General features: G+C 42.1%; 2 protein-coding genes across 5 annotated transcripts; one reads left to right on the plus strand and one right to left on the minus strand.

Moving 5' to 3' along the window:
• Positions 1 to 10,953: 10,953 nt before the first annotated feature.
• LOC118638407 (zinc finger protein 582) lies at positions 10,954 to 54,770 on the minus strand. 3 transcript variants are annotated; one of them, XM_036274211.1, is made up of 7 exons: positions 25,136 to 25,456; positions 21,731 to 21,857; positions 21,490 to 21,585; positions 19,167 to 19,327; positions 18,152 to 18,260; positions 17,503 to 17,598; positions 10,954 to 13,432 (listed from the first exon to the last, which is right to left on the minus strand). In XM_036274211.1, exons 2-7 carry the CDS (start codon positions 21,762 to 21,764, stop codon positions 11,727 to 11,729), a joined length of 2,202 nt encoding a protein of 733 aa, XP_036130104.1. In that variant the 5' UTR covers positions 21,765 to 21,857; positions 25,136 to 25,456; the 3' UTR covers positions 10,954 to 11,726. The 3 variants fall into 3 exon arrangements, with proteins under 3 accessions (XP_036130104.1, XP_036130106.1, XP_036130105.1); XM_036274212.1 differs by lacking the exons at positions 10,954 to 13,432; positions 17,503 to 17,598; positions 18,152 to 18,260; ... (2 more) ...; positions 21,731 to 21,857; positions 25,136 to 25,456 and adding exons at positions 48,050 to 49,518; positions 53,221 to 53,316; positions 54,038 to 54,164; positions 54,688 to 54,770; XM_036274213.1 differs by lacking the exons at positions 10,954 to 13,432; positions 17,503 to 17,598; positions 18,152 to 18,260; positions 19,167 to 19,327; positions 21,490 to 21,585 and adding an exon at positions 25,636 to 25,733 and having other exon boundaries at positions 21,616 to 21,857; positions 25,136 to 25,227.
• A 5,886-nt stretch (positions 54,771 to 60,656) lies between these two features.
• LOC118638413 (zinc finger protein 583) lies at positions 60,657 to 71,487 on the plus strand. 2 transcript variants are annotated; one of them, XM_036274221.1, is made up of 4 exons: positions 60,657 to 60,751; positions 65,380 to 65,506; positions 65,797 to 65,892; positions 69,350 to 71,487. In XM_036274221.1, the coding sequence occupies exons 1-4, from the start codon at positions 60,743 to 60,745 to the stop codon at positions 70,825 to 70,827; spliced, it is 1,710 nt and encodes a 569-aa protein (XP_036130114.1). In that variant the 5' UTR covers positions 60,657 to 60,742; the 3' UTR covers positions 70,828 to 71,487. The 2 variants fall into 2 exon arrangements, with proteins under 2 accessions (XP_036130114.1, XP_036130112.1); XM_036274219.1 differs by lacking the exon at positions 60,657 to 60,751 and having other exon boundaries at positions 65,368 to 65,506; positions 69,350 to 71,216.
• The last annotated feature ends 602 nt before the right edge of the window (positions 71,488 to 72,089 follow it).

Consider the following 72,089-nt stretch of genomic DNA (forward strand, 5'->3'; position numbering starts at 1 on the left):
TTGTCTAGCAATAAATTTGTGCTTCTTAATCCCTTCACCTTTTTCACCCATTCCCCCAAACCCCCTCCCAACTGGCAACCAACAAAATGTTCACTGTATCTATGAGAATGTTTCTGTTCTACCTGTTCATTTTGTTTGTAGATTCCATTGTTGATAGATATGTATTCATTGCCATTTTGTTTGTTCATACATTTTATCTTTTTCTTCAAAAAGACCCTTCATCATTTCATATAATAACGGTTTGGTAGTGATGAACTCCTTTAACTTTTTCTTGTCTGGGAAAGTTTTTATATGTCCACTGATTCTAAATGACAGCTTTGCAGGATAGAGTAATCTTGGTTGTAGGTTCTTGCCTTTCATCACTCTGAATATTTCTTGCCACTCCCTTCTGGCCTGCAAAGTTTCTTTTGAGAAATCAGCTGACAGCCTTATAGGAACCCCCTTGTAGGTAACTAACTGCTTTTCTCTTGCTGCTTTTAAGATTCTCTCTTTGTCTGGAACCTTTTGCATTTTGATGATGATATGTCTTGGTGTGGGCCTCTTGGGGTTCATCTTGTTTGGGACTCTCTGTGCTTCCTGGACTTGTATGTCTGTTTCCTTCACCAGGTTAGGGAAGTTTTCTGCCATTATTGTTTCAAACAGGCTTTCGATTTCTTGTTCTCGCTCTTCTCCTTCTGGCACCCCCAAGATGTGAATGTTGGCATGCTTGAAGTTGTCCCAGAGGCTCCTTACACTATCCTCATTGTTTTGGATTCTTTTTTCTTTTTGCTGTTCTGATTGGGCATTTTTTGCTTCCTTACATTCCAAATCGATGGTTTGCTCCTTGGATTTACGTACTCTATTATTGAAGCTGTGTAAATTATTCATTTCAGTTAATGCCTCCTTCAATTCTAACTGTGTATCCATGATTTCTAACTGGTCCTTTTTTATGCTCTTGAGGCCCTCACTAAGTTCACTGAAGTTCTCACTAAGTTCATTGAGCATCCTTACAAGCAGTATTTTGAACTCAGCATCTGTTGAGTTGCTTATCTCCATTTCGCTTAGTTCTTTTCTTGGGGTTTTGTTGTGTTCTTTCATCTGGGACCTGTTTCTTTGTCTCCTCATTTTGGCTGCCTCCCTGTGTTTGTTTCTGTGTATTACTTAATGAGAGGTATGGGGCTCACTGAGACCAGATGCTGCTCGTTTGAAAGAATTTAGGAAAAACCTGAAGCAGGATCCAAGACCGGCCAATCCTATGGTTAAGCAAGTGTCAACAGCTTGGGTGGGCCTGAAAGTTGGGTGGGGCAGGGCAGGGCCTCAAGGAGTCACCAGGGCGGGGCTACCAGTGTGAGCCAGGTTGCTGGAGTCCCAGATATGGCGACTGTCTGCCGCCCCTGGGAAGGGCTCACCAAAGGAACAAAGGCCTCTTACAGCACGTTTGTCCCCGAGAAAGCCCCCTCTCCAGCCCTCGCTCCAGTGCCAAACAGCTCAGTTCTTCCCTGGATGTGTCTGGCGCCCCTCGAGCTGCCTCTCCTCCAAGCTTAGAGGGAGAGAGTCCGATAAGTCCGTGCGCGGGACCTTTAGGGAGCTGCCTGGGGCTCCAGCCGCTTCAGCCTCCCTGAGCCTCAGTTCTCGCTGGTTTTTCCAGCCAGAAGTTATGGGGACTTCTCTTCCTGGCACTGGAACCCTGAGCGGGGCACCTGGTGTGGGACGGGGACCCCTCAGTCCTCAGGAAGGACCTTCCCAGCCGCAGGAGCCTCCTGATTTTTATCCGCCATACTTGGGTGTGGGACCAGCCCATCGCTGCCGCCGCCCCTCGTGCCTCCACCCCTCCTACCAGTCCGAATGTGGCTGCTGCTTCAATTCCGTAGTTGTAGGACTTCCATTCAGCTTGATTTCAGGCGGTTTTGAATGATGGTTGTTCTGTAGTTTAGTTGTAACTTCGATGTGGTTGTGGGAGGACATAATACTGCGTTTACCTACGCCGCCATCTTGACCGGAAGTCTCATATGTTAATTTTTAAGAAACTAGTGAATATAGTTAACTATTTATTTAAAATTGTAGCATCTATCTTCCTAAGTGAAATGGACCTTTTCACTATCTTAAATTGTTCTTGTCTTATTTTGATATCAATATTAAATGAATCTTATAAAATAATCTGGGCAAAATTTATTTTCCTATTTTTTTAAAATAACTTCAGTAAAACAGAAATGAAGTATTTATTCGCATTTTGGTAGAGCTTACTTTTAAAGCCAGCTATCTGAATAGTATTCTTCTATGACGAGTGATCTCTGACAACCTGTCTTGATTTATTCTCTATATTCCCTTGTGCAATTATATATTTTCAAATAACCTATCTCCTTCATTTAGATATATATTTGGTTGTTTAATTCTCTATTTTGTCTCAAGTTATTGTTTTCCTATTCTTTAATTTTATGTTTCTTACCTTTTGTTGTTCAGTTGGTTCAAATAAATCTCTGTTGCTCTCTCATCAAAGGCTTGGTATTTTATAAACCTTTTCAAAGATAGAGCTTCAGGTTCTGTTAATCATCTATCTTTTGCATGTCACTGATTTTCTCTCTTCTTGTCTATGCATGTCTAACTTCTCTTTAACACACTTCTTTGCTTGAATACATACTTTGTTACTGACCTAACTTCATGATAAATGAACTGAAAACTTCATTTTTGCATAATTTCAGCCATGTAGTTTCATCATAATTTTTAGTATTTCTTAAACATTTTTTTAATGTTTTGATTTTTAGAGAGAAAAGGGGATACAGGAGGAGGAAGGGAGGGAGGAATAAAGGGAGGGAGAGAGAAACATTTGTTGTTCCATTTATTTATTGGTTGATTCTTTTTAAAACTATTTTTATTGATTTAAAAAAAAATGAGATAGAAACATCAATGTGAAAGACATTGATCAGCTGTCTCCACACTCCGTACTGGGGATCGAGCCCACAACCGGGGCATGTGCCCTGATCGGAAATCAAACTGGGACCTCTTTGTCCATGGGATGACGCTCAATCCACTAAGCCACACTGGCTGGACTATTGATTGATTCTTATATGTGCCCTGACCAGGGATTGAACCCGCAACCTTGGAGTATCAGGACGATGCTCTAACCCATTGATCAACTTAGCCAGTGCAAATTTTTACTATTTCTTAACTCTGTTTTTTAAAAATCCATTGTAACATTCTCTAAATTAATTGGAGTATTTAGTCCATTTACATTTAATGTAATTATTGATAAGGTTGGATTTAGGTTGATAATTTTGCTATTTTCTTTTTAGCTGCCTTTGTCCTCTTTTCTTTACTTCTTTTGAACTGAATATGTTTTAGAACTTTATTTTAATTGATTTTTAGTTATAATCCTTTGCGTTTAGTATATTTTACATTTATGCTACCTTTGGCATAATTTAGTGGCTGTTCAAGGAATTATAATACACATCCTTAACTTTTCAATGTACTTGAAGTTAATACTGTGCCCTTTCCCATTAAATGGAAGGAATTTGCAAACATATACTTCTACTTATGTACCCATAACTTATGCTATATATACACAATTATGTTGACATGCACTATAAACTCCACTATACAGTGTCATAATTTTGACTATAACAATGTTTTATACAAAGTTTGTAAAAATTGAGAATGTTAGGTTTTACTATTTTTACCAACATATTTACCACTTCTGTGCCTCTTCATTTATTCCTGAAGATCCCAGTTATCATCAAGTCTTAACCTCAAGCCTGAGGAAAATCCCTTTAACATTTTTGTAAGGTAGATTTGTAGCAATAAATCTGTGATTTTTGTTTATATAAAGTCTATTTCACCTCAATTTTTGCAGGCCATTTCTCTGTCTATGGAATTCTAGGTTGAAACGTTTTTTCCCTCCCGGTACTTAAAAAAAGCATCATCCCATTGTCCTTTGGCATTTGTTTCTTATTTAGAAAAGTTAGTCATTATTCATACCACTGTTCCTGCCTGTAATATATCATTTTGTTTGGCTACTTTCCAGGTTTTGTTTTTATCTTTGGGTTTCAGAAAAGTCACAATGGCATGTCCAGGTGTGGTTTCCTTTGTATTTATCCTGTTTGGGGATTTTATGACATTCTTGAATGTGGAAATATGTATCTTTCATAAAACTCGGGAAATTGCTGAACATTATCCAAGCAGATTTCCTATATCATCCTTTTAATATTATATTTGTTATACCTTTTGATTTTATCACACAAGCTACTGAAGCACTTATTTGTTTTCTTTCAATCCTTTCTTCTCTGTATTTTACTCTATGTATATTCAACTTTGACTTTTCTGCTACCTCCAATTTGCTGTTCGACCTATCCAGTTAATTCTTACACCCAGAGATTGTATTTCTCATTTTTAGAAATCCCATTTCCAAAATGTCTTTATTCATTGGCTGAAATTCCAATCTGGTCATTCACCAATCCTACACTTTTCTTTATATCCTTTAGAATAATTATAATAGCAGATTTAACATTCTTGTTTGCTAACACCAATATCTGGCTTGTCTTCGGACTGGCCTCAGTTGCTTTTTCTCTTGAATGTGGCTGATGTGTTTCATATATATATATATATATATATATATATATATAATAATTTTTATTGCATAATAGATATTGTGGACAATTAATACATTGTAGAAAGGCTGTTACGTTTCTATGAGGAGTACTGACTTTTGTTTTAGTTGAACTTGTTTGAACTCACCCTCCAAACTCTGTCTCCCCTGAGGTAGGTGACAGCTGAGGCCATTACTTAGTCCTTTCAGAATTAGCTGGGATGCTTGAAGTTTGTCTAATACTTGCTTATATAAGGGATTAGTCAAAAATTTTGGACTTTTAAGTCCTGATTAAGGCTTACATTGAGAAAAACCTTATTAGAAATTAGAGAATAAGGTGTTCTTAATATGTAGTGGCATAAAGTTCAGCAACCCTATTACTAGCAGTTTATGCGGAAAACAGAACTGGGTGATCCAGGTAAAAAGACGTTCATCAGTGTGTTGAAGATTCTGTGTTTTTGTTGCTGCTTATAGAAACATGCAAAAGAAGAGATAAATTTTGAAGGAAAGACTGTTAACAAGAAGCCAGAATCTGATGGTTTGGAAAATCCATAGCCTCCATTGATGGCAGATGATGCTACAATCAATGAATGGCTTCTAGTCAAAGACAAAACCCAGGGTACTGCTAGAGAAAAAACTAATGATGTAACTATAAAATACTTTGTTAGAACCTCAGAAAGATCAAAGCTGGTATCCCAGAGTACTATTTAATCACGCAAAGGCTCTGGAAAGAGATTAAGGGTGACCCTCACTGATACTCTGATTTATATGAGCCTCCAGGAGGCTTATCTCAAAGAGATTAAGGGCTATGGCTTTTGTCCAACGAAGTGAATCTCCATGAGATTCACACCAAGTCCGTGAAATTTTCAAGAGAATTAGCTCAGTAGGTACACTGCCAACTTGGAGCAACAAGGACAGTGGCAGTACAAAATAAAGAGACCACTGGATTCCCAAAATTCAAATTCCAGTGAGCAAGATTAGAAAATGACTGAGTTGAACACAGGGCAGAACCAAGAGCTGAGAGGACAGAGAATTATTCCTAGGCTTTGAAACATAATCAAGAATTTTCAAAAACTTTTTGGGCCAGATTTCAGTATTGTTATGTGCCAGTGACCTCACTCTCTTGGCTGGGGGAGGGGGACAGCAGACAATATCTTCCTTATTTCCAAAGGTCTGAAGATCAAGAGGAGCTGTACTTAAGAAACTAAAGCTTATGAGCTTCACCTGGTCCTGACTTAATTGGCAAAGTAGTCGACTTTGAGCTGATACTGAGAGGAAACTTTGGGAAGGTCTTGGGAAGGGGTGAGTGTATACTGCATGGGGAAGGAACATAAATCACTAAGGGCCAGACTATGGTGGGTGCCATTAACATGGTTACCCCAATGATTTCCATCCTCTGTTCCTCATACCCTTTCACAATCCTCTCCCCCTGGAAGTGAGCTGGGCCTAGTGACCCATTAACCAAATACAAAGATCAGGAGACATCAGTTGTAATATTAGTTTACAAAACGACCCTGGCGTCCACCTTGGTACTTTCTCTTGCCTTTTACTTTCAAGAAAGCCAGCTGCTATGTTGTGAGCTGCCCATGTGGAAAGGAATTGATGTGGCCAGCCAAAGTCAGTGAGGACTTGAGGCCAGCCAACAGTTTAAATTAGTTTGGAAGATGATTCTCCTTCAATAAAGACTTCAGATAACTACAGCCTTGTAAGAGACCCTGGGAGCCAGAGGAACCCAGCTAAGCCATGTCTGGATTCCTTACCCAAAGAAATAGTAAGATAATAAATGTATGGTTTTTTTTTTCATCCTCACCCAAGGACATTTTTGCATTTATCTTCAGGTAGAGTAGGAGGGAAAGAGGAAGAGAGAGTGAAACATTGATGTGAGGGAGACACATCGAGTGGTCACCACCCGAACAACCCCAACCAGGGCTAGGGACAAACTGCAATTGAGGTACGTGCCCTTAGCAGGAACCGAACCCGGGACTCTCTGGTGTGCGGGCCGTCACTCTAACCACTAAGCCAAACCGGCCAGGGCTGTATGTTTGTTTTAAGCCACTAAGCTTGAGGGTAATTTGTTAGACAATAGCTAACATACTATCACAGCTCTTACTCTGATTCAGCAGTCAAAAATACCATGTTGATTAGACTCACACTAGCTGCTATTATGATTAAAACCCAAATGTCATTACCTTAGTATATATAAATTTATTTTTCAATCACATGATAATCCATTGTTGGTGTTCCTGAATGAGATCTTCCATCTTGCAGCTCTGCCATTCCATACAACTAAGAGTCTTCTTCCAGCTGGACAGTGCATCCTCTTCTTAATAACCATGCCCCAAGGGACATATATCACTCCCACTCAAACCACATTGAAGAAAATTAACCTAAAAGCCACAGCTAAAAGCAGTAGTGGCTGAGTACTATAGGATGTGCCTGGGAAGAATCAATTCCTGACAAGAAAAGCACCAACTTTTGGCGGTCATCCCAGTCATATCCTAGACATCATTAACCAATACATACTCAGGATCTTGGAAAATAACCACAGTATGGATTTCTGGTCATTGGACCTGCTATAAGCTACATTAGATAAGAATTCCCCCATAAGTCCTCACTCTGTATAAAATACACTCTTTTAGGAATTCTAGAGGAAATGGCCATAGTGATTTTAATTACAATCATTCAAGAGTACTCAGTCCCCTTTCGAAGGACTCAAGTGGACGTGGGACTTGAATACCTAATGTCATGGAGTGGTTTTAATTACAACAAAACCCTAGAGCAGTTTCAACCATGGAGATTAAATATTAAGTACAATGTAAGTATCAGATATCAGAACATTCTTGGAGTTCTGAGGTTTTTTATAACCATTTCACTTTGTTCTCATGGTTAACTCTTTCCCTGTAATTCAGCTACTACACACACCCTAGTTCATTACCATTTCCAAGTACAATCGCTCTCATGAGAAGTTCCAAGTACCAAGATGGCAAGACATAAGAAAAAACTTAAGATGTTAGTGCTTCTTTCAAGTCAAAAGACCATGGAAAGGCTACTGGGCCCAGACAGGGGTCCTTGCAAAAGATGAGTCAGGGGTATGAACATAAATGATCCAATCCAGCATTATAAACTCTTGTCCTTATATATTATGTTCCTAACCATCTAAATACATTTCCAAAAGTGTTTCCTAGATTTTTAGTGGTATAATTAGTAAAGGATAGTAAATATTTCTGGATGAGATTAATCTCCTCCCTATCTTTCTGTCTTTCAAACTATAAGTCACATTAAATTCAGATTCTGGTAACCAACCAAGCAATAATGGTAGGACTAGAAAGAAGAGTGGACTCAAAAATTAAGGGTTTTTGGTCACAAGGGAGGTATAGAAAAGAGAACTGGTAGGTTTCTTAAGGTTTGAGAGAATCGAATGTTTTCTAAGATGCATGAATCCTTTGTGACAGCCCCATTCCAATAACAAGACTCAAATCTTTCCCAAGACTTCAATAGCAAGTAAGAGAAGCAGCAAGCTGGGAATTCAGTAAAAGCATCATAGCTCCGCAATTAACTGGATCTACTGCTGCATCTGGCTTCCGTCTGTGACAGCCCCATGGTTAGCAGCACTAAGATGATTTCCAATGCACTAATAAAAAGGGCCCCGATTGCAATGTCTTGCTTGAAGACTGAATATCAAGAGTCCATTTACGTAATTATCTAATTTCATTATAAAGAAGCATCACAAATACTTTTGGAACTCGCATTCTTCACCTGTATTTTTTGGTAAGAGTTCTCCGGCCCCTGATGCAAAACGGGCTTATGACTCTGCTGTATCATGAACACACCTTCCTACTACAAAACAGGACTACAAGTTTGTCTTCCGATCTCAGTCAACAGTCAATCCTTAACACCCTGCTTCTCTGTAATCTAATAGTCATTCTGTAGTACTGATTCCTATAGAACCTAGCTTTCTTTGGTTGAAAGTTGATGACTGTCACTTAAAATTAGAAGTTAAATATTGGAAGAATGCCAGGTACCTTGCAGATTTAAAAAACAGAACAAAACTAGGATGTGAGAAAGCAGAAATCATTTTAATGGATCAGAGTGATAGGAAGGGAGGCAGAAATCTTTAGGGTGCTGCCAAAGAATGATTCAATTACAACTACTTCCAGTCCAGGAGTGTTATTCCATATAGTTAATAGCGGGGACAATAAGGACCCCAATCAAAATGACTACTGATGGAAAGAAAACATACATTCCGGCCATATCAAAAGCTGAATATTGACCCTGCTCCTGAGCCTGTGTCTCCAATCAAAACACAAATAATGAAAAATTTGATTAACTTATTTGAAGCCACTGTTCAACAGAACAATATAGAATGAAGAAAGTGAAAGTGCCCATTAAGAGCTAGGAAAAGTGTGTTTGTTAAAGACAAAAACAGATTTGAACATATATACTGAAAAATATATACACAAACATGCAGGTATATATACATGCAAAGATATATATATATATTCAATATTAATTTTGAGCCTATGATTACAAGACCATTTTATACATAAGGTTCTGCAAATCACATATTTCATTTAATATATTGTGGACAAAAAACTCTCCATAGAAGCACACACAGAGTTTAACCTCTTTCTACTGACTGGACAATACAGTATTGAATAATTACAACTTAACCTGCTTGGCACGACACTGCAATCCTATTAGTCATGATTAAAACAATGCTGCCATAAACATTATTTACATCTACCTATTTATTCCAATGGGATAAAATTCCTAGATCTAGAATTACTGTTTCAAGAGAAATGCATATTTATAATGTTGACAGGTTATAATGTATTGCATTCCAGAAATGCACGAGACACATTTACACAGCCAATATTCTCCCACACAGACATCACTATTGGATATTATCCAAATTTTAGATTTTGATCCATGTAAGAGGCAAGACAATTTGTTTTAATTTGTAATTTTCTGGTTAGTGAGGTTAAGAAATTCACACATTTTCTTTGTTCATTTGACTTCTTTAATTGTGATAAGCCTGTTGGTATACAATGTCAATTTTCCCCCATTGCTTTGTATAACAGCGATTTGTTCTTAAATGAGGTTTTTCACATAAGTTGTATATATTTTGTCAATTGTCTTTTACATCTTTTGGTGCCTTTCACCATGCCAAAGTTTTAAATCTTAATATTGGTCAACTTACACTTACTCTCTTCCTTATGTCTTCCAGGACTCCATGTTCTACTTAGTAAATCCAACTGTATTATATACAATTGTATATTTCCCTGGAAGGTGTAAATGTGTTTGTTTTTGAGTAGGTAACTGTCAAAACATTATTTCTCACAAAATAAAAAACCAATTGTTTTATATACCAAAATCTCAAATGCAAAGAAACTTATTTTTTAAAATGTCTAGCTGCCCTGGCTGGTGTGGCTCAGTTGGGTGAGAATCATACCATGCACCAAAAAGATTGCTGGCAATTCAAGGTCAGGGCACATACCCAGGCTTTGGCTTGATCTCTGTTCAGGGTGTGTATGTGTGGCAGCTGATCAATGTATCTCTCTTACATTGATGTTTCTCTCTTTCTCTCCCTTCCTCTCTCTCTAAAAAATTTAATAAAAACATTAAAAATAAATAAAATGTCTAGCTATGCTCTCCAACTGATCTTTCCTCATGTGGTTTAAAAATACCGTCAAAGTAAACATATACTACTGGGACTCTATTGTGAAAAACAATTTAAAAATATTTTAATAGTATTGAGTATTTCATCTAGAAATATGTATTTTTCTTTTTATCAACATATTTTCTATTGTTCAATGTGGTTTAATAGTTTCCTTTTACCTCTACTTATAAATCACTTGAGTTTTTCTTTTTAAAACATTTTTTTCCTTTACTGATTTTAGAGAGAAAGTGTGAGGGAGAGAAACATCGATGAGAGAGATCAATTAGCTGTCTCCTGCATGCCCCCCACCGGGGATCAGGCCCACAACCTGTCCGTATGTCCTGACCGGGAATCAAACTGGTGACCTCTTGGTGCATGGGTCGATGCTCAACTACTGAGCCACACCAGCTGGATGACAGTTTTTCTTGATGTGAGAGTTGTATTTTCCCCGAAGAGATAATTAGAACCCTTTTTATATTACTTCTCTGTGCTGGAGAAGGGGTGGACTTTTTCTATAAAAGGATAGTAAATATTTGAGGTTGTACAGGCCATGTTGTTTCTATTGCAGGTACTCAACTCTGACCGTGTAGAGTGAAAACAGCCATAGACAATATGTAAAAAATGAGTGTGGCTATGAGCCAATAAAACTTTATTTACAGACACTGAAATTTAAATTTCATATAATAGTCATGGTGTCATAAAATATTATTTTCTTCACTTGTTCAACCATTTAAATATCTTAAAAATTTAGATCATTGGGCCATACAAAAATAGTGAGAGTTTAGTCATGAGTCAGTTTGCTGACCTCTACTCTTGATGAGTGTACCTCAGGTTTATGGTGCCTTGAAAGTTTAATAGAATTCATTCATGAGTCCAGGTGACTTTAAATGGATCAAATCTTGCCAAATTTTCTAATTCTTAAGTAACATGTCTGTAGTTTTAACTTTATGCAGTTTGCATTTTTTTTTTTATTGTTCCAGGTAGCCTACTCATCCATATTCTCTACACACTTTCTAAGACTGTTGACAGATGTAAAGTTGAATTTTCTCATCAACAAGTACACCGTACACTTATGCAGATATTATGGAAAACCACAACACTAACTCAACATAATACAATCAAGTTTTAAACCAATATAGGCAAAGCTTCATTATCCAATCTGAAACTCCTGTTTCTGATCTAAAATCTCGTTTCTCCTGGTCTCATTTTATGCATCATTTTTATTGAGAGCTAACTATGGTAATACTTTAATGTCCCCAAAAAATGTTTTTAAAAGAGCTAAAATTACTCAACAACTTAGTGAGGCACTGTTTTAAGAGCATCTTGGGAATTGACCACTTTAAAGGATCTCAATGCAAGTTTTTACATGAAAAGTGAATGAATTACATTTATACCTAAATCAATCTGCCTGCTATATGAAAAACAAACTTGTAGAGGACAAAAAGAAAAGAGCAGAGAGACCAGTTTTTAAACTACTGGAGTAGTCTATCTAAAATAATGATACTGAGACTACGGTGATGGGAGTGACGATGGATTCCAGAGATATTTTGGAAACAGATCCACAGGGCCTGATGTGGAAGGTAAAGAGGGGCATGTTGATGACTCTCCAGTATGAATTCGCTGATGAACAAAGTGTGTACTCTGCCTGAAGACTTTCCTGCTTTTCTTATGGTTATAAGACCTCTCTCCAGTATGGACTCTTTTGTGTTGATTAAGGTGTCCAATTTGGATGAAGGTTTTCCTACATTCCTTGCATTCATATGGTTTCTTTCCAGAATGAATTCTCTGATGTACACTAAGTGACTGGCGATGGCTAAAGGCTTTGCCACATGCACTACACTCATAAGGTTTCTCTCCAGTGTGACTTCTGCGATGACAAATAAGGGATGACTTTGTCTTAAATGCCTTTCCACATTCAATACATTCATAAGGCCTTTGGCCCGTGTGAAGCCTCTGATGTTGAGTACAGGATGAGTTATCACCAAAGGCCTTCCCACACTCGATACATTTATAGGGTTTCTCTCCGGTATGAACTCTCTGATGTTGAATGAGGTGTGTGGTCTGGCTGAAGGCTTTCCCACATTCCTTACACTCATATGGTTTCTCTCCAGTATGAGTTTTCTGATGCTGTGCAAGGTGAGCCTTCTGGGTAAAGGCTTTACTACAAACCTTACATTCATAGGGCTTCTCTCCAGTATGAATTCTCTGATGAGTGGCCAACTGTGAACTGATGCTAAAAGATTTGCCACATTCCCCACATTCAAAGGGTTTCTCGCCGGTATGAATTCTCAAATGACTAGCAAGGTGTATATTTTGCCTAAAAGCTTTTCCACATTCTTTGCACTTAAAAGGTTTCTCTCCAGAATGCACTCTTTGATGTTGAGTGAGTGATGCATGATGGCTGAAGGCTTTTCTACAAACATCACATTCATATGGTTTCTCTCCAGTATGAATCCTTTGATGAACAGTAAGGGACGAGCCATATCTAAAAGATTTGTCACACACATCACATTTGTAGGGTTTCTCTCCAGTATGAATTCTCCTATGTTGATTAAGTCCTATGTGATCACTGAAGGCTTTCCCACAGTTGATGCATTCAAAGGGTTTCTCCCCTGTATGATAATATCTCCAGTGACGAATAAGGGATGTGTTCTGTATGAAGGCTTTCCCACATTCAACACATTCATAGGGCTTCTTGCCAGTGTGACATCTTTGATGTCGAGCAAAGGATGAACCATCGCTGAAGGCCTTTCCACATTCATTACATTTATAGGGTTTCTCTCCAGTATGAATTCTCTGATGAACGGTAAGAGATGAGCTCTGGGTAAAAGTTTTCTTACATTCATTACATTTGAAAAGTTTTTTTCCTGCATAGATTCCTGTATGTTTTATTACCACTGTATTTTTGGGAAAACTTTTCTTAATTGAATCATGATTATGAACTCTCTCTTCTGAAACATCCAAGGGGAACCATCTTCCAGATTTGTTATACATACACTCTCTTTCTTTAGAGAGGGTTTTGTTATTAGTGATTGTCTCTTGCCTGAATTGTGTCTCCTGACCTACCAGCTTCCTTTCAAACACACCCTCAGAATCCCAATTTTCTCTGAAAGTGGAATACTCCAGATTAGTGCTTAAAGTTCTGTCTGTTATCACTTCAGCAAATAAATCCTGCTTTGGAAATAATTCCTGGGTCTCATGTACAGATTGTTGGCCTGAAACATATCAAGAAAACAAATATTTCCTTTATCATATACTAGAAAAAAAAATATGCCAAAAGGAAAATTATAAATGGATTCACTAAATGGTGAATTAAAACACATAAATTATTCACTTCTAAAAGCTATGGCATTTAAACATGCAGCCTATGATACTGAATATGCAAAAGAGACTCCAGACTGAATTCATGTAAGACCCTTAGAAGATGTGAGTAGAAAAAATATGTATGTGGAATTGGTTACCTATCAGAAGAGTAGGAAGTTGAAACGATGTTCAGCAATCACACCACCTAAAAACACACTATGACATTCACTGACTAACTTCTCTCACTCTCTGTCCATCCTGTTTTGGATGCCATAGCAGTTATCACATCACAAACGTTGTTCAAGAAACATGCCAAAGCACAAAAAAGAGATTGTACTCCATAATATTAATAATATCTAAAAACCCGATTATTTCCCTATGACCATAAAATGATGCTTCTGTAAGCCATATTTTATTTGTACAATTTCAACAAGAGCTACATTACCAATTGATGGCTAAAGCTTGGAAGTCCCATTAAATTATTTTTAAGTTTACCTGCTTGCTTCCACAAGCCTGACAGAATCTTCACTTTTTCTTGGCCATTTCTTAAAAATAGGGCCTTGCAATTTAATATTTCATTTTGAGGAGATTATTTTTATAACAATGGTGAGTCTTAATATTAAATTATGTTCAGATACACTACTGAAAAGTATATACCTAATCTCAGACTTTAAGCTTATAGGAAGGAGTATATATGCCTGAAATCCTTTTGCTAAATCAGCATATACAAAAAATTGTGCATATATAGTTATATCTTAATAAATATATAGAAATGAAACTGGTATTGGGGAGATGATGCAGAAAGACTATAATGTCTGAAAAAAGAAAAATTCTTTTTTAAAAAATGTTTTCATTTGTTTATTTTTTTAGAGAGAGAGGAAGGGAAAGAGACAGAAACATCGATGTGAGAAATATCTATTTGATACCCTCTGCATGCCCCCTACTGGGGTTCAAGTCAGCAACCTGGACATGTGCCCTGACCAGAAACTGAACCAGGACCTGAGTCCATGGGATGGTGCTCAATCCACTGAGCCACACTGGCTGGGTGACAAATTCTTTTTTTTTTAAATGACAAACACTGAAAGCTTTCCTTCTTAGGTCACACCAAGACAAGGATGCCTCTTTTACAACTTCTATTCAACAACGGTCTGGAAGTTCTAGCCAGAACAATTAGAAATAGAAATAAAAGGCACCCAAGTTTCCAGATGACATGATCTCATATATAGAAAACCCTGAAGAATTTATGAGCAAAATATCAGAGTTAATAAGTTAATACATCAAAATTGCAAGATACAAGAGCAACACACAAAAATCACTGCTTTTGTATACACTCAGAATGAACAATTTGAAAAAAAAAAATGAAAACAATTCCATAAAAAATAGCATTAAAAGAAATTAGTTAGGAATAAATTTACCCAAGGAAGCAAGATTGATGGCTAAAATGACAAAACATTGCTGAATAAAATTAAGAAGACCTCACTGGCCTGTTTGGCTCAGTGGTTAGAATGTTAACCTGAGATCCGAAGGGTCTCAGGTTTGATTCCCAGTCAAGAGTACATGCCTGGGTTGCAGGTTTGATCCCCAGCCCTGGTCGAGGTCATGTGAGAGGCAGCCAATCAATGCATCTCTCTCACATCGATGTTCCTCTCTCTCTCTCCCTCTCCCTCCCTTCCACTCTGTCTAAAAATAAATGGAAAAATATCCTCAGGTGAGGATTAACAAAAAGAAAAACAAAACAAGACCTAAATAAATGGAAAGACATCCTGTGTTCATGGATAGGAAGACTTAACAATGTGTTCACAAATAGGAAGAGAGGAGCAGCAAAGAATTAATAAACAGAAATGAAAGCAAACATATTATTTGATACATCTATTAATAAAAAGAAAAACCATGAGTGAAAGAGGTCAACAAAGTAAATGCTTCTATTAATGAAGATAGCATCCAATTTAAATTACTGTACAGCAAGAAATATCACACAAACTTACAGACCACACAAAACTAAGAAAAAATGTATCACGTTCACAAAACAGGACTTATGTTCATACTATATAAAAAGACAAGGAATTGAAACCCAAAAGAAATGTGGGTGATGAGAATAAAGACACCATTAACAGAAATATGAACTCTAACTGGATTTAAATGCATAATTCTCAACATCACAATTTTCTGGGAAATAAATATTAAATAAAACTCAATTTTCACCCAACAGCTTGGCAAAAAATTAAAACACACACACACACACACACCCCAAAATACTATTGGTGAAGATGTCTAGAAATGGATTTCTCATATATTATTCACCAATAGTATAGGAGTACATCCATGAAACTTTAAAAATATACTCAGAATGAACACTCCGAAAAGAAAATTATGAAAACAATTCCATAAAAAAATAGCATTAAAAGAAATTAGTTAGAAATAAATTTACCTTCAATAAATTATTGAAAGTAAAAACTGGAAAAGACCTAAATGTTCAAATGTCCTCAATAGTAAGTCACTTAAGTGAATTATGGTACATCTATATTTTGTAATATTAGACAGCCATTAAAACAGTAAAGAACTATATGTATCAAGTTTCTAAAGACACAAACAGAAGGTGAAATCATAAAAGAATATATATGAGACTATATAGAATTTCCCAAAGTTTACCTATCACAATCTTAAAAGGTCTACTTAAAACTCTTATTACCATATGTGAAAAATAGTTTGAGATAATACATTAAAGAATTATGTTTATATAAAAAAGTCACAGAGACTGCTAAAACATTTAGCACATGAATAGAGAAATGAGTATAAATTATAAACATTTTATGAAAGGATCAAGAGAATAACCAACACAGGGAAAGTATTCAACCTCTTTCATAATGAAAAAATAACTTTAGGCTATAATCTTTCTCCAAATAATAAGCAAACATTTTCATCAAAATACCCAATGCTCTGAAGACACAATTAAACTCATACTTCTAGTCTTCACTAGAGGTGCTGAAAGCAAAGCAAACTTTCAGAGCCCAGATATTCAGATCCAGGGATACAGCAAACCCCAAAACATAGTTTTCATCTACATAAAGATACCAATTGTTCGTATGCTTTTCATATCAATAAATGTGAAGTAACTTAATTGAATATGCACAATATGGAAGGCACGTGAAAAACATCTGTATGCATAACTGAATATACACTATAATTCCCAGTATGTTAAAAATATGTATTTCTCATGACTTGAAAAGAATCAGAGTTGCCTTGTTAACATACTGTGTTTATGGGGTCATCCAGACAGGAGACAAGATTGCATTTTCTACAAACCATTATTTGTGAAAGAAATCCCTTTTCCTCCCTTTGTGTATCAAAAAAGGAAGAGACCCTCCACTGGAGCCTTCTTGCCAATCGACTTCCGCCCACCCTGTCTGACTACAACAACGATGCCCCTGGGATCTTCTTCTTTGCCTCTGCAATGCCTTACTGGAAATTCTGAAAATTCTACCTCATGCCAGTTACCCATGAATGTCTTACCCTCCCACTAGAGTAATGGTTTGAGTAACATAGGGACAGATTCTCTCCAACCACCTGCCAATGCCAAGCAGAGTGGCCCCCCCCCCCCCCCCAAATAACTGGGTTTGTGCTTTTTACAGGAATGGATGCACAATGAAGTGACGGATGCAAAATGAAGTGACTGGACCTTGGACCTTGGAGGAGTAAACCTTTGGCAGACAGCTCAAAAGCACATTGGGACAGGAAAAGTTCACTGAAGGAACAGTGGCTGATGCACGACTGAGGGGCCAGAAACAGAAAAAGCACTAACCAGCATGAGTTATGACCCAAGAGAAGGAAGAAAGAGAATAATTTTGAAAGGGCAGACCTCAATTTTCTCTCCAGCCCAGGAGGACTAGGGAAAATTTTCTCCTGCGTGTTAGCAAGGACTCGACCTCGAGGAAAACTATATCTACGCTGTGGTGGCATTTCCACGTCGGCCTCCTGCGCTCACCTGAGAAAAGGCCTCCTGCCAGCTCTCTCTTCACCAGCCAGGGCTCCTTCTCTTGATCCAGTAAAGAAAGCAAATCTGGCCTGGAATCACAGCGTCCTGCATACGGGAAAAGAGGGGGTCTGCTCAAGCTTGTGGCCTTCTTGAGAACCATTTCCTTGGCTTTGAGAGGAAAGTTATTTTAGGAAGAAGCAGAGAGGAGTACCTGACAGCAGAGATAGTCCTTCAAGCATAACAAAGACATCAACTTTCAACTCTACTAGCTGCAAACTCTTATCTTAGAAATTGAGAGCAAAGCCCTGGCTGGTTTGGCTCAGCAGTTGGAGCGTTGGCCCAAGGACCAGAGAGTCGCGGGTTTGATTCCGGTCAAGGGCACGTACCTTGGTTGCAGTTCATCCCTGGTCCTGGCTGGGGTTGTGCAGAAGGCAACAAGTTGATGTGTCTCTCTCCCATCAATGTTTCTCCCTCCTTCCCTCCCTCCCTCCCACTCTATCTAAAGATAACCAGAAAAATATCTTTGAGTGAGGATTAAAAAAATAATAATAAACTGAGAGCAAAAATGCAGCCCAACACTTCAGAAGACGCATCATACACCAACACAATTCGAAACCGAGGAAAGATAAATTCAGACATGGGAGAGGGACAGCCTCACCTACTGCCTCCATGCCGTGGTTCTCCCATGTCACATGCTTGCAGAAACTCTTCTGAGCTGCATCTAGTTGCTGGGAGAAGTCGACAGCCATGTTCGTGGCCACCAAGCCCTGAAATGGCACAAACACATGTCTTGACCAAACCATACTTGTGAACCAGAAATGGCTCTGGCGGGGTGGGCTGTGCCCACACACTGTGACAATTCTGTACCAAGAAGTCTCACTTTGGCTCCAACTGATCTAGGTCATAGATGCCTGGACCTAGTTATAGCACATACGTTTGCTTCCCCACATTCAATACACGTTATATAACAAGTCTACAGGGTTTGCCTTTCGTGTGAAATCTTAGATGAAAAGGAAGGTTTGAGAGCCTGCTTGAGGTTTCTTCATATCCATTACATGTCCAACGTTTCTGATTTAAGTAGACTTGTTTGTGACTCATTACAGCTGAATTTCCCTCACTCTTCTGTGCATTAGGCCTGCACACTCCTCCTTCCAGCACTAGCCTGTCTGCAGGAAGCAGTGCATGCAAAGGGGAGCTTCTCCCACACCCACTGTAGGCATGGTCTCCGCCTCATAATAAGTTTCTTTCTTTGTTTTGTTACTCTTTACCAGATAGATTTTTAGATAGATTGGAAGGGAAGGAGGGAGAGAGGTAGGAGTAGAGCAGTAGAGAGAAAAAGAGAAACATTTATACCAGAGAGAGACACATCAATTGGTTGCCTTCCGACTGTGCCCCAGCTGGGGATCAAACCTACAACCCTGGTACGTTCCCTTGACTGGAATTGAACGCTCGACCCTTCAATCTGAGGGCCAATGCTATAACTGCTGAATCAGCCAGGGCAAGACAAGCTTCTTATGCAGGACATGGTCTTCTTGCAGTCTGACTTCCACTCACCCTGTGCTACAGAACGGGGAAGCTATGCCTGGGAACCCTCTCCTCAGCCTCTGTAAACGCCACCCAATGCAAGTTACTCATGAACACGGCCTCTGCCCTCCACGTGTGGCCAGACTTACCGACTGCCTCTTGGGCAGAGACTCATAATCCCAGCGCTCCCCCAGCATGGAGCACTGCAGACGGTATCTGGCGAGTTTGTCTAGCAGCACTGCCTCGGACATTCCCTCACACACAGCTCCCTCTGCGGGGAACTCCTGGGTCTCCAGCACAGCCTTCCGGTCTGAAAGAAACCAAGACAGTAAGTGCCCCTTTCATTATGGGTCAGTATGAGGAAAACATCCACAATGTAACCAGATGAATTAAAATCCTCAGGAGAGTCTGGCTGGTGGGGCTCAGTGGTTGAGCATCGACCCATGCATCAAGAGGTCACTGGTTCAATTCCCAGTCAGGGCACATGCCCAGGTTGTGGGCCAAATCTCCAGTGAGGGACATGCAGGAGGAGGGCAATCGATGTTCTCTCTCATCAATGTTTCTATCTCTCTCTCCATCTCCCTTTCTCTCTCTAAAATCAATAAAGAGAAAAAAATTTTTTAATAGAAAAATAAAAATAAAATCCTCAGGAGAGCGTATCATTTTGAAAGCTTTTTCTGGACTAACCAACCTCACATTCCCCAATTTGGGTAGCTTTAACCCTACGTGGTATATAAGCCTTCTCACCTAAACGCTGACCAAGCAGGGCACATTGTGCTGTTAGCAGGACACTGAAGAAAGAAATAGACCAGATGAGAACACTCAGAGACTGACATCTAGGATCAAGTGTGGCGAATACAGACAAGCAGGAAGAGAGGCCACAGAAGAAAATGCTGTATAACCCTTATTTGAGCTGATTCAGTAAAACTGTTAGATTATTTCTCCATTTTATCCAGCAAAACTGTCTTCTCTAGTAAAAATGATTCAATGTGAATGTGAAATGGAAAACTTCCACGGAAACATCACTGTAGGCGTCCTGTGCCCCACGATGATGCACGTGAGCCACTGTAATTTACAAGTGTGTGCACCCCATCTTGTCAGGACCAAGTGTTCCTCTCAAGCACGGTTTGAACAGAGGTCTTACAAAGTGTTGGGAATTCTCGCCATCTCCTATTATAGTAACCTCCGACAATAATCTATAATTCTGATTCTTTGTCTTACTCGATAAACTTGTTCCAGAATGATGCTATGGTTGACATCTGTACTCACCATAGGTATGAACAGAATCGCAGTATCTGTAAGAATACTCCATCAGATCAGAATCAGCGTTAACGGAGAGCACCCACCCAGCTGCACACTGCCTGTCTGCACCAGGCAGTCTGTGTGAACCCTGAATCAATTATGGCTGAACCCAAACTCATGCCCTAACCGGTTCTAATGTGTTTGCTGCAGGCTCCAATCTCGGTTCCCTGGCATGAAACTGGGCATTAATTTCTTCTTCCTCTCAAGTCCCCATTTGCACTCATCAGACGGAGGACGGCAATTTCTACTTCATTTATGTACAGGACCGTGTGGTCTCTCCTGGGAGATGGCTAATTCTTTAATGGCACGCACCCAACATACCAACCAGTACCCAGTCAAAGCTGACACTCGGTAAAAATTGTTATAAAAAGGTCCATAAAGGAGTCATTTAATCAAAGAGAAATAAGGTAATAAAAATGACACCAGAGCCTGGCTGGTGTGGCTCAGTGGTTGAGCATCGACCTATGCACTAAGAGGTCGTGGGCCCGATCTCCAGAAGGGGGTGCAGGGGAGGCAGCTGATCGATGTTGATGCTTCTCTTTTTCATCAATGTTTCTATGTCTCTCTCCCTTGCCCTTCCTATATCTCTAAAAAAAAAAAAACCCAATAAAAAACATTAAAAGAAAAATGACACCTATGTCAGCCAAAAAAAATTAAAAAAAATTTTTTTTCCATTATTGATTTTAGAGCAAGAGGAAGGGAGAGGGAGAGAGATAGGAACATCGATAAGAGAGAACACTGACTGGTGGCCTCCTGCATGCCCCCCACTGGGGATCGGGCCTACAACCTGGGCATGTACCCTGACCGGGAATTGGACCAGCAACCTCTCGGCGCATGGGTTGATGATCAACCACTGAGCCACACCGGCCGGGCCAGCTAAAGATGTTTTGAAGAACAGAGATGACCATGGAAGTCTGGATGTCAAAGGGTCTGAGGGGAGCTGGGAACAAAAGGATCCAGAGTAGAGGAATGAAGTTATGTTTACAGGGAAGGGGACAAAGTTGGAGAGAAAACATAGGGACGATGAAAACTTGGGGAGTCCATTCTCAAGAGGACTTAATTGCCCTCCAGGCCCAGAGCTCAGGAAGAGCCTGCTGATGACCCCAAGTGTCTGAGGCTGCTAAAATGTGACCCACAGTGGCTCCCCCTTCCTGGGTCTCCCACACTCACCTGGGCACCAGTCTCTTGTCACCTTTCTCTTGGCCACCCAGGGCTCTTTCTCTTGTTCCAGTGAGGCAATCACATCGGGCTTAGAGAAGCAAAGTCCTAAATATATAAAAAAACTGGGAGGTGGTCATGCTGTGGATCTGCAATGGCAGAGGGCTGGTGAGGGCATGGTGCTAAAGGGTGACACCGCTGAGTCACGGCAGTGGACAGGGGAAGGCACGAGAGAGGGTGGGGACACCCTTACCCAGCGACACCAGGTTCCTGTAGTTCTCCAACATCACATCTCTGTACAGGTCTCTCTGAGCACAGGTCAGCCGTCGCCACTCCTCCTGGGAGAAATCTACGGCCACATCCCCAAATGTCACCAAGTTCTGAAAGGACAAAACCACGATCTTGCTCAACCAGTGCTCATGCCCCTCAGGACGGTGGGACTGCTGTGGGCTAAATGGTGTCTGCCCAACTTGTACGGTGAAGTGCTAAGCCCCAGTACTTCCGGATATGTCTGCGTTTGGAGATACAGCCTTAAAAGAGGTAATAAAAAGGTAAATGAAGTCATATGGTTGGGCCCTAACCAATCTGACAGGTGTCCTCGTAAGAGGAGGAATAAGGGAGCAGAAGGACAACTGTGTGAAGAGGCAGCAAGGAGGGAGCTGTCTGCTAGGTGAGTGAGGAGGCCTCAGGAGAAACTAACCCTGCCAACACCTTGATCTTGAACTTCTAGCCACCAGAACTGTGAGAAAAGAAATCTCTGTTGTTTAAGTGCCCCCAGTCTGAAAGCCCTCACAAACGAACACAGAGATTTAACGAACTAGAGAAGTATTACCTTCTCTTCATTTTGGGTTAGGGAATATACATGTAAGGAACACTATCTGGTGATCTGAAAATCTAGTGTAACATCGTAAACTCCAGAGGAAAAAAGAAAGATATGGAGACAGCCCCTGCCACTGGCAATCTGCATGGATAAAAGGAGGTACACGCAAGAAAAAACTCTGACGTCAATTCAAAACAATGCACAACCAAGGTCAACTGTTCTGTGCACAATGGGTTCCACAGCACTTTCAGCATGGGGACACTGGAGGGGCCTAGGTCGATCAGCACAGGCGTGGGAAATAAACACGGGCATGAACCCCAAACCGAACACGACTAATCCCTGAGCGGGAGTCTAAGGCATTCTATTTGACACCTTGTTCACTAGATGTTGAGTGTTCATTAAAACAAAACAAAACAAAACAGCCCTGGCTGGTTTTCTCAGTGGTTTGTGTCAGCCTGCGGAACAAAGGGTCATGGGTCTGATTCAAAGTCAAGGGCACATATTTGGGTTGCAGGTTCAATCCCCGGCCCTGGTTGCGATCGTGCAGGAGGCAATCAATCAATGTATCTCTCACATCAATGTCTCTCTTTCTCTCTCTCCCCCTCCCTCCAACTCTTTTTTTTTTTTTAATCCTCACCTGAGGACATTTTTTCTATTTTTTGTACAGATAGAGTGGGAGGGAGAGAGAGGAAGAGAGAGAGAGAGAGAAACATCGACGTGAAAGGGACACATTGAGTGGCTGCCACCCGCATGACCAACCAGGGCCGGGGACAAACTGCAACCGAGGTACATGCCCTTAGCGGGAACTGAACCTGGGTCTCTCCGGACCGCAGGCCGACGCTCTAACTGCTGAGCCAAACCGGCCAGGGCCCTCCAACTCTTTTAAAAATTAATGGAAAAATATCCTTGGGTGAGGATTAATCAAAAGAAATAAACAAAACAAAGCAACACTTGGTAATACTTGCAGGAAAAGAGCCAAGAATGGCGTAGTGAGCCTTAACAAAGATATACTCACGCATCTACCTGAGTGAGCAGGTCTAAAACAAACATAGGTGGGCTTGCGACAGTAACTTTGTGAGTGGGAGCACATGGCCACAAAGTAGAAAACCTGACCTGCTAGCTGCAAAACTGGCGGGAATGCTCATCTTGTAAGAAAGACTCAACTGCAGCTCCACAGGCTGTTCACGTTGACCTGTTACTGACCCACACGTCACACCAGCAATTTGCTAAATGCCTTCAACTCTGAAAACCATACAGGGTTCAGCAGTGGAAATCTTCACATATACTGGAACTCTAACATTTCAATGCAAGGCCTGGAGCTCGGAGGAAAGGTTTGGGCTGGAGAATTCAGAAGCCAGCACAAGGCTAGTTTTTAGGCAAGAGCAGGGAAAGTGTGCCGACAGACAAGAGAGAGAGCCAAGAACGGAGCCCTCGGGTGCACCCAGTTACAGCTCAGGGACAGGAGGAGAAAGCCAGGGGACTGTGGCCTCCTAGAAGCCAAGGAAAAAAGCGTCCCATTGCAGGCCCGGGGATGACTCAGTCAGGGGGTGGCAGCCACCTGTTTTTGTAAATAGTTTTACTGGAATACCCCACCATCCATTTTCCTATTGCCTGTGGCTGCTTTAGCTCCAGATGGCAGTACAGAATAGCCTACAAATCCTAGAATATTTACTACCATGCTCTATGCTGTGAAAGATTGCCTACCCTTAAGCTATTTCATGAACCAAAGAGAGTCAAAAAAGATTAAAAACTGAGAACTGCATTTGGTAACATGTATATCATAGGTAACCTCCTTAAAGCTGTTTGGGTGGGACAACTGGAACCTGGTTCATATATATATATTTATGAGACACAGCTAACAAATGACAAACAGAACTATTTGCGTTTTAAGAAGCCACACAATCAAATGGGGAAAAGATATCCTTTCAAACTGTGCCAAAAATGCTGCCCTTCCCCCTCCTGCCTGCCAAACATCACCTATCCCTTCAAAACATGGCTCAAAATCATCCCATAGTATACACTCCCTAACTTACTCCCACAGCACATATACACCAACAGCTCCTTCTAGCCCATCTCATAGGACCAGTCCAAGCACTTGCAGTCTAGAACCTTTCTGTTCCACATTTTCCACCACCATGCTGTGGGCTACTTGAGAGGAGCTAAAGCTCAGCCATCTGTTTCTCAGGGACTGGTAAGAAGTGGATGCCAAACAAACCAGGTACAGCACAAAGAGTGGTCATGTTTCCCCCAAGGAGTACCCTTTGGCTTCCTCAGAGTCCCTCAGAGAAAACTGGCACAGGGAGGGGCTGAATCACTTGCTCTATGAAGATGAAACACTGAATGGGTTGGAGAGGAAGTGGGGAGAAGGCTCTCGGCTATCCCCACAGCTCTTCATCACTCACCAGAACGTGAGAAAATGGGAACCAAATCCCAGAGCAGGTCTCTTAAACGGAAAACTTTTAGCGCCCCCATGTTCACTGCAGCATCATTTACAATAACCAAGATATGGAAGCAACCCAAATGCCCATCAACAGACAAATGGATGAACAAGCTATGTTACATTTACACAATGGAATATTACTCAACCATCAAAAGGAATGAAATCTTGCCATTTGGTTGCCATAAGGGTTGGGGTTTCGGTGGGGGGAGGCCAGCCTAAATTTAAAAAAACCATAAAAAAAGAAAAAGAAATCTTGCCATTTGTGACAACATGGGTGGCTAAGTGAAATAAGTCAGACAGGAAAAAACAAATACCATATAACTTCACTTATATGTAGAATCTAAAGAACTGAAAAGCAAGGCCGAATTTCAGGGAGGAGACAGGAAATGTTAACTCACCTGGGACGTGGCTTGGGGTTCATTTCCTGTGCCGACTGCCTCCTGTTTGGGCCTGCTCTGCTGTAGTCGGGCGGCGTCCCTGGAAGGCAGAGCTGGGGGACGGGGAGAGAAAGGAGCGATCAGGTCTACACCGCATCCTGAATCACCATCCTGGAAGCGCTGCGTCCCAGCTGAGTCTTCCTCCGGGCACGATTAGATGTGGCTTCCGCAGGTGGCGAACCCAACACTCCGGCACCGGCGGGATGAGGCCAGCGATGAAGGGGCAGCTGGGATGTGGCCATCACTCCACCTGGGGCGGCCACGAGAGGGGCGGGGTATCCGGTCGCCGCGAGCATGGAAATGGAAGTGTCTGGTGAGGTGACCCCAGGCCAGCCCAGGTCCCTCCCTGCACCGCTTCGTGAGGCTCCGACTCACGTTCAACGTCCGGACCTTTGAATACCCTCCCCCTTGAGGGGATGAAGTCGTCCCCGGCCACCCACAAGGCCACCTGTCACCCTCACCTCTGTTCACAAGCCCCATGGTCACGGCTCGTCGCTGGCCCTGGGATATGAGGCCATTCCTGGAGCGCGGCCTTCCCGGGCCCCGGCGGACCAGAGCGGCCGGGGTCGCCGCCGTCGGGCCTCGGCCCGGCCCGGGCTTTGTGCAGGGCACACCTCGCCGCACCGGGGACCCTCGCTCGCGGGCCCCCGCGCTTCCGGCCGCCCTCGCTGCCCTCCGCATGTCCCCGCGGACACAGCTACGCACCCCCGGCGCTCCCGACCCCCAGCAGCCTCGTTCCCGCCCTGCGCGGAGCCCGGCGGTGAACCCACGACCGCACAGGGTGCGCGCCAGCCGGTAGCGCGTACCCAACGGAAGTAGGCGTGTCCGCCACCGCCGCGCCCTCTGGGAAATGTAGTCCTACCGGGGTCGCGAAGGCGTCGGGCGGAGCACGGACTGCCAGAGAGGCAGGGCCACCCCCGGTCAGGGCCCGACCAGAAGTAGCTGCGGCCCATGGGCTTCTGGGAATTGGTGCCCAGGTTGGAGTGCAAACGCGCGGTTGCTAGATGGGGGCGGGGCTTGTGGCAAGGGGCGGAGTCGCGCGGGTGAACGGACACCCCGCTGGGCAAGGTAGGGAGGGCGGTCCCCAGATTGGCCTCTCTCGCAGGGTGTCACCGTGGACAGAATGGGGAACAACCCTGGGCCATGCCAGCGACCAGAGTGTGACTGCTGGGATGTGTGTATGTGTGTGTGTGTGTGTGTGTGTGTGTGTATGTATGTATGTGTGTGTGTAACTTCATGTGCTGAAGCGCATCCTTGACCCCAAGTGCATCCCTTCTCCCCAGACACTTGGGCCTCCCAACCTGCCATACCCATTCTCCAAAAGCAGCTTCCCATATACTTGCAGACTCTAGGTCTGAGCAATTTTTTTTATCCTTACCAGAGGACATTTTTCCATGTTTTGTTCAAACAGAGTGGGAGGGAGAGAGAGAAACATTCAGGTGAAAAGGACACATTGAGTGGCTGCCACCGCATGACCCAACCAGGGCCAGGGACAAACTGCAACCAAGGTACATGCCCTTGAATGGAATCAAACCCATGACTCTCTGGTCTGTGGGCCAATGGTCTAAGCACTGAGCCAAACTAGCCAGGGCTCTTGGGTTACATTTTTTTTATTTTAATCCTCACGCAAGGATATTTTTCCATTTTTGTTCAGATAGAGTGGGAGGGAGGGAGAGAAACATCAATGTGAGAGAGACACATCAACTGGTTGCCTCGCGCACAACCCCGACCAGGGCCGGGACGAACCGCAACCGAGGTATGTGCCCTTGAATGGAATTGAACCCTCGACTCATTGGTCTACCACTGAGCCAAACCGGCCAGGGCCAGAAATTATATTTTCAATTAATAAACTACAAACACTTTCTATGAGTCTAGAGCTCCATCTCCTTTTGCATAATAAGCTCCTGAAATGATTTTCCATAATTTAAGTAAACAATTTACTAGTGTTGGACATTATAGTTGTTCCAGATTTTTTTCAATTCTATAATAAATGTGCTATGTATGTATATTTCTGCACCTGTGCTTTTCAAGAAGATAAATATCTAGATGTAGAACTGTGGCAGAGTGATTAGTTACACTTGAAATCTTGACAGTTAACACCACATTGTCCTCTAAAGTGGCTTTCTACCAATTTACCCTCTCAATATATAAAAACATGGCTTCTCACATCTGCAACAGTACTGGATTATTAGGCACCCTTTACATTCACATGTGCTGGTTTGTATTGGTAGTAAGGACTTCCAGATTTTGCATTTATCTGATAATTAGTATGATAAAATACTCTATTTTGTTTGTTTTTAGCTCTTCATGGAAAAGTTGCCTCTCGGTATGCTTTGCCAGACTGAACATCTTATCTGATCCTTGCTGGTTTTCAACAGCACTTTTGATGAGGGCTACATCCTTCACAATATGTTTAAAATATCTCTCAGCCTGTCATGTGGCCGTTAACATTGCCTCCAGTGTCTTATACCATGGAAAAGGATTAAATCTTTTACATGGTCCCATGTGTCACTCTCTTCATAGCTCCTAACTCTGTATCCTGTTTAGCAAAGTCATCTTCAACACAAAAGGATAGAAATATTCTACATTCTGCTCTAGAATCTTCATATTATGTTTCCTATTACATCTTTACTCCATATTCAATGCAATTTTCTGTAAGGGATGAAATGCAGATCTGACTTTATTTCTAGTTGCAGAACTAATTGTCAAACACCATTTAAATAATCCATCCCTCATAGTGATACATCAAAAATACCACTTTTGCACCCTGGCTAGTTTGACTCGGTGGTTAGGTCATTGGCCCACGGACTAGAGTCACGAGTTTGATTCCAGACAAGGGCATGTACCTGGTTGGGGTTGTGCGGGAGGCAGCCAGTCAATATGTTTCTCTCACATCGATATTTCTCCCCCTCATACTTTATCTGAAGATAAATGTAAAAATATCCTCAGGTGAGGATAAAAAAAAAATTTTTTTTTAAATACCACTTTTGCAATATATTAAATTCATGGGTATGTGATCTTTAAAAATTTCCTTGAGATGCTTGCCTAGTTACCATTCTACATGAATTTCATAAGAAAACAGTCAATGTAAAAATATCCTACAAGGATTGTGACCGCAATTGAGTGAATGTACAGACATCTATACAATAATGAAACTGCCATGTAAAAACTAGTATATATCTCCATTTATTCAGATTCTGCTCTTCTTCAATAGAGGGTAGTAATTTCCTTTCTACATATAACCATGAGTAAATTCATCTATAATTTCATTTTTTCTAGGGTTGATATCACACTGGAATTAGCCTCATGGCAAAAGTGGAGTATTTCAAGTATTTTTTTCTATACTCTACAACAGCTTAATTACTAGTTCCTTGGAGGTTAAGAATTAATCTATGGCCCTGGCTGGTTTGGCTCAGCAGTTAGAGCACTGACCCACGGACCAGAGAGGCCCAAGTTCAGTTCCTGCTAAGGGCACATACCTCAGTTGCAGTTTGTCCCAGGCGCCGGTTAGGGTTGTGTGGGTGGCAACCACTCAATGTGTCTCTCCTGCATCGATGTTTCTCTCTCTCTCTCTCTCTCCCTCCTGCTCTATCTGAAGATAAATGCAAAAATGTCCTCAGGTGAGGAAAAAAAAATTAAAAAATTAATCTATGAACCCAGGTAACTTTAAACAGGGTGACTATTCAAGTTCTCTATTTCTTTACTTTTAAATATCAGCAATATTTATTTATTTTTGCCTGGACTAAACAGCATCTTTATTCTTCCCAGCAAAACCTTATTCAATGGTCCTAGTCTTATCCAGAGCTCCAGACAAGACCTGTCACATATTCTATGCATCAGGTCATAGAATTTCCTCATCAACCAAAGAACACAGCCTCAGATTCATGAGAAAGCCACTCTATTACTTTGTTAAAACACCAAGCTTTAAACATACTAATGCTAATCCTCATCATCCACCAAAAGGTAAGAGTTCTAGTTCCAAAGTTGCCATGCACCTTGGCTGGATGGCTAAGTTGGCTGGAACATCATCCTGTGCACCAAAAGGTTGTGGGTTCGATTCCTAGTCAGGGCACATATCTAGGTTGTGGGTTTAATCACCAGCCAGGGTGCGTATGGGAAGCAATCAATATTTCTCTCTCTCATCGATGTTTCTCTCTAAACATATCCTCAGGTGAAAAAATTTTTTTAAATGTTATGATAACGTGGCACTGATATACTGCTTTCCAGAGTTTGTTTACTGTTTCAAAAGATATTTAAAACAGACTCTGAAGAATACTGACCTAACATTAAACAAGCACTTGGAGTCAGGAACCATGCTAAGCACTTCATATACAATGACTAGTAAAATTTCATAAGGTTTTAAGAGGAAAGTAATATTTACATTTTTAAAAGAACACTGTTGTGTAGTGTGAAAAATGAACTTGAAGGGGACAAAAGAGTATTTGAGCAAACCAGATTTTACACAATAGGAATAGTCCAGGGGAAAGGACTGTGTTTTGGACTAGGGCAATGAGAACTGAAAGTAGCTGAATTCCAAAAATATTTAGCAGATATATCCACAGGCCTTGGTGCCTTGGAAGGTGAGGAAAAGCTGGCTGCCTGAGCTGACTCTGTAGCATGAATTTTCTGATGATGAACAAGGTGTACACTTTGTCTGAAGACATTTCCACATTCCTTACACTTATAAGATCTCTCTCCAGTATGAATTCTTCTAATGTGTAGATGTAGGTGTCCAACCCGGCTAAAGGTTTTTGTACATTCCTTACATTCATATGGTTTTTCTCCTGAATGAATTCTCTGATGAGCAGTAAGGGACTGACGATGGCTAAAGGCTTTGCCACATGCACTACACTCATAAGGTTTCTCACCAGTGTGACATCTTTGATGACAAATGAGGGATGACTTGGTCCTAAATGTCTTCTCACACTCAACACATTCATAAGGCCTTTGCCCAGTATGAAGTCTCCAATGCTGAGCACGGGATGAACTATCACTAAAAGCTTTTCCACATTCAGTACATTTATAGGGTTTCTCTCCAGTATGAACTCTCAGATGTCGAATGAGGTGGGTAGTCCGGCTGAAGGCCTTACCACATTCCTTACACTCATAGGGTTTCTCTTCAGTATGAATTTTATAATGTTGTGCAAGGTGTGCCCTCTGGTTGAAAGCTTTACCACATTTCTTGCATTCAAAGGGCTTCTCTCCAGTATGAATTCTCTGATGAGTGGCCAGCTGTGAACTGATGCTAAAAGCTTTCCCACATTCCTTACATTCAAAGGGTTTTTCACCAGTATGGATTCTCAAATGGCTAGCAAGGTGTATACTCTGCCTAAAGCCTTTCCCACACTCCTTACATTCATAAGGTTTCTCTCCAGAATGTACTCTTTGATGTTGAGTGAGGGATGCATGATGGCTAAAGGCTTTGCCACAGACATCACATTCATAGGGCTTCTCTCCTGTGTGAATTCTCTGATGTACAATAAGGGATGAGCCATAGCTGAAGGTTTTTCCACACACATTACATTTGTAGGGTTTCTCTCCAGTATGAATTCTCCTATGTTGAATAAGGCCTATGTGGTCACTGAAGGCTTTCCCACAGTCGACACAGTCAAAGGGTTTCTCACCAGTGTGATAATATCTCCAGTGACGAATAAGAGATGTGTTCTGCCTGAAGGCTTTCCCACATTCAATGCATTCGTAGGGTCTTGTGCCAGTGTGACATCTTTGATGTCGGGCAAAAGATGAGCCATCACTGAAGGCCTTTCCACATTCCTTACATTCGTAAGGCTTCTCCCCAGTATGAATTCTCTGATGCTGAGCAAGGTGTGCAGGCTGGCTGAAGGCTTTTCTACATTCCTTACATTTATACGGTTTTTCTCCAGTATGAATTCTTTGATGTTGAATGAGGTGTACGTTTTGGCTAAAAGCTTTCCTGCATTCTTTACATTCAAAAAGTTTCTCTCCGGTATGTGTTCGGTGATGTTGAGAAAGGTGTTGACTCTGGTTGAACGCTTTCCCACATTCCTTACATTCATAGGGCTTTTCACCAGTATGGATTCTCTGATGAACCGTAAGCGATGACCTTTGGGTGAAGGTTTTCTCGCATTCATTACATTTGAAAAGTTTATTTGCTCCATAGACTCTCTTGTGTTTTCTTACCATGGAATTTTTGGAAAAGCTTTTTTTATCAGACTTGTGATTATAAACATTCTCTCCTACATTGTGGACAAATTTCCCAGATTTGTTATATTTGTGGTCTATTTCATTAGTAAGGGTTTCTTTATAAATGAATGTTTCTTGCCTGGTAAATGACTCTTGACTTATCAGCTTCCTCTCAAAAAAATCTTCACCTTTCCAATTTTCTCCAAAAATGGAATGCTCAAGTCCATAGCTTGTAATGCTCTCCATTAACACATCATCATACATAAATGGCTTCAGAGATAATTCTTGTATCTCATACCTAGATTCCCAGTCTGAAAGATCAAAAAAGGAAAGTTTCCTTTCATGGACTATAACAAAGAAAATATTTAACATGGAAAAGGTGATTCAAAATTAATAAATTCCACAAATAACATTATTTACAGGCATACCAACTGAAAAATATGCAAAAAAGATCCCAGAGATTGAAAGATCATAGAAGAACATGAAATTGGTGATTAAGAAAACTAACGATAATGAGGTCCTGGAGACGTAGTATTCAAGGAAAATGATATGTTTTATCTTTGTTAACAACAGACTATAAATTAAGTTTCCTTCCTCTATTCTCTTCACTTCTAATTGATTTGCATAACAGCTTAAATAGTTTAAAATATGAGTATCATCACAGCAGTATTATCCCTACTGATGTTCAAAAATCTCTACAATTCTCAACCACAAATATCTTATGCTTTGTGACATCCCTTGGAGTTTAGGTGAAATCCTGGAGTTATCTTTTCATACTCAGAAAACAGTATCACTTGGCTCTGGCTGGGTAGCTCAGTTGGTTAAAGCATTGTCCTGATATGCCAAGGTTGTGGGTTCAATATCCAGTCAGATTCAACCAATGAATGTAAAGATTCAACCAATGAATGTAAAATAATTGGAACAAATGTTTCTCTCTCTCTCAAATCAATAAATTTAAAAAATTAAAAGAAAATAGTATCTCTATGAACTATCTCTATGTGCTTCCATACAGTGAACTCATTTCTCATACATCCTAAACTTCAGACTGCATATTAAGGAATGCTTTCATTCATCCCTTCACTTTCACTAGTCCTGGAAAAGGTGTCACTTCTCAGGCCACATCTCAATGGGATTTGGCTATGTGTGCTTTTGAAGAAAACTAGTTTCATAATATGTAGATTGGCATCATTATTATTGACCTTGTTTTTATTTACTGCCATATAAGTTTTTTTCTTGCCTTTTCATCTAGACAACAAGTCTTGAAGACAGAATAAATGTGCATAAACACTAGACTCACTTGGTCTCTAAGGCTGAGAGACTTCTGTCTTACCTCAACACACCTGTCACGTACTTGAAGCATACTGAGTGTGTTGCATAGTTTAGAAAACTCTGGACTAAACGTATAGTGGAAAAACAAAAAAGTGACAGAGGATATGGTTGGGGAAGTAGAAAATCGCTGATCACAAAGGGGCTGATAGAGTTTAGATTTTTCTTATTTGTAACAGGAAACCAAAGAAAGGTTTAAAGCAGCATATATAATTGTAAGCAGCACCTGTTTTGGATTAGGAAAGACTCAGGAAACCAGGAAGCTTATATATATGTCTGTATGGCAAAAGAAAAGGGGATAGAAATGAGCTGGATAAAGATTTTTTGAAAAATGAACTATTAGAGAGGAGAGTCAAATAGAAGAAAAGATATTTGGAAAGCCCATGCTAAGTGGTAACATTTCAGCCATCCCCCAGGGCCTGGAGGGCTTGAGAAGACTTCTAAGAGGTGTAAGTGAAGAGGTATTACCTTTGAAAATGGCTGAGCCTTTACCTAGAAAGGATTCCCCTATTTGGTTCTCTCCCATACTTACCTGGTAATGGGCTTCCTGTCATCTCATTCTTGATCTTCCAAGGCTCCTTCCCTTGCTCCAATAAAGAGATCACATATGGCTTAGAGATGCAAAGTCCTGCATGCAAAAAAAAAAGACATAAATATTGGCCATGTTTTGGGTATTTCATACTATAAGCCAGTTCTTTAATGCTGATGGCATACCATACTAGGAATGATTAGATCAAGAAGTACAGCACATTTTTAGGACATACTACATAAAATTTCTGCCATAGTCTAGTGAGACTGCCATCAGTCAACTCTATAAAAGTTAGACAATTTTCTAAGGGGTCTGGTGAAGAAATTTAGCCCAGCATTTTCTAAAGATCATCTGACAGTAGTTAAGTAAATATTGTAAAGAGCCACTAGAGATAGAGTTTGAAATTTCAGTCAAGTTAACTGACTGCTTTTTAAAAAGTCAACAGCCTAGCCCTGGCCGGTTTGGCTCAGCGGTTGGAGCATCGGCCTGTGGTCCAGAGAGTCCCAGGTTCAGTTCCCGCTAAGGGCACGTACCTCGGTTGCAGTTTGTCCCCGGCCCCAGTTGGGGTCATGTGGGTGGCAGCCAGTTGGTGTGTTTCTCTCTCTCTCTCTTCCTCCCTGTCTCCCTCCCTCTGTCTGAAGAGAAATGCAAAAATGTCCTCGGGTGAAGATTAAGAAAAAAAAAAAAAGTCAACAGCCTTGGCTGGTGAGGCTCAGTTGGGCATCATCCTGTGCACCAAAAGCTTGTCAGGGCACATGCCCAAGGTTGTGGGCTCAATCCCCAGTAGGGGACATGTAGGAGGCAGCCAATCAATGTTCAGCTCTCACATCAATGTTTCTCTTTATCTCTCCCTTCCTCTCTCTAAAAATAAATAAAAATATATATGTATGTATAAAAAAGTCAATACTCTTCTGAAGTATATAATAGAATCCAGAGTCTCTACAATATATTATTTATAGTGTGTAGGACAAAAATCCAAATTACTAGACATAAGAAGAAAGAGGAAAAAGTGAATTCTATTCAGAAGAAAAGGTAATCAATGGAGATCCCAACCTGCAATAATGCAAATGTTAGAATTAACAGATCAGGATTTTAAAACTGCTATTGTATCTATATTCAATAATACAAAAATATATATGTAATTTCTCAGCAGAGAAATAGAAATTATGAAAAAGAACCAAGTAGCCCTGGCTGGTTTGGCTCAGCGGTTGGACCATCGGCCTGCGGACCAGAGAGTCCCGGGTTCGGTTTCCGCTAGGGGTATGTACCAAAAAAAAAGAATCAATTGGAAAGTTTAGAATTGAAAAGTACAGTGTCTCCAGTTTTAAAATTTACCAGATGGGCTTAACAAGATATTAAAGAAGATAAGGAAATACAGTCAGTGAACCTGAAGATATATCAATAGAAATGATCTAATTTGAAAAATAGAGAAAAAGATTTTAAAAAGTAAACAGATTCTTAGTTCCTTGGGCACAATATCAATCATATTTGTAACTGAAATCCCAGAAGCAGAGAGCTGAAAAAAATACTTGAAAATATAATGGCCAAAAATGTCTCAATTTTAATGAAAGATATAAATTTAGTTTCAGAAGCTCAGTGAACCATAAGCAGGATAAAAGCACCCTCTAGAGAACAGACAGCTAGTCTACCCAATGAGATGGTCCCAGGGCTGAGAAGAGTCCATGTTCGTTTCCCTGATAACATCTGAAGCCATATTCATAGTTTGTGCTTAAATGGTTCACTTATTGCATGTTAATAAAAAAATACAAATTTTAAAATTGATATTCTGAATCTATAGAATTCCTGCTATAATCTTAGTGAACTTGTTACTGCCTGCTGGTGATAACAATACTATGAGGAACAAGAGAGCACAGGAGACTAGTAAGAGTCACATTGTGGCCTGTGCTTCCAACTGCTTAAAAAGCATACCCATAGCCTTGGCCAGTGGTTAGAACATCAGCCCGTGGACCAAAGAGTCTTGAGCTCAATTCTGGTCAAGGGCAAGTATGTTGGTTGAGGTTCGGTCCCCATCCCTGGTCCTGGTCATGAGGGAGGCAACCAATCAATGTGTCCCTCTCACATCGATGTTTCTCTCTCTCTTCCCCCCCTCACATTCTATCTGATGATAAATGGAAAAATATCCTTGAGTGAGGATTTAAAAAAAAAAGTGTACCCATAGACTATCTGATAGACATAAAATTTAATGACTAAATATGAAATTTCTGTTAATCTAAATGTCCTCATTGTTTCCCGATTCTATTCTGACCTATAATGAAAGAAGTTTCACCCTAGCCGGTTTGGCTCAGCGGTTAGAGCATCGGCCAGTGGACCAATGAGTTGTGGGTTCAATTCCGGTCCAGGGCACATACCTCGGTTGGGATTCATCCCCGGCTTTGGTTGGGGTCGTGCAGGGGGCAGCCACTCGATGTGTCCCTTTCACATTGATGTTTCTTGCTCTCTTTCCCTCCCATTCTATCTGAACAAAAATGGAAAAGTGTCCTCGGGTGAGGATAAAAAACAAAGCAAACAAACAAACAAAAAAGTTTCAATAATAAATAAAAATGTAAAGAGTCCTTAAGGGTAGATTCTGAATTATGCACAGGGGAAAAGGTCCTCACCTAGTGATACCAGGCTCTGATAGTTCTCCAACATCATACTCCTGTATAAACTCCTCTGAGCGGGATTCAGCCAGTCCCATTCCTCCTGGGAAAAGTCTATTGCCACATCCTTGAATGTCACCAAAGATGTATCCTGAAATGACACAAATACATTCTTGATTAACCAATGCGCATGTCCACACATGACTCCAAGAGCTTCAAGGCAGAACCTACACCTATGGTTGAACTTTCAAAAAACAAAAACAAAAAGAATATCTAAATTGATACTTTGCATATGGTACTTTGAGATACAGTGTTCTGGTGAGAAGAGCACTTTTTTTTTACACAACAAAACTAACAAATACATTTAGTATACAATTTCTTATGCTATCACATAACCTGAGTAAACTGGGAAGCAATATGAGGAATCTCCCAGCATCAGACAGACCACAGCGCATCCAACCCTTATATACTGCTGCTAAGAAGGTAAAATGGCACAGCCACTCTGAAAAACAGTTTGGCAGTTTCTTAAAAAGTTAAATATGAATTTACCATATTAGCCAGCAATTCTACTCCTAGGTTAATCTACCCAAGAGGAATGAAAACATGTCCATTAAATGTTGACAGGAGCATTATTCGCGACTGCCAAAAAGTGGAATCAACTGATGTCTATCAAATGATGAATGGATAAGATGTGACACATCTTTTAGTGAACTACTATTAGCAATAAAAGGAAAGGAAATGTTTATACATGTTGCAACATGGATGAAACTAAAAAATCTAAAACAGTGAAAAAAGTCTATAAAAGGCTATAAATGACTATATTATTGTATGATTCCATTTACATGAAATGTCTGAAAAGTCCAATCTAAGACTTAAAGTAGATTAGTGGTTGTCTGGAGGTGGAGATGGGAACAGGGAGTAACGTAAGTGGGAGTCAGGGATCTTTTTTTGGGGGGGGGGGAAACGTGCCCCTAGTGGAAACCAAACCCATGACTTTCTGGTCCACAGGCTGACGCTCCAACCGCTGAGCCAAACCAGCCAGGGCTTTTTTTTTTTAACGAAGGATCTTACTGAGGTAATGAAAATGATTTAGAATTGGATTATAATAATTACACAACTCAATGAATTTACAAAAATAATGGAATTGTACCCTTAAAGTGTTAAATATCTTGGAATGTAAATGATACCTCAATAAAGTTGCTTAAAAAATAGAAACCTAGCCCAAGCGGTGTGGCTCAGTGGTTGAGTATCGACCCATGCACCAAGAGATCACCAGTTTGATTCCTAGTCAGGGCACATGCCCAGGTTTCAGGCTTGATCACTAGTAGGGGGTGTGCAGGAGGCAGCCAACTGATGTTTCTAACTTTCTCTCCCTCTCCCTTCTCCTCTCTCTAAAAGTCAATAAAAACATATTGGGGAAAAAAAACCCCAAAAACCTAGCATTATAAATTATCTAGAAAGTGATGATTTGGAGGCATTACTGCCATAAGTATTCAATATTTAGAATATCTACACTCCAGAGATACACACAAATAAAAATAATAAAAAATAATCCATTAAATACTGGAAAAGTACTGGTTAACTATCTCTTTCCTGCAATGATATAAACATAGAGTTCAAATAAGGTTATCAAAGTCATACCTAACCCATCAAATGGCTAATACCCAAAACTCTTTCATTACTCATCTTTCCAGAGTTCTCCTGACTGTTCATTTTTAAAAAAATTTTTTAATTGACTTTTAGAGAGAGAGGAAGAGAGAAGAAGAGAGAAACATCGATGTGAGAACAAAACATCTATCTGCCACCTCCTACATGACCCCCACTGACAGAGAGTGAGAGAGAGAAACATCGACGGGGAGAGACACATTGACTGGATGCCTCCCACACAAGCCTGACCAGGGCCGGGGACCGAACTGCAAGTGACGTACGTGCCCTTGACTGGAATCGAACCCGAGACTCTTTGGTCTGAGGGCTGATGCTCTAACCACTGAGAAAAATCAGCCAGGGTTACAAATAAAGTTTATTTTTTAAAATTTAATTTTTAAAAATTAACCCTATCAAGAGGAAGATATCAGAGCTTCAAACTATGTCTAAGAATTTTTTTAATATGCAAAGTCCAGCGCTTAACTCAAAATAATGAGGCACATAAGACAAAATCAAGAGGAAAAAATGAGAAAATAAAAAGAAACTCGTAAGAGATTCATATAACGGACTATCAAAAGAATTATGATGAATATTTTTAAGGAATTAAAAGGAAAGATGGTGACATTAGGCAGAATATGGGAAACTATATAAAACAATTAAATAGACATTCTAGAACTAAAAATGCAATAATGGAAATTTAGAATTCAATGATGAATTTAACAGATTAGAGAGCGGAAGAGAATAAAAGCATAAGTAACATAAAAAAATATGCAAAATATCTAGCACTTATATAATTTTGAAGGAGAGGAAAGGGTCAATCAAACACTAACATTTGAAAAGACAATGACTGAAACATTTCCAAAACTGATGAGACACCAACAACCCTGAACAATGACTTAAAACAAAACAGTGATGAAATTATGTTTGAAGGCTGACAAAAAAGAAATGTGTGTGTGTGTATCTGGGATGTTGGATTGTTAATGGACTACAATTTTATCATCCATAGTAGTAGGTTCATAGATAATATCTAAAACTAAAATAATCAGGTACTAGTGTTCCAAACATATATTTAGGAATATGAAGTTAAATATCAGAACAACTAAGACAAGTGAAGGGTAATATTATGGAGATCCCCAATTTATTCCTACAGGACTAATGAGGGGGAAAAAGTCCAAATGGTATGCTAATTGGTGCCTGTGACTTTGAATGCAATGTCAACACCACCACAATGCACACAAACTCTGGAAGTTCTGTGTCTCTGGAAAATTCATTAGATAATTCATAAAGTGGTATTAACATTGAAAGAGACACAGAAACCCAAAACCCATAAATCTTTTTGAATACTTAATGACCTCTGACAGTGGACATGGGGAGCTGTGTTCTAAAATTAATTTAGTATGTGACTTTTCATATAAAATATGTAGTTAAAACATACAATAAGGGGGCACTGACTCTCTTCATTTTTATGAAAGTGTGTTCCCACTTGGAAAAACTTCTCTTTGGGAATCTACTTATGGGGAAAATTCAGTTCCCTTTATATTCAAGGTTCTTTTAGATTATGTATTTTTATATTACGTGATTAAGAACAAGTAAAACGGAGCTCTCCCTCCCGGAGGGAGCACACTTGTGCCTTTCCTCTTCCCTTCCCACCTCTCCCCTTCCCTTCTCTTATGGAAACCTAAACAAACAAACAAACAAACAAACAAAAAAGAACAAGTAAAACGGAAAGTAGCCCAGCAACAAAATCAAATATATGCAGGAATTTAATGCAAGATATAGGTGCCAATCCAAATCAGTGAGAAATAAATGCTAGGGGGGGGTCAAGTGGATAGGCAGCTGAAAAAAAAAAAAACGAACTTCTGTCTTACTTATCATAATAAGTTAAACATTTATGCAACAATTTACTGTAAACTAAATTTAATGTAATTTTGAGCCTTATCCTCATAGAAAAAGAATCATAAAATCAACTCTCAGTTTATCAGAAACTTAACTGTGATGGGCAAAACACATGTTGTAGGTGAAAACCAAAATATCTACACACTGTAAGGGTAGTCAGTTTTTTCAAACATGACACAAAAAACACTAACTATGAAGGAAAAACAGTGTTTCTCTATACATAAAATGTCCCTGAATGATATAGAAGACGCTGAGAATGGTTACTGTCTCATAAGAGAAGAACTGGGAAGCAAGAGGAAAGATTCAGGACCTTTGACTTTTCTTTTTTTTTTTAATCCTCACCCGAGGACATTTTTCCTTTTTTTTTTTTTTGTACAGACAGAGTGGGAGGGAGAGAGAGGAAGAGAGAGAGAGAGGGAAACATCGATGTGAAAGGGACACATCGAGTGGCTGCCACCCGCTCGACCAACCAGGGCCAGGGACAAACTGCAACCAAGGTACGCGACCTTAGCGGGAACCGAACCCAGGTCTCTCTGGACCGCAGGCAGACGCTCTAACCACTGAGCCAAACCGGCCAGGGCTGACTTTTCTTTTAAGTGCAGTTATTTAAATTTCACATTTGAAAAAATTAAGTAGGATGGGATTTTTTAGGTGAACAAATGAGGCTGGGAATTCATATGTAGAAACTAAAGAAAAACAGGAGAACGTAGGGATGTAATTAGAGATTTGGACACAATTCAGGTCAAGGGATGACTCCGACGCATTCCATGAACAGGACAGGGCTATCTGGACGCACATTTAACTTGGAACCCAGCTCACTAGTACTCACATCCCTCCATTCTGTACAACAGAGCTTTCTACAAGTGTCAACACTGAACTAAAATGTACTCATGAGGAGAGAGGAAGGGGCTCTGTGCCTCATCATACCCAGTTTCACTTCCCATTAGGTAGTGGAAGGATAGTGCCCCTAAGAAATGGTCACCAGACCCTTGGATAAGATGGTTCTTCAGGGAATTTTCAAAAGAAAAGTGCCCTGGGCAGTTGCTCAGCGGTTAGAGCTTCAACCCATGGATCAGAGTTCCGAGTTCGATTTCAGACAAGGGCATGTACCTTGGTTGTGGTTTGTCCCTGGCCCTGGTTGGGGTTGTGCAGGAGGCAGCCAATCAATGTCTTTCTCACATCGATGTCTCTCTTTCTCTCTCTCTCTCCCCTCCTACTCTATCTGAAGATATTTAAAAATATATCATCAGGTGAGGATTAAAAAAAAGAAGAAGAAGAAAAAGAAAACAAAAGAAGCATTACTAGGTCCTAAGAAGTAGGTCTGCCTTTCACGGAGGAGAAAGGAACTAACTAACCTGGGGCATGGTTTTCACTAGTTCAGCAGTTATTTTCACCTTCTCTTCCTGGCTTCTCTTGGAGAACAGCAGTGTCCTGGGAGGGCAAAGCTGAAAGAAGAGAAAGAATAGTGAGCCACAGGGCCTGCTCTGCACTCCCAGAATCACCAACCAGAAATCTGTCTTCCCTTCCTCCTGCCAACTTTCTTTGGTCCCACCCCCCACATAACTGGGAGATTATGGCTGTTGAGGGGGGTCTGTTTCTCTTATGTTTGAGATCCAAAATTTAATGTTTTTGTTTTTTTTCTAAAAGTTGTCTTCTCATTATTTGGTCTTATTACAAATAAAAATAGTAAGAGGTATGCTAGGTACTCTGAATAGATTCTATTCTCTCACTTGATTTTTGAAATAATCCCATTAAGTAGTTATTATTTCCTCTACTTTTTCTCTCCCTTCCTGCATCTCTGCTTCACGCTTTCACAGTCTAGAGTTAGAAAATCTGACTTCTGAATTTCATTTTCTATCCAAACCCTCACAGGCTTCACCATCCTCTCACCCTCTGACAACAGACACTTTAGCACCCAACTGGGCCACTCTCACTCTCACCTCTGTCCTCAGCTCTTTGGTCCCCCCTCCTCTTTGCCACCCAGAACTGAGGGTGTCTCCTACAGTCAGGCGCTCTAGTTACCACATATCTTGTTCCTTACTGGAAATCTTTGACTGGGGTCAGGGAATTCTCCAGAATTCTTACCCCAGCACACAATTCCGAAAGCAGCACCAGAAACTGCCAATGCTATCAGTCTTCAAAGTGGTCTCCCACACACAGCACAGCCACGTAGGGCCAGTCACAAGCACACAAGGTGACACATGAACACTAACACAAGACCCCACCCACACGTTTCCAGATCACACAGAAGACAGGATCACAAATACCCAAAGGAAGGCACACCACATGGAGTCCCACACACCACGGTCTCAAAGAGGCCACGGCTACGAACACACAGGGCAGCACACAAACATCACACACACCGAGGCTCATTGCCCTTAGCTCAGTCTCGCTCACACGTGCACACTCCACAATCTCACAGAGGTTGGACTGGCAAGACTCCGGGGCATGACCCATGATCAGGCTCTTTCCCACTCTGTTTGGTTTCACACACAATAATGTCACTAGTCTTTCTGCCCCCCCCCCCCCAAACACACTCAGTGGTCTCTTTCACAGACACATGGATTCCTCACTCACATACTCTAGGGTCACACTCAGAGATACACACATTCTGGTCTCTCACATTTTGATGTTTTCCCCTCTCTCACACACACACTGGTCTCTCTCTCTCATACACATACACTCTGGTTTCCTTCACAGACACATGGATTCCTCACTCACACACCCTAGGGTCTCACACACAGATACACACACACACACACACACACACACACACACAGATACACACATTCTGGTCTCTCACATTTTGATGTCCCCCCCCCCCACACACACACACTGGTTTTTCTCTCACACACACTCAGTGGTCTCTTTCACAGACACATGGATTCCTCACTCACACACCCTAGGGTCTCACACACAGATACACACACATAGATACACACATTCTGGTCTCTCACATTTTGATGTTTTCCCCCCTCTCTCTCTCACACACACTGGTTTCTCTCTCACACACACCCAGTGTCTCTTTCACAGACACATGGATTCCTCACTCACACACCCTAGGGTCTCACACAGATACACACATTCTGGTCTCTCACATTTTGAAGTTTTCCCCTCTCTCTCACACACTGATCTCTCTCACACACATTGGTTTTTCTCTCACACACACTCAGTGTCTCTTTCACAGACACATGGATTCCTCACTCACACACTCTAAGGTCACACACAGATACACACACATGGATACACACATTCTGGTCTCTCACATTTTGATGTTTTCCCCCCTTTCTCTCTCACACACACTGGTTTTTCTCTCACACTCACTCAGTGTCTCTTTCACCGGCACATGGACTCCTCACTCACACACCCTAGGGTCTCACACAGATACACACATTCTGGTCTCTCACATTTTGAAGTTTTCCCCTCTCTCTCACACACTGATCTCTCTCACACACACTGGTTTTTCTCTCACACACACTCAGTGTCTCTTTCATAGACACATGGATTCCTCACTCACACACTCTAAGGTCACGCACACACACACATGGATACACACATTCTGGTCTCTCACATTTTGATGTTTTCCCCCCTCTCTCTCTCACACACACTGGTTTCTCTCTCACACACACCCAGTGTCTCTTTCACAGACACATGGATTCCTCACTCACACACCCTAGGGTCTCACACAGATACACACATTCTGGTCTCTCACATTTTGAAGTTTTCCCCTCTCTCTCACACACTGATCTCTCTCACACACATTGGTTTTTCTCTCACACACACTCAGTGTCTCTTTCACAGACACATGGATTCCTCACTCACACACTCTAAGGTCACACACAGATACACACACATGGATACACACATTCTGGTCTCTCACATTTTGATGTTTTCCCCCCTTTCTCTCTCACACACACTGGTTTTTCTCTCACACTCACTCAGTGTCTCTTTCACCGGCACATGGACTCCTCACTCACACACCCTAGGGTCTCACACACAGATACACACATTCTGGTCTCTCGCACACACACTGGTCTCACACACAACCTCACGTACCAGACACACGGTGCCCGGCTCCCCCGCTGACTGGCTTCTCAGGTCCGTCACACACACACACACACACACACACACCCCACGACCCCCACCCCGCTCAGGCTCCCCGTGACTCTCACACCTGGTGACCTTTCACACCACGTTTCTCACACCCTCGGCCGCCCCAAGGCCCCGAACCTGGGACGACCGCGGCCTCGGCGCGCCCACCCGGCCTCCCAGCCGCACGGGCCGCGCGGGCCTCTGGGAAACGTAGTCGGCTCAGGGGCGACGGCGCAGCGCGCCCGACCCGGTCACCGCGTCCCGCCTCGCCTGCCCCGGCCCGCGCACCAGCGGCTCCGCTAGGAGGCCTGCTGCTCTCACGCGAAAGACCGGGAGTCGACGCCCGGGCTCCGACTGCGCAGGCGCCAAAAATCCAGCCCCGGGCGGACTAAAAGGGAGGAGCCTGTCGTGAGGGGCGGGGACTGGGCGTGGTTTAAGGAGAGGGACGTTGGGAGTGGGAGGGGAACGCGGTTTCAGAGCGTGTGACGTCACAAAACTCGAAGGGCGTGGCCCAGGGATTCCGGGGCGAGGCAGGGCTGCGCGCGAGTGTGCGCAGGCGCCTGGATGAGGCTCTCCGTTTTCTTCCCCCTCCCCTCCCCTGGAGACCGAAGCGTTCCTAGTTACCGGACCCAAGTGCCGCAGAGCCCGGCGCTAGGCCGCTGCGCCATTGGAGTGCTCTCGGTGTGGCTTTGTGAGCTGTGTCCGTGTGGCCACGGTGTCGTGGGTGCGGCCCTCGGTCTGTCCTCGGGAGTGTGATCTCCTTTCTGGGCTAAGTTTTCTGACACTGCGAACAGCGACTGGAACCCCGGCTGTGTTTAATCCATTCTGTGACTACAGCAAATTAGCACATTTCTCATCTGTAAATGCGAATATTATTACTATTATTATTAGTGTTCGGAGGCTGTGAATGACAGGACGTCTTTGGGACCAGACTGCTAGGATGGAGCCCCGTTCTGCCCCTTGCCAGAGTGGAAATGGTGCTTGGTATAGGAGACTAATAGTACCTGCACTGCAAATGGAACCAAATAAGGAAAGAAGGACGGAAGGAAGGAAGAAAAAAGAGAAAGAAGAGAGAAAGAGAGAGAAAAAGAGAAAGAGAGATGGGGGGGGGAAGAGAGAGAGAGAAAGAGAGCTCTGGCCAGTTTGGCTCAGTGATTAGAGCATCCGCCTGCGGTCCAGAGAGACCTGGGTTCCTTCCCACTAAGGGCGCGTACCTCGGTTGCAGTTTGTCCCCTGCCCTGGTTGGGTCGTGCGGGTGGCAGCCACTCGATGTGTCCCTTTCACGTTGATGTTTCTCTCTCTCTCTCTCTCTCTCTCCCTCTCACTATATCTGAACAAAAAATGGAAAAATGTCCTCTGGTGAGGATGAAAAAAAAAAAGAACACAGATGAAAACCTAACTGTTGGGAAAGTGCTCAGAGGCTGTTTCACAGTGCAGCAGTGCCCCCGTGTGGACAGAAGTAATAACTACAAAAACTCTGTCCTGGAAGCGAAGATTGCTATCACCGTTCTTCTCCCTCTGCCGGACGTTCCCCCCTAGGGGCAAATCAATTTACACTGACCAGGGATTGAATTTGCAGCCCAGGCATGTGCCCTGACTGGGAATCTAATCTACAACCTTTTGGTGCATGGGATGGTGCTCCAACCAAGCCACACGGGCCAGGGCCATAGTAGCTGATTTTTCTTTCATGTTGTACGATATCTTGGTAGGATAGTGTCTCTCCTGTTAGGACAGAACCAAAAGCCAAGAGATGACCTCTTTGCCTATTCTTTGGCTGTCAAGACACAAGCATTGTAATCTTGGCTTCAGGACATTAAATGTCAGGTGATGCAGACTGAGAGCCAGTCAAGTTTCATTTGGAGAGCACCACTGTTCGTCATTGAAGGGCTTGAGGAGCAGGCCAGGGATTTCCTAATCACAGGGTCGCATTTCACTTTGTTCTGAAAACTGATTTACTTAGGTTCCTCTCAGTTTTCAAAAGTGGGTTCCCTGCTATGCCATCCACTCAATGAGTTTTAAATTTTTTTTATTTATTCAATTTCAGAAAGAGAGATGAAGAGGGAGAAACATAGATTTGTTGTTCCACTTATCTAGATCTATGTGTTCATTGGTTGATTCCACTTATCTATATCTATGTGTTCATTGGTTGATCCTTGTATGTGCCCTGTCTGGGGTTCAAACCCACACCCTTGGCATCTGGGATGATACTCCAACCAAGCTACCCAGACAGGCAGCAAACTTATCTTCAGTGCCAGACAGCAAATACAGGCTTTGTGGTCAGTTTCCTCACAGCCACTCAGCTCTGCCCGTTGTAGACAATATGGAAATAAATGAGCATGGCTGTGTTCCAATAAAACATTACTCATAAAACAGGCAGCAGGTTAAATTTGTCTGTTGACCACTGCACCTGGCAGAATAGGACTTTTTTTTTTTTTTGCATTTATCATCAGATAGAGTGGGAGGGAGAGAGGAAGAGAGAAACATCGATGTGAGACACGTAGAGTGGTCGCCACCCACACAACCCCACCTGGGGCCAGGGACAAACTGCAACCAAGTCACATGCCCTTGGCAGGAACCGAACCCGGGACACTCTGGTCCACAGGCCAATGCTCTAACTGCTGAGCCAAACTGGCTAGGGCCAGAATAGGATATTATATAATGATAAACGGTATGATTCATGAATAGGACGTAAGTCACATTCAAACAATATAAATTATAAAGTAAGAATTGCTGGCCCTGGCCGGTTTGGCTCAGCAGTAGAACACTGGCCTATTGAACAATGAGTCTCGGGTTCGATTCCGGCCAAGGGCATGTACCTCGGTTGCGGTTCGTCCCTGGCCCTGGTGAGGGTTGTGCGGAAGGCAACCAGTTGATGTGTCCCTCTCATGTCCACGTTTCTCTCTCTCCCCCTTCTGCTCTGTCTGAAGATAAATGGAAAAATATCAAGTGAGGATTAAAAAAAGTAAAAATTTCTGGAAATTCCTGATCTTGGTCAAAAAAGGTCTATTTTAGGAAATTCTGATCCAATATATCAAATACTGTAAGACCATAGAGAATTTTATCATTATAATTCACAGGCTTAAATAGAATCTTGTATCCCCCACCAAAAATATAGAACATGCATTCTTTTCCAATGTTATGGAACATATATAAAAATCAATCCTGCACTTACCCACAAAGAAAAATGTCCAATTTTAAAAAGTAGGTATCGATTTCCAGGACACATTTACCAAGCATAATAAAATTTGAAGTATTATAATTTAGGATGTTTATGGCTGCACGTTTACAAGATATCCAACTAAAATCACCTTTAGCAGTAAAGATTTTTGTTCTTACATAACAAGGAATCAAAGAAGTTTCAGAAGTGGCCTCGTGGCTCAGTGTGGTCAGGGGTGTGGGTCACCTCTGTTTTCTCCTCTTGATTCCAAGATGGCTACAGTAGCTCCAGACATCATGTTCTCATAGGAAAATGTTTAAGAGCGGAAAGTGATAGGACAGGGAGTCCTAATATATGTCTCTTCTGAATGAGGAAAATCTTTCCCAGAAGCCCACAGACCCCTGGAATATATGTTATCCTGAGTTGCAGAGGCTGAAAATTAGCATGATATCTTCAGATTCTAAGGCAAAACACAGATGCTGTCAAAAGAAAGGGGAATTGAGTAGGGCTACTAGGTAGGTAGCCAACCCCTTCTGTCTGTGACATAAGTTATAAAAGATAACCCAAAACAATCAAACGATGTGGAAATTAAGATACTATGTCCTAAATTTAGTTTATTCTTGGATCAGGAAGAAATAAAAACTCAGATTATAGTAAGATAACCACTTTCTACTTGATCATTTTGCATTAATTTGTTCTTTCATCACTGGAATGTTTGGTGTTCTCTTTTCTGGCTTCTGAAACAGTACATTTAGTGTATTTGAGTATAATCTTATAGGTTTTCATGTTTAGCACACATTTAAAGGCCATAAAAATTCCTCTGAGCAGACTTAGTTACATCTATCTCTTGGAATGTAAAAAACACTGTCATTCTTTTAAAAATTTATTTATTGATTTCAGAGAGGAAGGAAGAAACATGGTTTTGTTCCACTCATTTACACATTTATTGGGCAATTCTTGAGTGTGCCCTGACTGGGGATCGAACCCACACTCTTGGCTTAATCAGGACACTCCAACCAACTGAACTACCCTGCCAGGGCCTCTCATTGTCATTCTCTTCTTTGCCATTTATGGTAATTGCATGATTTCCTTGTCAACCCAAGAGTAATTTGGCTGTTTTTCTTTTCAGTTTCCAAGAAAATTAACTTTTGGTTATTGTTAAAATCATTACACAGTAGTTAGAAAAGGTGAATCAAGAATGTGTTAGAGACAAAATATTTTCCTTGCTTCGTTGACATAGTCTAAACCAGTGGTTCTCAACCTTCCTAATGCTGCGACCCTTTAATACAGTTCCTCATGTCGTATGTTGGCATATCTGCATGTGGGCAGACCCGCCTGGAGATGGATAGAGGAGCAGTGTTTGAGTTCCTAGATCATCAGAAATATGTGTTTTCCGATGGTCTTAGGCGACCCCTGTGAAAGGGTTGTTCAACCCCCAAAAGGGTCGTGACCCACAGGTTGAGAACCACTGGTCTAAACAATTTACAGACATAAAATTCTTCTTCAGTATTGAATTTATCAGTTGGAAGAAAGGCCAGCTCTGAATGAAGGCATTCTGACTTGTGTTACATTCTTCAAGTCTTTCTGCAAGATGAAAGGAGGAAGCTGTGATGAGCCTAAGCCAACGGGCTCTCCCCATTACTTCCATTTATATGGTTGCTTGCCAACATAAATTCTCTGATGATCAACAAGGGGTAAGTGCTGATGGAAGGCTTTTCTACATTTATTACATTCATCTGTGTTTCTCTACTTTGTATTCTCTGATGTTCCACAGTAGTTGGGCCATGATTGAAAGTCCTCCCACCTTCCTTATAGTCATAGGGCTTTTCCTCAGTATGAACAATCTGATGTTGAATCAGCTGTGAGCAGTGGCTGAAGGCCTTCCCACATGCCTTACATTCATAGGGTTTCTCACCCGTGTGGATTCTATAATGCACAGTAAGATGTGAGACCCGTTTGAAGGCCCTACCACACACTTTACACTGGTAGGGTTTCTCTCCAGTGTGAATTCTCTGGTGTTGCTTAAGTTGTGAGCTCACCCTAAATGCCTTCCCACAGGCCTTACATTCATAGGGCTTCTCACCGGTGTGAATTCTCTGATGCCGAATAAGAGTTGAGCCCTGATTGAAGGCCTTCCCGCAGTCCTTACATTCATAGAGCTTCTTGCCAGTATGAATAGTCTGATGTTGAATCAACTGAGACCGGTGACTAAAGGTCTTCCCACATTCCTTGCAGGCATATGGTTTCTCACCCGTATGAATTCTATAATGTACTTTAAGATGTGAAATCCGATTGAAGGCCTTCCCACACTCCTTACATTGATATGGCTTCTCTCCAGTATGAATTCGTTGATGTTCGATCAACTGGGAGCTCCGACTGAAGGCCTTGGCACAATCCTTACATTCATAAGGTTTCTCGCCAGTATGAACTCTCTGGTGTTGTATGAAATTTGAACCCGAATTGAAGGCCTTTCCACATTCCTTACATTCATAGGGTTTCTTGCCTGAATGAATATTCTCATGTTGAACTAGTCGTGAGCCGTATTTAAATGCCTTTCCACACTCCTTACATTTATAGGGCTTCTCACTAGGGTGACTTCCTTGATGGTTAATAAGGAAGTCCTCTGGCCAGAAGTCTCCCCTACATTCATTATAGTCATAAGATTTGTCTCCAGTATGGATTTTCTCATAGAAAGTAAGGGATGCTTGTGGGTTGAAAGGGGGCATTTCTGCAGGATTGATTATCATTTGACTCAAATGTCCATCTGGATTCCTCTGTTGTCTGTCAAACTGGCTGCTGCATTCCCAGTCATCTTGGCAACTTGAACACTCAAGACCGTAACTTGTAAGGCTTTCTGTTCTCTCCCACTGGGTTTGTTGTACTTCATAAACGGGCTGGTTTGGAGATAATATCTTAGTATCATACTTGGACTCCAAGACTATAAAAGAACAAAAGAGCAAGTATGTATTTTTTTTTCCTTTTGCAGAAAAAGAAACTTGTATAGTATAAATTGGAAAGTTTAGACTCAATACCTATAAGCTCCTGAATGTGGCTAAGCAATGATAAAATGGAAAAATAGCACAGAGAAAGAGGAAATACCACAAATGAGATTAGTGAGGTAATCAAGGAGGGTATAAGAGTAGTTCTTGGAAATGTCCTCCTTTTTTTTTTACTCCTCACCCGAGGATATGTTTCCACTGATTTAAGAGAGAGAGGAAGAGAGGGAAGCATCAATGTGATAAAGCAATATTGATCAGTTGCCTCTTGTACATGCCCCAACCAGGGATCAAACCTGCAACCTAGGTATGCACCCTGACTGGGTATTGATCCTGCAACCTTTGTATATTGGGACGATGCTCTAACCAACTGAGCTACCCAGGCAGGGCTCATGCACAGTATTTTAAAGTTAATTACTTAGCATTAGTAGTCACTGTTTTGGACAACCAATGAAACAATGTCTAAAAATCTTAAGCAGAGTTATAGCATTAAAATGTTTTGGTGCCCAGTCAGTGTGGCTCAGTGGTTTGAGCATCATCCCATGGACTGAGAGGTCCTGGTTCGATTCCCCGTTGGGGCATATGCCTGGGTTGTGGGCTCAATCCCCGGTGGGGGGCATGCAAGAGGCAGCTGATCAATGTATCTCTCTCACGTCAATGTTTCTGTCTCTCCCTTCCTCTCTAAAAAAAAAAAAAAATCAATAAAAACATATTTAAAAACAATGTTTTGGTTTCCTCATATGGAACCTTGAGGGATCTCAAATAGCCAAACAATCTCGAAAAGAGAACAAAATTGGAGGTCTCACACTTCCTGACTTCAAAACATATGACAAAGCTATAGTAATTAAAACAGTGTGGTACTGGCACAAAAGCAGACAAGTAGACCAACAGAACAAAACAGAGAGCCCAAAATAAACCCTCATATGCAGGATCTTTGACAAGGGTGCCAAGACCACACAATGAGGAAAAGACAGTCTTTTCAAACCTATGAGATACTAACTCATAGCCATGAGGATGGCCACTATTAAAAAAACAAAAGAAAAAGATTTGGCATGGCCCTGGCCAGTTTGGTTCAGCGGTTAGAGCATTGGCCCGCAGACCAGAGAGTCCCAGGTTCAGTTCCCGCTAAGGGCATGTGACTTGGTTGCAGTTTGTCCCTGGCCCCGGTTGGGGTCGTGTGGGTGGCAACCACTCACATCGATGTTCCTGTCTCTCTCTTCCTCCCTCTCTCCCTCCTGCTCTATCTGAAGATAAATGCAAAAAAAAAAAAAAAAAATGTCCTTGGATAAGGATAAAAAAAAAGACTTGGCATGGACGTGGAGAGATTGGAGAGCTTGTGCACTGCTGGTGGGAATGTAAAATGGTGCAGCCACTTTGGAAAACAGTATGGAGGTTCCTAAAAAAAATTAAATATAGAATCACCAGCTCTGCCTAGGTAGCTCAGTTGGTTAGAGCCTGGTCCTGATATGCCAAGGTTGTGGGTTCAATCCCCAGTCAGGGCACATACAAGAATCAACCAATGAATGCATAAATAAGTGGAACAACAAATTGATGTTTCTCTCTTTCTCTCAAACCAGTAAACAAAAATAAAAATATAAAGAGAACTACTACACAACCCAGCAATTCCACTTCTGAGTATTTATCCAAAAGAACTGAAAGTGGAATCTAAAAGAGAGACCTGCACCCCACGTTCATCACAACACTATTCATTGTAGCCAAGAGGTGGAAGCAGCCCAAGTGTCCATTGACAGATAAATGGATAAAAAACTGTGCATACAGCCTTAAAATGGAAGGAAACCCCATCACAAGCTATAACATGAATAGACCTTAAGTCTATGCTGAGTGAAGAGAAGCCAGACACAAAAGGCCACACACATTGTATGATTCCATTTATGTAAAACACCCACAATAAGCAAATCTGTAGGAACAGAAAGCAGATTAGTGGTTGTCAGGGTTTGGGAGACATGAGTAGTGACTGCTTGATGGGTACAGGGTTTCATATTGGAGAACTTTTCAGTATTACTCTTCACTTCTGACACTTCTGGCTACCAACTGTTGTCTGTTTATCCTCACACCAAGCAATTCTCCAATTACCTGGTGGATTTGGGCTGGGTGTCCTGAAATTTTAAGTCAATGTTGACACTACTTTTCTAGATAGAGTCAGACCCCACAGGTTAAGGGCTCAGTTGACAAGGCTGCCTCTTCCACCCACACTTCCGTGTGGATGAACCCACCACATCTGGGATGCTGAGTTCTTCGTTCACCATTTGAAATTCTCACACAATACATTCTACATTGTGAAAACTATTTATTGATATGTTTTTGGTATCATGTCACACTGTAACTCTGGTTTTCTTTTTTTTTTTCCTTTATTGATTTGAGAGAGAGGAAGGGAGAGGGAGAGAGAAAGAGAAAAACATCGATGTGAAAGGGACACATCGAGTACCTGCCACCCGCACAACCCAACCAGAGCAGGGGACAAACTGCAACCGAGTTACGTGCCCTTAGCGGGAACCGAACCCAGGTCTCTCTGGACTGCAGGCTGATGCTCTAACCGCTGAGCCAAACTGGCCAGGGCCAGTTTTCTTTTTTTAAATTTTATTTATTGATTTTGTGAGAGGAAGGGAGGAAGAAGGAACCCTGATGTGTTGTTCTACTTATATATGCATTCACTGCTTGATTCTTGCATGTTCCCTGACCAGTGTTCGAACCCACAACCTTGGCGTATCAGGATGATGCTCTAACTGAGCTACCTGGCCAGGGCATAACTTGGGTTTTCAATCAGGGAAGATTTTACCCTACCTGGGACATTTGGCAAGGTCTGGAGACGTTTTTTGGTGGTCACAACTGAGGGGAGGGATCTACTGGCCTCTAGTGAGTAGAGGCCAGGGAGGCTGCACAGGATGGCCCCCCACAGCAAAGAATTATCCTCCCTGAAATGTCAACACCGTTTGGCTTAAAAAATCACCCATCCAGAGCAGGGGTACCCCAAGCAGAGGGGACAGCAAGGACAAAAGCCCAGAGGCAGGAAGTTGCTGGCTGTGTCAAAGCTCGGTGTGAGCTACCACAGCAGAGGTGAGAAGCTGTGACATAGACCATATGGCCCACAAGCCTCAAATAGTTAATGTCTGGCCCTTGAAAGAAAATATCTGCCAACCCCTAAGTTAACGGGGCAGAAAAGAGGCTTGTGTGGCTGTGACCGAATGAGCAATCGGGAGGGTGACAGGGAAGGAAATCAAAGGGGAAGCAGGTCACACAGAGCAACACAGTCCCATAGAACCTTTTGTCACACTGAAAATGTTTCATTCTGTGTTATTCAATGTGGTAGCCGCTAGTTGCATATGGCCACCGTGCACCTGAGATGTGGCTAGGGCCACTGTGGAATGAAATTCTACATTTTGCTTAATTTTAGTTAAAATTTAAATTTGACCCTGTCCAGGAGGCTCTCTTGGTTAGAGTGCTGTCCTGACACACCAAGGTCGTCAAATGCTGCTGACAAGCCATAGAAGGTGATGACTGGCACCTGACCTCTGAGTTTGGCGACTTGGACGAACATTTTTCTACCTCAAACGGCCTGCTTTTTCGCTGACCAGCTGGATGGTTGTCTGTGGTGGCTTCCCTCTTCCCCCACATGCCTCACTCACCTGGGCACAGGCCTCCGGTTGCTGCCTCCTCCACACTCCAGGGCTCTTTGCCCTGCTCCAGGAAGGAGATCACATCAGGTTTGGAAATGGCAAGATCTGGATGCGAGAAAAAACATGACACCCCATTGTTGGGCCCAGAGTTTAGATCCAGGACCTAATCATCGAAGACAAGAGGTGGTTGCAGGAAGGGACAGGGGAAGACATAAGTTACCTGAGGGCTGAGGTCAATGTAGCTTTAGCCCATGGAGCTGCCCTTTAACCAAAATGACAAGGGTTCTGGCCAGTTTGGCTCAGTGGTTAGAGTGTTGGCCCACTGACTGAAAGGTTGAGGGTTTGATTCCTGGTCAAGGGCACGTACCTGGTTCGATCCATGGCCCAACTTGGGGCATGTGGGAGGCAAGCAATCAATGTATCTCTTTCTCTCTCTCCCCAACTCCCTCCATCCCTTCCACTCTCTCTAAAAATCAATGGAAAAAATTTCCTTGGCCCGGCTGCTATGACTCAGTGGATTGAGAGTTGTTGCATGCACTGAGCGGTTGCTGGTTCAATTCTGGGTCAGGGCACATGCCCAGCGTGTGGGCTCCATCCCCAGTAGGGGGCGTGCAGGAGACAGCCAATCGATGTCTCTCTCTTCTAAATATTCCCCTCTCTCTCTCCCCTCTCCCTTCCTCTCCATCTAAAAGATCAATAAAAATATTTTAAAATGTATATATATATCCTCGGGTGAGAATAAACAACAACAACAACAAAAATTTGACATGGAAGGAACACCTATGCCCAAGGGTACTGTCCAAACTACCAGACCAGGTGCCCTTACCCAGTGAGAGCAGGTTGCTGTAGGTCTCCAACATAACGTCTCTGTACAGATCCCTCTGAGCGGGTGCCAGCCACTCCCATTCTTCTTGGGAGAAGACTATGGCGACATCCCTGAACAGGTCTGACCCCTGCAACAATGGTCAGGTGTGTTACATGCATACATCACAGACACGGCTCTGGGACGGATGAGAAGAAATGGAAGAGGTCTCTGCAGGAATGGGAAGTTCTGGTAGAAAAGAAGGCTGGGGCTGGAGGACTCTGGAGTGAGCAGATGACAGGAGAACATGGGTGTGAGTCAAATGTTCTTGAATGTTCCTTTTTACTACACACCAACGCTCTGGTACACAGATTTGGGACAAAAATTAAAATCCAGCTAGCTAAATGGAATTTTTCCAATTGTGACTTACTCTGACCTTAGCACATGCTAAATTCCCCATGTGAGACCTAGAATTTCTACTTGTATGGGATCAAATAAAAATAAACCCAAACCGACAACTTTTGATAGAAGAGGAAAATGGGAGAGGACATTAGCTGCCTGGTCCTTTTGCTCCTGAAAATGGGAAGCTCTGAGAACTACTCTTGGAAGGAGACCAGGTGGGAAGGAAGTTTCAGGATAAGGAAAGAAAGTATTTACATGATTTAAAAACTCACGATGGACATGGCTTTTAGAACTTCATGGGCTGAGGGGTCCTCCTCCGGCTCCTCTCTTGGGGAAGGGCAGAGTTCTGAGACGGCAGAGCTGGGGGAGGAAAACAGCAAACATGAGACCAGGTTTGCCTCACAGCTCCTAGGACGCCACAATTACAAGTCCCCATCCCGTTAATCCCACTGACCAACAAATTAGAGGAAGTTGGGACACACTGTGGCCCCCATCCAACTCCAAGAATCCCAGCTTTAGTTGTTGCAAGGATATAGGGAACTAGTGGCCTTTCTCCCCCATCTCCCCTAAATACCCAGAGAAATCCACCTTGTCATGATGCAAATCTGAGATGGGGTTGCTCAGACCTGGTCCAGTGACTGAGACCCCATAGTGTCCCAAGGACAAGGAAGGCTGTCCTCAGGCCAGAGGAAGCACAAAGAGGCGGCCTGACCCAGATCAGCCCAGCCAAGAATAAAGTCTTCCTAGAACCAGACCATTTAACTCTCTCATGTCCACCATGTAACACCTTTAGAGGTCTCTCTGGCACTTTTCCCAACTTCCAAATTCAGTAAGAGCCCACAGTCTTACTTAAGGCCGAGTGGATACCACTTTGTGGACCCTGCCCTGAATCAACAGTTGGGGTGCAGTTGCAGGGGCAAGTTACATGGAACAGGTCCGGTGCTCCATTATCAGCACATAAATTGGCCTCTGCACAAACATAACAGTGTGCGAAGCTGAGTGTACAATATTTGCTGGAAAATAGAACTGAAAATTAGTACATAACAGCCCACAAGTGGGCAGGTGGTTGAATCAACCTGGCCCCAGCCAACTGACAATGAATGACATTTGCAGCTGGACCCTTTGTACATCACAACATTCAGCAAAAGAAGTCAAACCCACCCACTTACAAATACGGGGGGGGGGGGGGGGGCGGGAGGGGGGCGGAATAAAACCTAAAAAATTGGAATGAAAACGTCCAAGTGTTAAGAGTGATATCATTTGTTTATAAAGTTTAGGGCAGTGCCATCACAGGACAAATTTTTTTTAAAACAAATATTTAATTGTAAGTAATGTATAAATGAGACAATTATAAATATTCCTTGATATTGTGTAACATAATTTTTTCCTCCCTATGACCACTGTTTTAGTATTACCTATAATATTACCTGTAACATTTTATCACTGTGGCCCAGGATTTCCTCACCCCTTTCCCCACTGTTGGACACAGATTTTGAACAAAATTCTCTAAAATGTTCCCAAGTGTAAGTTTCTGCTTCTAAATCTCTTGGGGGTCTTACAACTCTGTGAATGTCATGGAACAAGACTTGGCCCCAGATTATTAAGAAAAAAAAGGCATGCGTAAGAATGAATGGAAAACACGGGGTTGAGACCCCTCCAAACCCACCTAAAGGGTCCGTGGATCCGGGTTATGATCCGAGAAGCAGAAAGGGGGCGCCAGTGGGGCGCGTGCCACGAGGGCCGATGGGAAATGTAGTCCAGAGCCCGGGAAGCCGCAGACCGACGCTAGGGAGAGACGTTCCGGTTCTTCCCAGGCCCGAGACCCGTCCGGTCGCGGCGCCCGCTCCCGCACGGACCCCGGAGGACCCGGAAAGGTCCGGAGCCCTTCACCTGGTGCCTCCTCAGGTCCAGGTGCCACCGTGGCTGCGCCCCCCCGCAGCGCCAGATGACCTTCCTCCTCGGTACCGGCGGACTCGCCGCCTGGAGCCGGAAGATGGCGCAGACGCACAAAGCCGAGCCGGTGCCGCGTTGCGATTGGGCCAGCGCCGCAGTGTTATCTGGGAAACGTAGTCTTTGGTTGTAAAGGACGTGGCCGAGCCTTAAGGCCGGGTCTCGCGATGTTTCGTAGTGGGCGGGATCTGGGCTCGCGTGCGCGCGTGAGCGCCGTCGAGGGACACGACGGAGCGTATTCTGTTACTAGGATTGTTGTATGAAGGTCTGTGTGTGGGAAGCGCTGTTTGCGTGCGAGCGTCTCTCTAACTGCTGGTGCGTGAGTGTGTGAGTGCCCGTGACTGCGTGTGCGGTGCTTTTTGTGACGGTGTATGTCGTGTTTGGTTCTGACCCGGTCGGTGATTGGGACCGTTCAACGCTTGTATGTGACTCAGTAAAAGGATGTTTGTGTGAGAAATTGTCTCATCCATTCAGTCACCATTTCCGTGGAGCAGCCATTGTACCAGAGGGTTTGGAGGGAAGAAAAAGCCCAAGACTTTATTTGATAACCAGTTTTAAACATGATATCTACGTTGCAATAAATGTAGATTGTGAATGGGAATGCAAAATCGGCAAAATGTCTTCAACGAGACGACAAGGAGTTACCTGTTATGGGGTGACATCTCGGCCAAGTCCCCTACCACCACCGGCAGTTCAACTTGTGTCTGTGGAAGCATGGGAGGCCCTGGACTGTATACATCCTGACAGCAGCGCGGTCCCCTGTGGTTAGGGGTCCCATGTCCTGGATGCCAGGCAGGTCCTGTTATGACTGGTCTCTGAAGGAGGAAAACTTCCCTGTCCAAGGTGGTGCATTTTGTTCTGGAGCCACGTCCAGAGTCCCCCTTGGAAATAGACAAGTGGAGTATGGGTATCTTGTGCCAAAAAAGGAAATGCCTAATAAAAAAATAAAAAAAAGGATTTCCTGCTTCCAACTATGAAGATGTAATTGTACTAAACTTGCCGTCACGCTCTAAACAAACAAACAAAAAAACTAGATGATGTGAAAGGAACCAGCCTTTTCAGACGTTGGACAACTGGTAGTGCAAGACATTGATCCCCGAGAGAAGGGAAAGAAAGGAGATCCTGCTATTGCAGTGGCTTTCTCTCTGAAGACATATTCAGGACCTCAAAGCAGAGAGGAGGAACCAAGGCAGAGCATTGATGTCAGTTGATACAAACAATACAGTCTGGGGAAACAAGTTGACTGGAAATTGTGGGGCAGAGTGTGGAAAGAAGGCCTTAGTACCTGTGGGTGGAGGAAATGCCTCTGCTTTCTGAGTGGTGGGTGATCTAATGTGAATCTTGGAGAAAGTATCTTCAGAGACAGAAGACATGATGTCACAGAGGCCATGAAGCCCCATGGAAACAGCCAAAGAAACTCTGGACTCTGGACTAGGACCTAGAGGAGATGGGGTACGATGGTGCTCATAGAAGGTCACCCGGCCATTCCAGCCTTGTGCAGGGCCAGACATTTTCAAGAAACGACTACAGGAGATGGAATTAACATCAGGGTTGCTAGTCAGCCCTGTAGGCGGAGCATCGGGCATTTCCATGACCTAACTGGGATTTGAGTTGGACCACAAAGCCATAATGAGGCTGAAAGTGAGGAACCTGAGGTCCAAGAGTAAGGAAGGGTTGTTCGTGGCCAGCCAGTATGACCAGACCAGACTCAGATCTCGGGCCCATAAACTGGCCTGTCTTCTTTCCTTGTCCTGACTTGTGGGGCTCAATTACATTTCTCAGAAGTGATTGTGCCTCTGGGCCAGTCTTCTCCCTCTTCCACTGAATGTCCACCTCAGACCTAATCTAGGAACAGGATGGTGGCAGAATTGGAGTGAGAATGTCAGCTAAATGGGGAAGGGGGTATTTTTGCGTGTTGACAGTGCCTAGCACACAGAGGCGCTCAATAAATGGCTTCGAAGACAGGAAGGAGAAGGGGGGAAAAAACCCACCAAAAAACAGAAAAAGAAAAGCAAGAAATTCCAGACAACCTGAAGCTTAATCACTCCCACACGCCCCCGGAGTCCTCGCCCAGACGCCTTGCCCGCGCTGGGCCCGGAACCCCACCAGGCACGCCCACTGCGCTTGCGCTTCCCAGCCGGCCTACCACGCGCGCCCTGCGCGTGCACCGGGCCTGGCCGTCTTCGGCCCCTCTAGCATGCTGCGCCTGCGCAGTCCGAGCCGGCGGCCTAGGCCTGGGCGGGACTCGGCGGGGAGGCGGTGCGACAGCCGGCCTGAGAGGGCTGAGGACGGGGGCGGTGCCCGTGTAGAGGAGGAGGCGGGACCACCTAGGCGCCCCGGCGAGCAGTCCCAGGATGCTCTGCGCCGCGTCCGGTCCTGGACTCCATTTCCCAGCGACCAGTGCGGCCGGCGCCGGCTGCCCATCCAAGCGCCGCGGCCCCTTTGTGAGTCCGCCGGTGGGCCTCGAGATCGAGTCCCCGGCCCGGCCCGCGGGGATGCTGGGCCCCCGGCCTCGGCCCACTCGCAGCGAGGAGGCGGTGAGCAGCCCCGGCGGGCGCGTGTGTGAACACAGTGGGACCGGGTGCGACCGTGTGTGAGTGTACGACGGCATCACCGTGTGTGAGGCCGTGTCACCGGGAGGCCGTGTGATGAGAAGGTGTGTGACAGTGAGACCGTGTGCACGGAGCTCGACCCCGTGTGTGTGGCTGGGAGAACGTATGTGATCACGTCTGTGACAATGCGTGGGCAACTGTGCGCCTGCGCGTGCGGTCGAGCGAGACTGCGTAAGATCGTGTGGCCTGGGGACTGAGTGTGACCCAGTGGCCTTGTGTGACACCGACGGGAGGGCAGGCTCCAGGGCGGGGCGTGTCCATGGGCTGCCAGGGGAGCTGCCCGCTGGAGGGCCTGTGGTTTGTGTGGCGGGGGAGGCCGGCGCTCCAGGGAGATGAAGGGAGCAGAGATGGACATTCAGCAGAGAAGACGGGGTGGGGGAGGAGGAGACACAGAGGAGCCCCAGCCTTAGGCCTGGACAGCAGAAGACCAGCCTGCTGGACCTTGGTCCCCTCTGGTGCAAAAGGTCTTCCCATCTCTCTCCTACTCCGTCCTAGTGAGGACGGAAGAGGAACAGGAAAGGGAGACCTACTGTGTGCTGTTCCTGAAAATGGAGGAATGACTGAAACAGACTGATCACAAAGGTTGTCCAGGCCCTGTGCTCAGTGCTTTCCGTGGATCCTCTCATGACCCTGCCAACAGCTGATAGGGAGTCACTGCCATTTTTCTCATGAGGGAACTGAGGTTTGGAGTGGTTCCCTAACTCTAGGGAGGTTGTAGAGCTAACGAGCGTTGGTGGATTGGGTGTTTGAGGCATTTTGATCCCCAAGCCTAGGGGTTCTAAGTGTGCTGCTTTACTTTCCAAGGCAGTAAGGTTAGTAGAAAATAGCTTTTTAAAAAAAATTATTTTGTAGAAAGAGAGGAGGGAATAAGGGAGGAAGTGGGGAGAGAGAGATAGATAGAGAGAGAGATGTTCCACTTATTTATGCATTCATTGGTTGATTTTTGTATATGCCCTGACCTGGGATCGAACCTGAAACTTTGGCATATTGAGATGATGCTCTAACCAACTGAATTACCCTGCTAGGGCCAGAAATAATTCTTGATTAAGGGGTTTCAATGACTTCATGTGTAGGCTCTCACCCCCTTCTCTCATGGGGAATTACTCAGAAAAGTGAAGAGATTGGTTTTCAGGTGCAGTTTGTCCTAAACAAGGACCAGAAGCACCGTGTCCTGACTCTGGTCCAGTGTCCTGCAGATCACATAACCCCTCTGGTGCCTACTCTGTATAAAGATGCTTTCTTTGAGGCAGTCACTGTGTAGCTTCTTTCATTTTTGGAGAATGGTGGAGACATATTTTCCTTCAACATCATCATCTGGTGGAAAGATTAAAAGTTGGACCTGGATTCCACTTGGGCTCAATTACTTATTACCATGAAACCTTGAATAATTTCACTGAAGAGCCCTCATGTGTGTGTATGTGTGGGGGGATCCTTACTTGGTAGTGCCTTTCTGAAGAGTAGAAACTGTTATTGTTTATAATTATAAATGAGGAGCTGACTTCTACACAGAAATTTTACACTGGGTTCTTGAGATCTAAAGTGCAGGAAAAAGAAATGTGAATTTAGACAGGAATGACCGATTCAGTGATACCTCTATAATCTACATCTGTGGTGGAGAAAAGGAAAGGAGGGTTTCTAGGCTGGTGATGCAGGGTTTCTTTCTCCCTCTCCCAATCTGTTTTCTCCTGACACTGCCCTTCTACCAGAGAGGAGCCTAAAGGAAGAGGACAGAAGAGCTGTCATAAATCCTTAAATTTGTAAAGCCATGTCCAAGGTAAGGAAGCATTTCTTTTCCCTTTCCTGAAATGCCTTGGTTTTCAAGATTTATATGAACATTTTGGTTTTCTTCTGAAACTTGCCAGCCTAACAAAGTCACACTTATTAGTGACCTGGTTCTCATGTTCTCCAATCCAGTAAATAGGTCCCCCAAAGCCCAGTGAGCTTCCTCTTTTTCTTAGCATTTTCATTTTCATTCAAGAAATAGTTTAGCACCTCCTATGAGTTGGTAGCTCTCCAGAGGCAAATGTGCACTCCTTGGTGGGATATGAGAGCCTACATTGTAGGGACTTGATTCATTGAGGTCAAGGTATGCATTCAGATGTGACCACTAGCGTAGAACTTTTCCACAGACCTGGATTTGAGAGGAAGGCAAAGTGAGAGCTGTTGGGTGGTCTTAGTCACAGTACAGAACAAGGTCTCTTGTTCAAGGTGATTTTGAGGAATGGGATGTGTTGGGTCTTGAGTAGTAAAGTGTGGATCTGCTAGGGTGGGGATTTTTTAGGCATGCTGTGGGCTGTGAGGAGTAGGATTCCGTGGGAGTAATAAGGTCCTGTTTTAGGGACATCCTGTGTAAGTAGTGGACTATAGCAAGTATATTCTAAGTTATCTAGTTAAGATTAGTGGAATTAATATGGAAAAACAGCAGGGAATTTTTTGTAAAAGAATAACAGTAAGGCCCTGGCCGGTGTGGCTTAGTTGGTTGGGCATCGTCCCATGCACTGAAAGGTTGCCAGTTCGGCTCTCGGTCAGGGCATGTGCCCAGGTTGCAGGCTTGATCCCTCGTAGGGGTGTGCAGTAGGCAGCCGATCAGTGTTTCACTCACGTCGAGGTTTCTCCCTCTCTCCCTGTACCTTCCTTTCTCTATAAAATAAAATGAAATGAAATGATAAAATAATAAAATAAATAAAATAAAATAATAAATAAATAAAATAAAATAGTAGGAAGCACTTGAATCCACATTTAAAAATGGCTGCATACCTCTATAACAGTACATAGTTTGGAATGGGAGCCAGAAGGAACAAATGAAAAGATCAGCATATAATGTCTAGAAACAAATTAAAATATAAATAAGAATAGCAAAAATTTATTCATTCACTAAGCATATAGTTTATAAACTTACACTGTCCTAAGTGCTGGCAATACTGTGATAAATAAAAACTGTCTTTGTCTACATGGAATTTAGTATCTACTAGTTTGTTTATTATATAATGTAATGATGTTAAATCAGTGGAGAAGGGATAGGTTATTCATTTAGGAAAAAAAATTTCTTCCTTACATTGTGTAGGTTAAATCTAAAAAATGAAACCATGTAAACTGCTAACTGAAAATATGGAGAATGGTTTTAAAGAGGAAGCTGAGCCAGAAGCAGAAATCAACAGTGTCTGATGGAACTTCCTGTGATGACTGATGACAGAAATGTGCCACATGTGGCTGTGTGACGCTAGTGTAACTGAGGAACTGGGTTTTTATAATGATGTATTTTTTTTCCCATTATGTTTTTATTGACTTTTTTAGGGAGAGAGAGATAGAAACATCGATGTGAGAGAGAGACATTGATTGGTTTCCTCCCACACAAACCCTACTGGGGATCGAGACTGCAACCCAGGCGTGTGCCCTGACCGGGAATCGAACCCGGACCTCTCAGTCCAGATGACGCTTAATCCACTGAGCCACACCGGATGGGCGAGGAACTCAATTTTTGATGTTAATTGACCTAAATTTAAATAGCTGTATGCGATTAGTAGCTATTGTATTGGACAGCATAGATCTAGGCTTATAAAATGATAAAGCCAGGAAAAAACTGGGTGAATTTGTCCATATCTTTCATTGTACAGATGAGGAAAAAGAGGTTTTGTAGTTACTGTTTGGGGCTCTTAATTTCTTGCTGTGTTTCTCTACTTCCATTTCCTTTTATTTTTCTTCTACCCGAGGAACCCTTATTAGTATTTCTTTGAGTGCAGGTCAGTACTTGACTCCCAGTCTGAATTGTTTTTCATTAGCTCCTATTCTTGCTGGGTCAAAATAGTGTAATTTAAAATTTTTTCTGAGGTTAAGTAATTTTGGGAAATCCTAGTCTCAATGGAGGCAAAAACGTCTAGAAATTTATTTTAAGAAAATAGAAACATTGCAGCATTAGAGAGAATAATGAAGATTCATATAACTAAAAATAATCAGGGGTTATTAAGTAAGATATGACATGCTTATACCTTGTAATGTTATCCATCCAATAAAACTGATGTTATAAATAAATGACTGTGGATAGGTAATCATAGGCATGTCTGTATAAGGAAACATTTAAACAAATATATACTAACTGTAAATTTTGATTGCTTCTAAGAGGTGGGGTAACATGGTGGGTAGGTGTGGAGGGGGTTGGAGGACGTCCAATTTTTGAACTTAAAAAGTAAAAAAATTCACTGAAGGTAGAAATGCTGAATATTATTATCTAAGTTTCCCTAATGATGACAGAATTGTATGAAAAATCTGTTTTATCACAACAAAATAAATATAAAAATGTTTGAAAGGTAGTCAAGTCTCATTGGCCAAGAGAAAAATGTCAATAAGATAGTTAAAACCTGGAATCCATTAGATTTTCAGGTGCAGTGAAATAATTCGTTTTAAGATATGGTTTTATTGATTTTTAGAGAGAGAGAGGGAGAGATAGTAACATTGATGAGAGAGACAAACCGATCGGCTGTCCGCACATCCCCAGTGAGGATTGAGCCCCAAACCCTGGCATGTGCCCTGACTGGGAATCAACCCTGTGACCTTTTGGTCCATGGGTCGATGCTCAACCACTGAGCCACACTGACTGGGTAAGAATGTATTTTATAGCAAAACCTACCTCACCTATATCTACAGAAGAAATGATGTACGAAGAACACTTTTTCACACAAAATTCTAGAGTTTGTACCGGAAGTCTGAGTTTCAATAGAGTTAATAGTTGCCAGTGCCCAGCCTGTCTAGCACAAGGTTCATCTTTTCAGACCTGACTCATGTTCCCTTTTTTCCTGAAGCTTTACTCACTTCTGAGAGTGCCCTGGATTCTGAAGTGTTTCAGAGATGGAAACATGTCACATGGAAGCTGATGCATGTAACTGATGTTTCTTGGAGTCAGTATTTTTGCTTCCTTTATAGGCTTCTTAACATTTTTGTCCAGTTCTCAGGCAGTAACAATTCATATATAGACTCATTTTTTCCCCCATTAAAACTGTTTTTGTGTGAAATCATTGATGTGCTTAAATACATCTTCAGTAGGAGCGTTATGGGAAGAATGGGAGGGATGTTTATCTGACAACCACTAAGGCTGGGGAACACACAGATTTACTCCACTGGGGTCCCTGAGGCTGTTGCCATGCTGGGCCTCCCTGTCCATTGCTTGGTTGAGGGGAGATCTGGCATGGGCACCAGCAGGGCTCCACACAGTAGGTTTTTACCAACCTGTGTAGCAGTAATTCAGTAACTGACCAGCCATTTCAGCTGTCCAGGTGTGTCTCATTGAGTGCCATCTGTCCATCAGCCTAACCAAGAGTGGGTATTGCTGTATGATATACCAAACCTAAGAAGCATGTACGAAACCATGTAGCAAGCCCTGGTAAGTCTGGAGCTGATGTACCTCTTAGAAAGGATACCCACTTTGAATTTTTAGGGAGAAGACTAGGTCTTGTTCCATGTTATGAATAAGATCCTTAATTCAACATACAGTAGCGGTATTTGAGAGCTAGCTGTCTTTTAACATTCAAAAGCTGTCTCACTCATTAGGCATGTGAAGTTGGGTGTGTCCCTCCAATGGGACTTTGGGTGTTTTTGATGCACTTAATGATCACATTGGAAGTATTCACTATTTAAGTTAATTAGCAGTGCTTAAAATTACCATTATTTTGTCTCCTAAGTAGCATGATAGGTTACCAACTGTCTTTGAAACTCTGGAGTTATCGGGAGCTGTTAGAGAATCTTCTGTTGCCCCTGCTTGTTCTCCGTGATGGCTTACATTGGTTTAAATTATATTTTTGCAAAATCACTATAAAACTTACTTCCTATCTTATTACAAATATATTTAATTTTAGAAAATCGATATCATAAGCATCAATAACATAGGATGTATATGTATTGGATGTGTGTATATATGTATATGTATGTGTTCACACACACACACACATCCTCCTATTAATATATCTGGAACATTCCACCATAGAGTTTGGAAAAATGCTGGTTTAGAGCACATGCATCTTGGAAGGCTTAACTTCTGTTCCTGTCTCTTCCTCGAAGCCTTTCTTCACTGCCCCAGTCTATCTTGATTTTCCACATTGAGAAATGCTCCAGCATTTACTATGAATGATGTATCATTTTTCACTTGATTGTTTAATGTTATTGCCCATTTTTGTGTGTGTTACAAATCTTTTCTCCATCAGCAGAGACTCTGAACTTGTACCACGGCACTATCAAAACTAAGCAGAGAAAAGTTATCCAGCGATTACTTGAAATGTGTTGCTCAGAATCTAAGATTCTACCAGAAAAAGTTCACTATATGTAATATTTCTCTCCAAAAGTATAGATGATTTAGCTCTTCAAACTACGCCCATGAGAGGGTAAGAACACTAGAATATGTGTATGTCATTTCAGGATTTGGTGACATTTGGGGATGTGGCTATAGATTTCTCTCAAGAAGAGTGGGAATGGCTGAATCTTGCTCAGAGGAATTTGTACAGGAAGGTGATGTTAGAGAACTACAAGAACATGGCATCACTGGGTAAGGTCTCCCTGTATTTCAGAATCTGCACATGGGGCTGTTCTCCAATGTAATGTTTGGGAAACCTCTGGTGTACTTCACTGAATTTCTCTTTCTGGTGTTCCCCAGAATAGATTGAGTTTTATAGAATTGGCAGCTTCATTTGACTCTTCTTGCAACTTCCTTTTCCTCATCCTTCAGAATACTTCCTCTTCCTTAACTCCCTTCTATAATGCCCCTACCTCCTGATGACCAAGGACCTGATCTGATTTAAGGGTCTGGCTAATTGCCCCTTTATTTCTTTTAAGCAGGAGTTTCGGTTTGTAAACCAGAGGTGATTTCACTACTGGAGCAAGGAAAAGAGCCCTGGATGGTGAAGAAGGTGGGGACAGGAGGCTCATGCTGTGGTGAGTGAGAGAATGAGGGAGGTACAGGCCATTGCAAGAAAAAAGCTCTGCCATTCTGAAAGATTCTAGCTTGTAATCAGTATTTTCTGGATAGCTTTTCTTAGAGGCTCCAGGCTTGGGACAAACATTGAGGCATCTTTAGCATGAGCTCCCCCACTTACTCTCCTTGTATATATCCTCTCACAAGTTACCTTCTCTGATAACCTATCCTGTTCTCTGGGTCCAAATGTCACAGGGTCTCCTTGTCCTTGCTTTTTAGTTTTGCACAAGTCACTCCATCACATTAAAAAAATTCAGACACAGCAATGCCTCTGTTTTTCCTTTTTAGTCACTCATTTCTTTTAGTTTGAAGGAGTGATATATTTATTTATTCATTATTCTTTTTACTAATAATGTTGAGCATCTTTTTTCATGAACTTATTGGCCATTCATATCTTTTGTGAAGGGTTCAAATTTTTGTCCATGTTGTAGTGGGCTTTTCTTCTTACTGAGTTGTGAGAATACTTTCTTTAGATAATCTTAGTACAAGTCCTTTGTCATTTATATGTATTGAGATATATGTATGCCAGTTGTGGTTTGTGTGTTTTTTTTATTGCTATCTTTTGAACATCCTAAGTTTTTAATTTTTATAAAGTCCAATTTATTAATTTGTCTTGGTACTTTTTTGCCATAGCTAAGAAATTCTTTCTACTCCCAGGTCACCAACATTTTCTTCTATGTTTTTTCCTAGGAATTTTATATTTTATTTTTTACATTTGGGTATATGATCCCCTGAGCTCAATTTGTATCTTGTGTGAGATAAAGATTAAAGTTCATTCTCCCCCACCTTTGGATATTCAGTTGTTCCAGTACCCTTTGTTGTAAAGACTTTCCTTTCCCCATTATATTGGCTTGTTGGTACCTTTGTTGACAATCAGTTGACCATAAATGCCTGGGTCTCTTCTATTGATCTGTATATCTAGCCTTTCTTTCACCAGTACCTTACTGTCTTGATATCTGTAGGTTTCTAGTAAGTTTTGTATCAGATAGTTCAATTTGTAAAATCACTTTGGCTATTTTAGATCATTTGCATTTCCATATTAGTTTTAGAATGAAGTTGAGAATTTCTACCCAAAATTCTGCTGGGATTTTGATTGGGATTATGATGAATCTATACATCAACTTGGGGGAGAACTGACATTCTAACATTGAGTTTTCCAGTTCACGAGTATGGTTTCTTTAGCCATCTGTTAGTCGTCTTTCTTTAGCAATATTCTGTAGAATCCATTGTAGTGGTCTTAAATATCTAAAACAATTTTTTTATGAGTCTTGTACTTTTATGTGTTATTATAAATAAAATTCTTAAAAACTCCATCTTCTAGTTGTTTACTGCTAGTATGCAAGAATGTAAAGTGATTTTTTAAAAAAAGTTCTTATTGATGTTTTAGAGAGAGAAGAAGGGAGGGGAGAGAGAGAGAGAGAGAGAAACATCAATGTGAGAGAGAACATCAATTGGCTGCCTCCTGCATGCCCTGTACTGGGGATTGAGCCCAAACCCTGGGCATGTGCCCTGACCGGGAATCGAACTGGGAACTTTCAGTCCATGGGACGATACTCGGTCCACTGAACCACACTGGCCAGGCTGTAAAGTGATTTCTATATTAATTTTATATCTTATAACCTTGTTAGATTCAGCTAGTTATTCTAGTAGTTGAGTATTTTCTGCATAGACAGTCATATTATCTGTCAATACCGTTTTATTCCTTTCTGATCCTTATGCCTTGTTTTTCTTGATTTATTACATTAGTTAGGCCTCCTGTACAGTGTTGAATAGAATTGGTAAGAGCAGATATATTTGAATTGCTCTCAATCTTTTTTTTTTTTTTTTTTAATCCTCACCCGAGGACATTTTTCCATTTTTTGTTCAGGTAGAGTGGGAGGGAGAGAGAGGAACACAGAGAAAGAGAGAAACATCGATGTGAAAGGAACACATCAAGTGGCTGCCACCCGCATGACTGACCAGAGCCGGGGACAAACTGCAACCGAGGTACATGCCCTTAGCGGGAACCGAACCCGGGTCTCTCAGGACCGCAGGCCGACACTTTAACCGCTGAGCCAAACCGGCCAGGGCGAATTGCTCTCAATCTTAACGGGAAATGGATGAAACCTTTCACCATTAAGTTGATGTTAGTTAGTTTGCTTAGATACCCTTTCTCAGTTTTAGGAAGTTTCTTTCTATTCCTGGTTTGCTGAAAATTTTATAAATAAATTTAGTAAAATACTCTTTCTACATCTATTGAAATGATCATATGATTTTTCATCTTTAATCTGCTGATGTGTAGTGACCATTGATTGATTTTCACATATTAAACCAACCTTGCATTCCTGTGATAAACTATACTTGGTCATGATTATGCTTCATATTTCCTGGATTTGATTTGCTATAATGTTATTAAAGGTTTTATATAAGTTTATGTTCATGTGCTACATTGGTTTTATGAACCATGATAAAAATTTTGGTTTTATTATAAAAGTGGTGAGAAGACACTGGCAAATCTTGAGCAGAAGAATAGGTGATTTGATTTGGGAATGGAAGGGGAAGGCAAATTAAGGCCTGTGGCAAGTTAATAAAATCAAGCAATTTGATACAAAATTACTTCATTATGAACCATCTCAGCTTCAGGGATCAACTAAAAATTTTAATTTGGTTGGAATGTATCTCATAGAAAATGATATTCAGGAAGACCTTTTTCAGACTGCCAAAGTAAACATAGTTTCATGTATAGCCCAGCCAATAGTATCTGGTGTGTCTTTGGGTTTAGGGATTTCATGGAGGTTTTCAAGCCACCCTGAAATTATGAAATTGGCTTTTCTAAAGAGGATGAACATATCTTGAATGTAGGATAAACTGAGGCAAAAGAAGAAGGGTGGTTGGAGACTGTTTTACACATTCTCACACACACGTATGTATTATAAAGTGATGATTGTGATGTTAAATGACCTCTTCAATTTTTAATTTTTCTGATAGTTACCTTACTGGTTAAATATGATTAATTTATGCCCTTAATCAACTTTCTTAAGTTCTTGTTCTTTATAATATCATACTTTTTTATCCTCATCCAAGGACATTTTTGCATTTATCTTCAGATAGAGCGGGAAGGAAAGAGGGAGGAAGAGAGAGAGAAACATTGACGTGAGAGAGACACATCGACTAGCTGCCACCCACACAACCCCATGGGGCTAGGGACAAACTGCAACCGAGGTACGTGCCCTTAGTGGGAACCGAACCCGGGACTCTCTGGTCTGCAGGCCAATGCTCTAACCGCTGAGCCAAACCGGCCAGGCTATAATATCATACTTTTTAGACTATATTTAACAGCTGTTAAATACTCAAACTTATGTTTTTTATTTACTGATTTTTGTTTTCAAAGTTCTCTTCTACTGCATAAACACAAGATTTTTTCTTACTATCTTTCAGATTGGGAATATGCATTTAAAAACTGTGGATTTTCATCAAAGCCAGTTACTTATGAAGAATCATCCAAAATAGTGACAATGGGAAGAAGCCATCTAAGTTACAGCCTTGACTGCCCCAGTTTGAGTGAAGACTGTAAAAGTGGGGACTGGTTTAAGAACAATTTGGCAAGTAAAGAGATACATCCTAGTCAACTGATTATCATGCATAAGGAAATCCTCACTGAAGATCAAAGTAGTGAATATACTAAATCTTGGCAAGCTTTCCACCAGGATGCAATATTTGCTATAAAACAGAGTTTTCCCACCAAAGAAAAAGTACATAAGCATGAGCCACAAAAGAGAAGTTACCGAAAAAAATCTGTTGAAATGAAGCATAAGAAAGTCTGTGTAGAAAAGAAACTTTTGAAATGTAATGAGTGTGAGAAAGTCTTCAACCAGAGTTCATCGCTTACTCTTCACCAGAGAATTCATACTGGAGAGAAACCCTATGCCTGTGTTGAATGTGGGAAAACCTTCAGCCAGAGTGCAAACCTAGCTCAACATAAAAGAATACACACTGGGGAGAAACCCTATAAATGTAAAGAATGTAAGAAAGCCTTTAGCCAGAATGCACACCTTGCTCAACACCAGAGAGTTCATACTGGAGAGAAACCTTATCAGTGCAATGAGTGTAAAAAAGCCTTCAGCCAGATTGCACACCTGACTCAACATCAGAGGGTTCATACTGGAGAGAGACCGTTCGAATGTATCGAGTGTGGAAAGGCCTTTAGTAATGGTTCATTTCTTGCTCAGCATCAGAGAATTCATACAGGAGAGAAACCTTATGTATGTCATGTGTGTGGGAAAGCCTTTAGCCATCGTGGTTACCTAATTGTGCATCAGAGGATTCATACTGGAGAGAGACCTTACGAATGTAAGGAATGTAGGAAAGCCTTCAGCCAGTATGCGCACCTTGCTCAGCATCAGAGAGTTCATACTGGAGAAAAACCTTATGAATGTAAAGTATGTAGGAAAGCCTTCAGCCAGATTGCATACCTTGATCAGCATCAGAGGGTCCATACTGGAGAGAAACCCTATGAATGCATTGAATGTGGGAAGGCCTTTAGCAATAGTTCATCACTGGCACAACACCAGCGAAGTCATACTGGAGAGAAACCTTATATGTGTAAGGAATGCAGGAAAACATTTAGCCAGAATGCAGGCCTTGCTCAGCATCAGCGAATTCATACTGGAGAGAAACCTTATGAATGTAACGTGTGTGGGAAAGCCTTTAGCTATAGTGGCTCTCTTACCCTGCATCAAAGAATTCACACTGGAGAGAGACCCTATGAATGTAAGGACTGCAGGAAATCTTTCAGGCAGCGTGCACATTTGGCTCATCATGAGAGAATTCATACTATGGAGTCATTCTTGAGTCTTTCTTCTCTCCCACCTTCCATGTCCAGTCATCTGCCAAGACCTGTAGGTTTTATCTCCTAAATATGCCTTGAGTCTCACTCTTTTCATCATTTCCACTCCATTATCTTTGTCTAGTACACAACAATCTACTTGACATGGACTATGGACATAGCTCTCTAACTGGTTTCCTATGTTTACCACTTACTTTGTCAGTTGTCACACTGCAGACAAACTTGTATTAAAACGAGTTTGATCACATCAATCATTAAAACCCCTTAGTGGCATCCCATAGTTCTTAGGTTAAAGCACACATCCTTCAAAATAACCTAAAAGACCTTTCCCTCAATACCTTGTTCCAGTCTACCTGTAAAGCCCCATCTCATGCCAATATCCATCTCACTCTCTGGAGACTTACCCAAAATTAAGATTTTATATGCCAACATCAAATAGATCTTTGCTCTAACCCTTGCTCTTCCATTTTTTTTAGCACTCTAATTATGGAGAAATATTTTGTCTTTTGTAAGGTTCAGTTTTATTTATGTTATGGGAATAATAATGGTACTACCTCGAAAGTTAATGGGAGCATTAAATGAGATAATGCATGCAAATGACTCAGCACTGTGCGTAGCATAAATATTTGCTCAGTAAATGTTAGTGTAAAATAAAAAGCTATAGTGGTATACAAAGAAGACATGATCACCTTGACAATGATCAGCTGAAAAATAACAAACGCAGTAGCTCAAGACTCCAGAGGCTTTAAAGACTTGATTAGGAACAGTGGTCATCATTCTAAAGGAGGGTGACCAGGGTATCTAATACAATAGGATTGGTGTTCGAGTACATGACTACATAGAGTGAGATGGTGGCTTCTAGTTCAGCATGAATATATAGGGATACAAGTTTGTTGGTAAGAAAAACTAACTTCATTGCATATTCAATGGTTCAAAGAAGCCAGATTTTAAAAATCAACTTGTGATAAGTAGAATTTACTGAGATAGTGTTCCTTTACATTTAAACAAAAAGGCAACAGATATTTTAGAAAACTTGAAAAGATCAATAACCAAAGAAGGCTAAAAAATAAAGTATAAGTTTGACCCCTGCCCCTAATTCCAACTGGATATATTATATTAACACGTGTTCTTTAAAATGGAAAAAGTTACTGCTCCCCTCCCCAAAAAAGAAAAAAAATGGAAAAAGTTGCCCGCTGGTGTGGCTCAGTGGATTGAATGTTACTGCATGGACTGAGAGGTCCTGGTTCAATTCCCAGTCAGAGCATATGCCTGAGTTGTGGCTCAATCCCCAGTAGGGGGCGTGCAGGAGGCAGCCAATCAATGTTTCTCTCA

The sequence above is a fragment of the Molossus molossus genome, unplaced genomic scaffold (assembly GCF_014108415.1).
Source record: "Molossus molossus isolate mMolMol1 unplaced genomic scaffold, mMolMol1.p scaffold_m16_p_21, whole genome shotgun sequence".
NCBI lineage: Eukaryota > Metazoa > Chordata > Mammalia > Chiroptera > Molossidae > Molossus > Molossus molossus.

Bases quoted from the DNA above. Each gene is read 5' to 3' on its own strand.
- LOC118638407 (XM_036274211.1), bottom strand. From the start codon at position 21,764: ATGTTGGAGAACTACAGGAACCTGGTGTCGCTGG. The intron at 17,599-18,151 runs GTGAGGCTGTCC...TCCCGTATGCAG, and splicing joins CCACGGCATGGAGGCAGTAG to GACGCTGTGATTCCAGGCCA. The intron at 13,433-17,502 runs GTGAGCGCAGGA...GATATGTTTCAG, and splicing joins GGCAGGAGGCCTTTTCTCAG to GCCAACAATCTGTACATGAG.
- LOC118638413 (XM_036274219.1), top strand. From the start codon at position 65,368: ATGTCATTTCAGGATTTGGTGACATTTGGGGATGTGGCTATAGATTTC. The intron at 65,507-65,796 runs GTAAGGTCTCCC...TCTTTTAAGCAG, and splicing joins CAAGAACATGGCATCACTGG to GAGTTTCGGTTTGTAAACCA. The intron at 65,893-69,349 runs GTGAGTGAGAGA...ACTATCTTTCAG, and splicing joins GACAGGAGGCTCATGCTGTG to ATTGGGAATATGCATTTAAA.